Source organism: Bos mutus, chromosome 14 (genome assembly GCF_027580195.1).
Source record: "Bos mutus isolate GX-2022 chromosome 14, NWIPB_WYAK_1.1, whole genome shotgun sequence".
NCBI lineage: Eukaryota > Metazoa > Chordata > Mammalia > Artiodactyla > Bovidae > Bos > Bos mutus.
In genome coordinates this window covers 70,743,423-70,813,535 of record NC_091630.1, presented here as the reverse complement: position 1 = coordinate 70,813,535, position 70,113 = coordinate 70,743,423, and the positions used below count along the sequence as shown (strand labels likewise).

Genomic DNA, 70,113 nt, shown 5'->3' with positions numbered 1-70,113 from the left:
TCAGGAGAGACGTGAGCAGTCCCAGGGGCCCAGACCAGGGAGACCTGTGTTCTTGGGGCCCCCCAGTCCCCCTGCTGTCCCAGGGCTGCGAAGCAAGATAGGACCAGGGAAGCTTGCTTTGGCCTCCCCACCTGAGCTCCACTGGGATTTACCCGAGCTTTCATTTGAAACAAAGAATTGTACTGTTTAAAAACAAGTTATCAAACCACAAATCTAGATCATTTATGATTAAGCCAAAATGAGTATTAAAGGCAGCTCCTGTGGGTGCTCACAGGAAGATGGAGTGGGCCGGGGAGGCCCGGAGATGAGGGGGTGGGGCAGCTGATACAACCACAGTCCCCGGCTGTGTGTGCAGAAAGCCATGCCAACCCACCCCACGCCCTGGTCCTCTTGGGGCCTAGGGGTTGAGACTTTGGACAGAGCTCAGTGGGATGGCTTGTTTCTGCTCTACGAAGCCCAGGGCCTCAGCTGGGGCCTCGGCTGGGACGACGCCAGTGATGGGGGGTGACCCAGGCGGCTGCAGGCTGGTCCGTGCCGGCTCAGGTGACCCAGAGACTGGACTCAGCTGGACTGTCCTCTCCTGTGGCTCCCCTTGGAGCTTGGGTTTCCTCCCAGCGTGGCGGCTGGGTTCCAAGGGGGAGCGCCGTGAGGGGAAGTGGGTGATGGGCTCCGGTACTCAGGAACCGGACAGAAGCTGCGGGGCCCCTGGTGACCCAGCCTCAGGGGTCATGCACTGTGACCTCTGCTGCATCGGTCAGAGTACTTGCCAAACAGCTAGATTCAAGAGGGGGTGCAGACCCCTCAACGGGAGGAGTGTCAAAGGTTTTTCAGTCATTTAAATAAACAGCCACGCTGACATTTATCGAGCCCTTATTCTGTGGAAGGCCCTGTGCACACGCATGAGCTTACACAGCTGTCCACACGTTCCTCCCGGGAACGACCGCTAAAGGCTTGTGAAGTAGTGATGAGGATCAGTCTCCTCTTACAAAAGAGGAAATGGAGGTGCAGAGAGGTTAAGGAGAGCCCAGCCCAGGACCAGCAGCTGGAAGAGGCCGTGACCAGACCCATGTTGCTCTGCTGGCTGAAAACCACCCATTTTTTCCGCTGCACTCAGATTAAACTTAGCCCCCCACCCTGCCTGGAGAGGCCTTGCATCAGCTGGTCCCATTGTCCACGCTCACTGCCCTGGTCAGCCATGCAGGACCCAGCAACCCCCACCCACCCTCCCAGCCCCATCAGCGTCTCTGCCCAGCAGTTTCCTCCTCCAGTAGCCCCCTTCTTATGTCTTCTCCTGGCTGCCCCCTTCTCATCGTCTGCATTTCAGCTCAAGGGTCCCCTGCTCAGGGGTCCCCTCCCACTTTCCACTGCATCCCAGCCCTTGATACAAACTGAGACTATTCCATTGCTGTATTTGTCTTATTGTTGGCCTCTGCTGCTACTGCTAAATCTGCGAAATCGCTTCAGTCATGTCCAACTCTGTGCGACCCCATAGACAGCAGCCCACCAGGCTCTGCTGTCCCTGGGATTCTCCAGGCAAGAACACTGGAGTGGGTTGCCATTTCCTTCTCCAATGCATGAAAGTGAAAAGTGAAAGTGAAGTTGCTCACTCGTGTCCGACTCTTCACAACCCCATAGACTGCAGCCCACCTGGCTCCTCCATCCATGGGATTTTCTAGGCAAAAGTACTGGAGTGGGGTGCCGTTGGCCTCTAGCCGCTAGGAAAAAAGATCCGTGAGAGAGGAGACTGTGTCCTTCTCATCTGTCGCCATCCTCTCCAGGGACTAGGCAGGCCTGGCACACAGTACGTGCCCAGCACCGAGTGGGCACCCAGTAAGTAGAGATGAGTGAGCGTCTGACTCAGCGCCCAGCCTCCCATCCTCTGTGGAATTCTGCATTTGCCCCGCCTGCCTCCATTCACTACGTGTCCACGTGTCTCTGCAGACTACTGATTTTGATCTACTTTAGATACTATTTTAGATAGACAGAGCATGTACACTTTTAGAGCTTCAAGTTCATTGTGTCCAGTTTTCACCATGACCCAAGCTGGTCCAACCTGCTCATTAGACAGATGGAGAAACTGAGGCTGTGACTTGCCCAAGGCTATGTGGCTGGCCATTGGTGGCCCCAAGACCATCACTGGAGCCCCCTGGGGGTTCGGGTCCACTCACTTTACCACTCTCTCCTGTTTCCACATCCTGGTGGGAAGTGCAGTTCTAAGAAGCCAGTGACCTGAGTGGGGTCCCTCGGGTTGTAAGTGCAAAGCTGGGGCCAGGACCTGTCCCTTCTGTGTTCCTCCAAGGCCTCCCAGACCCTTCCCTCCAGACTCGCTCCCCCTGACTGCACTAAGAGCCCGCCTGCGAGAGGCCCGGGTTAATGGAGCCTGAACTCCAGGAACTGTCCCCAAGAGTAGCCAGAGCTGCTTTAAAGAGAAAAGACCTCCACGAGAGGACCTCCAGCTCCACACTAGCATTTCCTGTTTCTGGAGCACAGGCCAGCGCCCTACGTGAGCCCTTGTGAGCCCTTTCGGAGCAGCAGCTGAGCGAGGTGCTCCCAGGGGATGGGCGGGTCCCTGGCCTGCAGGTTCTGCAACAAAGCAAGGAAGCGTGATGTCACCAGAGGGAGGTAAACAGACGGATGCTTCCTCTTTCGCTTCCACGGGCTCCTGTCTGACCCAGAAGGTTCTCAAACTACAGAAAAATTTTCCTCCCTGCCTGGACAGGTTGTCAGCTAGCACTTCTGGAGTTGTCTCTTTCTGGAAAGGGGAGGGTTCAAACCAAACCAAACCAGCAGGAAGTCCCAGAATATTGTGCTGGAACCCCAGAGGTGGAAGCCAGGAGGGCATCTGACACCGGCCCCACCCCCAACCTCACTTTACAGGCGGAGAGGCTGAGTTCCAAAGGGTTCAAGCGAATCCAGAAAGAGGATTCATGACCATGGTGAACAGACAAGCCCTCAATACTGTGGCTTTGCAGGGGATGGGTCAGAAAACTACTCATTCCAAATGGGATCTGGGCCAGAGCGGGAAGGGGTCAGGGCTGGAGAGCTGCCGCTCTGCCCTGGCTCTCTACTGGCCGGTCCCCTTACCTCTCTGAGCTCAGTCTCTGAGCCTCTCCGCTGGAGTAGTGGCTCCTGCCTCGTAGAATGACTGTGAGCACGAATGAGACAACAGATGTCACGATCCCAGCTGCCTACTCCCATACTCTTGCCTGAAGAATTCCACGGACAACCCTGACAGGCCATAGTCTATGGGGTCGCCAGGAGCTGGACACAACTCAGTGACTAGCACTTCAACTTTTCACACACATCCCAGCTTGGAAACTGGCCCAAACTAGGTCCTCAGTACTGTTTTCTATAAAATAAAGATAAGAGTGATAGCTTCCATAGCCGTCAGGAATAGATTAGGCAACACATGTCAGAAAACCTCAAATAACAATGGTTTATGCAAGATAAAAGCTCTCTCATGTTAGAAAACCCTGGAACTGCACAGTCCAGGGTTGGTGTAGAATGCCACAGTTACTAGATACCCAGGTGCCTTCCAGCTTTCTGCTCTGCCATTATATCACCTTGTCATGCAAAGTAGCTGCTAGAGATCCAGCCACCACATCCCAGCTCTGGGGGAACAGGAAGAAACAGGGTAGTGCATAAGAGCCTTCCTAGAAGCTGTGCCCAGTGGCTCCTCACTCACTCTTTTCACAGAAGGCTGGGAAGTTTCCTTTTACTGGCTGGGCACTTTGCCATCCCCAGTAATTGTGACTCACTATAGTGTACACCTGTAAAGGTTCTGTTAGTAAGGAAGAAGGGAAGAGGAATATTAGAGCGATCAACAGTGTCTTATGGTTTTATAAAGTAGACATCATTGTCAAAATGGCACTTTATTACCTGTAATCATGAGCCAAATATAAGGAACAGTTATCTGAATATCAGGAAAAAATTAAAATACGTTTTTAAAATGACCCCTTTTCATGAAGATGGCTCTGAAAGCAAAGAAGGAAGTGCCTCACTGCCCCAAAACCACAGCAAAGGCTTGGAAGGCCCAGGACATAGAGCAGCAGGGCTGCTCGGCCACCGAGAGAAGAAAGGTCTGCAGGACACCCGCCTTCGCAGCCCAAACCTCTCTGCAAAAGTGCCCCAGGAGCCACACCTCTGAGCCCTGGGTGGCAGAGGAGGGATGGAACGATGGCTTAGAAGGACCTGGAGAATTTGCTGCTACTGAAGCCAGTCTAGTTCAGTGGGAGGTGGGGGTGGGCAGGGGCTGAGACTGAACAAGCCAGCCTGCGGGGGCTGGAGCGCCGTGCTAAGGGGGCTGCAGCAGCAAATCCGCCTGAGCAGAGAGGTGAATGACGACCCATTGTGTGCTGCCCCGAGGAGGTGAACTAAGATCCCACATGCCATGGGGCATGGCCAAAAAAAAAACCCCAACAACCAAAGGGACATTCGCTCTTATCTGGCGGAGTGTGGTGTGGATTCAGTAATAAAGGATGTAGATAATTCTAAAATGACAAGGGGTACGGTTATCGATCTGCAGATATCACTTCAAACACCAGTGTTTAAAAAAGAGCTCTGTGAGCAGCTTGTGGTTGCCAAGGGGGAGGGAGGGAGACGGGGGGACTCGGAGCCTGGGGTTAGCAGATGCAGACTATTAACACAGAGAATGGGTGGGCAACAAGTTCCTGCTGCACAGTGTGGGGAGCGGTATTCAACAGACTGATAAGCCATAGTGGAGAAGAATGTGAAAGAGAATGTATACACACATAACTCAGTCACTTATCAACTTTAAGTTAAACAAAGTTAAGTTAAAATTTTGTTTAACTTCAATTAAAATAAACAAAAATAGGAGTTCTGCTGTTTTGCAAGTTGTGATACCTTGTTTATCTCATATATATGATAAATATATTGCTTACGTGTATATATATTAATAAACGCAGGCTCAGTCACTCAGTCATGTCTGTCCAATTCTTTGCAACCCTATGAACTGTAGCCCACCAGCTCCTCTGTCCATGGGATTCCCCAGGTGAGAATACTAGAGTGGGTTCCCATTTCCTCCTCCAGGGGATCTTCCCCACCCAGGGATCAAACCCACGTCTCTTGAATCTGGTGGATTCTTTACCACTGAGCCGCCTGGGAAGCCCATATATATATATATAATTTACATATTTCTCCCTAATTTTTCCCAATTAGAATACAGTTGAGCATCTGTCAGGTCTGAATGAGCCAGGAAGTGTAACCAGGGCATGGATGCTCTGCTTTCATGATAAGGTGGCAAAACTCAGAGTGGAAGTGAGACGCTTTCCTTTCCGAAAAACCATCCTCCAGGACTCGGGATCTCTCGCCAATGGCAGCCAGCATGGTGACGCGACAAGATGGCCTTTCTGACTGGCTTGGGGGTTAAACAGACTTGGGGAGATATCACGGCATGAGAGGAACTTGGTCTATTCAAGAAGAGCTTATTTTTCATAAACGAATTTTAGTCTAAATAAAGACTTCACCTTAAGGGAAAGAGCAGAATTGCATGTTGACTCGGCACCTTCATTTACATGTCTTTATAAAGCGCTCAATAAAAATAGGTTCGAAATGATTGTAAGAAATCCGCCACAGTGCACGCTAAACTGTAGGCACCATCTTTAGAATCCCTCCTCCCGCTTTTCTGTTTAGGGGGATGAGGTTCCGGTCCATGGCCCAAGATGCCGTGGGGAGCTGGCCCTGGGAACATGCCTCACCCACCCCAGCTCAGGGTCCCCGTCAGCCACCGAGATGACCACCCTGTTGGACTTAAAGAGAAACACAGAGGCACAAGACAGGAAGGGAGAGGCATAGAGGGCCCTTGCCCCGTGCCGGTCCGTCTCCAAGAAGGAAAAGCAGACACCCGCACTGAGCAAGACTTCAGCACGCTTGGGGGCAAGTATGTGGAGCAGCCCCCGAGATGTGAGTCTGAGTCCTGGGCCCCCACTGCCTTGGCACGTCACCTCGGTTAGGTACCTGGCCCTCTAGGGAGGTTCTGGAGCGTAGGAACCCAGCTGGCTGTGTCTGCGTTCCTGACACATGCTGCTGCTGCTGCTGCTAAGTCGCTTCAGTCGTGTCCGACTCTGTGTGACCCCATAGACAGCAGCCCACCAGGCTCTGCCGTCCCTGAGATTCTCTAGGCAAGAACACTGGAGTGGGTTGCCATTTCCTTCTCCAAAGCATGAAAGTGAAAAGTGAAAGTGAAGTCGCTCAGTCGTGTCCGACCTTCAGTGACCCCATGGACTTCAGCCTACCAGGCTCCTCCGTCCATGGGATTTTCCAGGCAAGAGTCCTGGTGTGGCTTGCCATTGCATTCTCCGTCCTGTCAATTAGTATCAGTGTTATGTGCACGGATGAATTTGTCTTCCGAACTTCCTTTTCAAGGATCATTACAGATTAGGGCTGCGGCGCAAGAGAAACAGAATGCCAACCACAGACATAACCCTACAGCCGCGTTAAACACACTGAAAAGAAACAGATGACATTCATTTTAATAGTTCATTCATTTAACTCAACTTATCTAAGGTATTACCATTTCAGCTGGGATCAATGAACAGATTAATAAGGAGGTGCTCAACATTCTTCTCCCGTGCTGACTTTGAACTCGGGAGCAGCTCCCTTCACCACTGCCCGAGGCGGTGCCGGCCCACGTGTGGCTGATGTCCTTTAATCTGGGCAGCACAGAACTAGAAAAGCCCAGCGCCAAGTACCAGCGAGCGTGGGCAGAGGGACAAGGGCAGGGCGGTGTGTGGGCACCGCATCGGAACGGAGCAGCAGGAGGCAGACCTGCCAGGCGGTGCCCTCTCCTGACCCCCTGGGGCTCCACGTCCTGGCCTGGAGGCCTCTGCTCCTCTCTGGTTCCAGGACCCGGTCCAGGGCCTGGCCTGGGGTGGGCAGCAGCTACTGAGGAATTTTTGCAGCAAGAACATCAGGACCTGCTTGAGGGACCCCTCTGGGGCCAGAGGCGGGTGAGGGGCAGGCGGCTGGGCACTGCGGCCGCACCTCCCTCCCTCTCCAGGGCCTGGCGCGGGAAGGAGCTCCCCAAAAGGAACCTGCAGTGGGGCAAGGGCCACATCTCAGGCAGTGACATTTTAAATGAACCCGCCCTCGGCTGACTCTCCCCAGGCCTTCATTTGAGGCTGATATCACACCGGCCCTCCCCCTGACTCTCCAGTGGGGAGCATTCCTAGATGTGGGAGCGGCTCCTTCCTTCCGTGAAGACCTGTGTGTAGTTCCTGGAAAGGCTCCAGGTGCTTGGAAAGGATGTCTCAGTGGGCCACCCTGGTGGGCGGGTGCCAGGGCCAGGGAGACTCAGGGCCCGGGTCCTTCCTCGCCCTGGCCACCCTCCACCAGGTGGCTGTCAACATCCCCGAGCTCACACACACACCCACAGACACGCACACACGCATGCACACCAGGAAATGCCAGCTGAGACAGAGGGGACTGGGCAGCAGCTGGGCCTCAGGCCACTGCCCCTCCTGCCCGTGGGCTCAGCCTGGCTTGGGGTTTGGAGGTGAAGCAGGATGGAGCTCGGAGATGACCTGAGCTTCCCTGGGGAGAGGGAGGCTTCTATGATGAGGCTGGAACTGCCCCATGAGGCTGGGCAAGCCGGCACCCCTGGAGAAGGCGTCCTTCCCTCTAGTGGGCGCAGGACCACCCTCCGGGCTGGTGGGAGAGCGCGTCCCTGCGCAGGCTCCTTAAGAGCCTCCATGGACTAACTCCTCTCTCAGGAATCTGTCCTTGTGACGGGAAGTGGGTGCTTCCAGGTTTGAACTCTCACTGACCTGGGAAGTAAGAGTTGAGTGAGTTTGGCCAAGTGGTCTGAAAACCCTTTCTAATGACAACGCTCCAGAGTGTGAGGCCCTAATAACTTCCAAGCAAGCACCATTTGCAGAGGGGTCTGCATAGGGCAGGTCTGCCCCCCGCAGGGGTCTGGGCTTTCACAGCTGACCCACCCAGGGACATCTGCCTCCCCACGAGGACTGCTGTGTGCTCGAGGGTAAGGGGCTTACCTTGCCGGACCGTGGGTCCTATCTGCCAAATGAGGTGACACTGGTCATGGGCGGTAGGGGTGATGGATAAGAAAACACATCTGTGCACATAAAGCATCAGTTAAGTGTGTAATCAGAGGCCATTGGTGCACCATTGCTGTGGGTGGTCTCTCGCCTCCCTCTAACCCAGCAAGGCTCTGCAGCGTGCTGGGGGTCCCAAGGAGGGGAGAATCTGGGGCAGAGTGGCGCAGGTCATCAGCATTTCCCAAGGGTCCTCTTTGCCCTCACCCCAGCCTCTCGGGATTGGCACGGCCATCACCCTCACAGTTAGCGAAGGATGGACGCTGAGGCTGGTCATGGGTCCAGTGCAGGTACCCTTTCAATCTGATGGGTGCTGGGCAGGACCCTGTCTCAGAAGAAGTTCCCTCATGAGCAGGGGCTGACCTGAGGCCCTGGAGCCAAAATTAACCGAGAGGTCAGGCTGGTTCCAAGGTTGGAGCCCGAGGGCAGGCACAGGGCAGATGAGCCTTATGGTCAGAGGGACCTGATGAGATTTCAAGAGAAGTAACTGGGTGGGGAGGGCCGTCGCCCCAGCCTGGGTGCAGAAAGCAGGGAGGGAGGGCTTCCTGGAAGAGGAGATATCTGAGCCAATGAAAGGTAAGTCAGAGTTATCGGAGAGAAAGGAGGGGGGCGTGCATTCCAGGGCGGTGGGGACAGCAGGTGCAGTGGGAGACCACCTTGAGTGACCTTGGGCTTCCCTCTGGGGCCCCCGAGTGGGCTGGTACCTGACTTCTCTTTTCCCACCCATTTACTGTCAGCTATCTATTTTTATTTGTCTTGATTCCTAGTCCGGATGAGTTAAGGCAGCTCTCACATCTGTCACCTTCCCCTCCGAGCGCACAGCGGCGGCCGGACCGCAGCTTCCTGTCTGCCTTCGCGCAGCGGAGGACAAGTGCCATCACCCAGCCGTGCAGGCCCTGAGCCCACGCCTCCCGGGCAGCTCTGCACAGCGGCTCCGGCTCTGCAGCCACAGGCGTCTACGCAGGCTCCTGGCACCGGGGCCACGGGTTCCCGGGTCTTCCTTCTACCATCCTTTCCTGCCTAGAATTTTCTTTAAGGGAGACACTTCTTGGGGGGCGGTCTGGTTTCAGAGTAGACATCCCCTGGGCCGCCAGCCCGCTGGGGCCCCGAGACAGCCCCGGAGGCAGCGGACTGTCCTCCCTGCCTCTTTTAGAGGTCACTCGTTTTGTCTTGCATCTGTCCTATCTCAGCATTTCCCTAGCTCCAGGCCACCTCCTCAGGGACCAGGGGGCTGGGGTAGTTTCTTGGTGATTGAATTTAGGGAAGTATCTTTACTGTAATTGTATTATGTTAAACACAATAGAGTTCCAGAAATAGATGAAACCATCGACTTTCTCTTTTTTTTCCTGATAAGGTGTTTACAAAGGACACGTCCATCCATCCTCATACAGACACCCCCAGCCCCACCCACTAAAGGAGCACAGACCCAGCCTGTCCCTGCGCTGAGGTTGCGGTCACCACACTCGGCTCTCCAGGGTTTCCTTATATGTGTGTGTGTTTTGTCCACGCTTATTAAATGACATCATAGTGTCTATTTTCCTGTGACTGTTCTTTTTACTCACTACTGGGTCAGTGAATCACTGCTAAACGTCACCCCGTGGTACAGGTGGACGCTGATCAGTGGTCAGCGGAACCTTATGCTTTTGTCAACTACTCCTTGTGCACCTAGCACTTTGTGCCAGACACAGAGCTGGGCACTGGGAACTGATAAGACAGGCTAAGAACAGTGTGCCCGGGGTCATCCGGCCATGAGCACTGGGCAGGATCCATGTCAGGGCAGATTCTAATTCAGCTGTTGGTTGTGGTTCAGTCCCTAAGGCTCCTCTGTCCTCCATTATCTCCCAGAGTTTGCTCAGATTCATATCCTTTGAGTCGGTGATGCCATCCAACCATCTCATTCTTTGTTGTCCCCTTATCCTCCGACCCTCAATCCTTCCCAGCATCAGAGTCTTTCAATGAGTCAGCTCTTCTCATTAGGTGGCCAAAGTATTGGAGCTTCAGCATCAGTCCTTCCAGTGAACATTCAGGGTTGATTTCCTTTAGGATGGACTGGTTGTATCTCCTTGCAGTCCAAGGGACTCTTCAGCTCTGCTACCAGCCAGTTGTTGCGCATGGCAGCGGTCAGCATACAGTTGGCATAAATGTTTGTTGAGCAGAGCTAAAGGTTTTTATTTGTAGGAGGGAAGGCTGTTACTTCCATTTTGCAACTGACAGAATGTAGCATCAGCCCAGTGATTTTGAAGCCTGGCTTAGGTCGCCCAGGGTGCCTGTAGGACCACAGCTGCCTGGGTTTGGCCAACGCCCGGCCCTCCACAGCTCAGGGAAGGGCCCGGCAGAAGGGTTTGTTGAAACGTTCCATGGAGTCCTTTCCTGCAGCCAACATGAAGACTGTGTGCACTCTGCAAAATCCCGCGAGATGCTGAGGGCAGACTGGGCAGTCTCCACGTGGGCTTGGGCGGTCTGCATTCCCAGCACACGGCTTCCTCTTATTCATTAGTTTTTTAAAGAGGAAGCAAAGTTTAATGATGGGGTATGGCTGGTTGGGCAGGAACGCGCTGCTTGGGCAGGGCAGGCTCACTGGGCAAGGGGGCCCTTCCTGCAGCATGGTTACCCTGACGACCAGCAGCACCTGCGCTGTCTGCTGTGACCCCATCACCTCACATCTCTCCGTGATGTGGGCATCACCTGACGCCCTCTACCTGAGCCTACATGCCGTCTATCATAACTGCCCTCTCTGGCTGTGTTACATTCTCCCATCCTTTCTGCCACAGGAGAGGGAAGAAAGGGCCCAGACCTCCCCGCCCCACACACACAAGCGGCCTGCAGAGTGTCCCATTCGATGTCCACAGGCCTGCCAACGTCTTCTGTCCCGGAGGCTCCTCTGCCCGCCGCCTGCCTGTTCCCCGTGCGGTCTTCCTGCACGAGTGGGAGGAGGTGGGGTAGGGCAGGGGCAGGTCAGGTAGCCTGCAGGGAAGCCTGAAAGTACCACGCATCTGGGGGGAACGTGGGCGAATCTGGGGAGCACAGGAGGGGCACAGGCAGAGGCGGGGCTGGAGCGAGCCCCCAGGGTGGACGTTTAATCCAGGGGTGAGTGATGGCTGGCCTGCCCAAACAGTGACAATGCCCACATGCTGTCGTGTGGACAAGACCGCTCCTACTGATCACTGATCACCTACTTTCTCCCTTCTTCAAGGGACAGAGGGATGTTGCCTTGAGAATGTCTACCAGTGTTTGCCAGACCAGACTTGTTTTTCCCCTATGTCTGTGGTTGTTACGGCAAGGTTTTTTCATTGGAGACCATTTCGCTTTCATATCAACCACCAAGTCCTCAATAAACTGGTTACATTTGCATATTTATATCTACATATGAAGATATTACACCCTATCACATTTGGCTCTGAAGCAGCAAAGGAAACAGTAGAGAAAGCTGTGTATCTGGGCACTAAACCAGCTGGGGAGACGTGGGAAATAGAGTGAGGTCACAGCTTTTTCACTTTATCCATCCATCCACTGATGGATGTTTGGGTTATTACCTTCTGGCTATTCTAAAAATGCTGTTAAAAACATGGGAGCACAAACACTTGAGTCCCGGCTTTCAGTTATTTTGCACGGCTATCCAGGAGCTGAACTGCTGGATCAAATGGCAATTCTACGTTTAATTTCTTGAGAAACAGCCATACCATTTTCCACAGTGACTGCACCATTTTACATTCCTACCAACAAGGTACAAGGGTTCCAATTTATCCACACCGTGGCCAACAGTAGTCCTTTTTATTTTATTTTTTAATAGTAGCTATCCTAGTGTGTGTGAGGTGGGGTTTGATTTACATTTCTCTAGTGCTTAGTGAACACATATTCCTGTACTTTTTGTATATCTTCTTTGGTGAAACATCTATTCAATCCTTTATACATTTAAAAAAATTGCGTTGTTTTGTTGTCGAGCTATGGACTATTAATCCCTATTAATCATATATCTGATAATATATGGTTTGCAAACATTTTCTCTTATTCTGTGGATGGTCTTTTTGCTTTTTCCACATTGCCCTCTGTTGCACCAAAACTGTTTAGTTTTGATGAAATCATCTACTTTTCTTTCATTGCCTGTGTTTTTGAGATCAGATGCAAAGCACTGCTAAATCCAATGCTATGAAGATTCCCCCACCATTTCCTATATTTTTTCAAAAGAATTGTTCAGTTCAGTTCAGTTCAGTCGCTCAGTTGTGTCCGACTCTTCGAGACCCCATGAATCGCAGCACGCCAGGCCTCCCTGTCCGTCACCAACTCCTGGAGTTCACTCAGACTCACATCCATCGAGTCAGTGATGCCATCAGGCCATCTCATCCTCTGTCGTCCCCTTCTCCTCCTGCCCCCAATCCCTCCCAGCATCAGAGTCTTTTCCAGTGAGTCAACTCTTCACATGAGGTGGCCAAAGTACTAGAGTTTCAGCTTTAGCATCATTCCTTCCAAAGAAATCCCAGGGCTGATCTCCTTCAGAATGGACTGGTTGGATCTCCTTGCAGTCCAAGGGACTCTCAGGAGTCTTCTCCAACACCACAGTTCAAAAGCATCAATTCTTCGGCACTCAGCTTTCTTCACAGTCCAACTCTCACATCCATACATGACCACTGGAAAAACCATAGCCTTGACTAGACGGACCTTTGTTGGCAAAGTAATGTCTCTGCTTTTGAATATGCTATCTAGGTTGGTCATAACTTTCCTTCCAAGGAGTAAGCGTCTTTTAATTTCATGGCTGCAGTCACCATCTGCAGTGATTTTGGAGCCCCCAAAAATAAAGTCTGACACTGTTTCCACTGTTTCCCCATCTAATTCCCATGAAGTGATGGGACCGGATGCCATGATCTTTGTTTTCTGAATGTTGAGCTTTAAGCCAACTTTTCCACTCTCCTCTTTCACTTTCATCAAGAGGCTTTTGAGTTCCTCTTCACTTTCTGCCATAAGGGTGGTGTCATCTGCATATCTGAGGTTATTGATATTTCTCCCGGCAATCTTGATTCCAGCTTGTGCTTCTTCCAGCCCAGCGTTTCTCATGATGTACTCTGCATAGAAGTTAAATACGCAGGGTGATAATATACAGCCTTGACGTACTCCTTTTCCTATTTGGAACCAGTCTGTTGTTCCGTGTCCAGTTCTAACTGTTGCTTCCTGACCTGCATACAGATTTCTCAAGAGGCAGGTCAGGTGGTCTGGTATTCCCATCTCTTTCGGAATTTCCCATAGTTTATTGTGATCCACACAGTCAAAGGCTATGGCACAGTCAATAAAGCAGAGATAGATGTTTTTCTGGAACTCTCTTGCTTTTTCCATGATCCAGCGGATGTTGGCAATTTGATCTGTGGTTCCTCTGCCTTTTCTAAAACCAGCTTGAACATCAGGAAGTTCACGGTTCACATATAATCCTTACAAAAATGCCCAAAGAAGTGTTGATAGACTGCACTCCTTATAAATACTATTAAAAAATAACTTATGGAATCCAAATTCCATTCCAGAAAATTAACCATTTCAAGGTAAACAACTTCAGTTCAGTTCAGTCGCTCAGTCGTGTCCGACTCTTTGCGACCCCATGAACTGCAGCCCACCGGGCCTCCCTGTCCATCACCAACTCCCGGAGTTCACTCAGACTCACGTCCATCGAGTCAGTGATGCCATCCAGCCATCTCATCCTCTGTCGTCCCCTTCTCCTCCTGCCCCAAATCCCTCCCAGCATCAGAGTCTTTTCCAATGAGTCAACTCTTGGCATGAGGTGGCCAAACAACTTAGTGTCATTTAGTAAATTCACAGTGTATGCGTGCCTCCTATTTCTGCGTCAGAAGCATTTTCATACTTGTTTTCCCGCTTGATCTGCACAGTAATCCTGAGAGCCAGGCCGAACGGTAAACAAATTACACAGGCTGAAGGGGAGGGAGGGGAAACTATTTCTGAAAGACTGTTGCCAGGCAGGTACTGTGCCAGCAAGTTCTTTAACTCATCAACTTAAAGAACTCAAGTTCTCACCTTGACTCTGAAGTGATACCCACCCCGGCTGTGAGCTTGTCAGCTGGGCTCAGCTGCTCCCTTCTTCCCTCATCTGGATGTCAGCCTCTAAGTGACCCTTTCACGCACTGGCGATTTCAATTGCTGGCTACGTCCATTTCTATCTCCAGTCCATCAGCACTCTCAAGAATGGGGCAAATCTTACTGCAGGCACTAGGAAGTCCCTAGGGAATGAGCAACAGGGGCTCATCAGAAAGCAAGAGTGAGGTGCTAGGAGTCCTTTCAAGGTCACCTGGTCCCTTCTCCAATGCTAATGATGAGGAAAGGAAGGCCCTAGAAAAGGGGGAATTGCATAGCCCCGTCCACAGCCCGGTGGGACTTTCTTAAGCTCCCCTCCTTAAACCCTTCCACCTGCAGAAGGAAAAGGGACACCTGCGCCTGTGTGAACCTCACCAGGTTCCCACCGAGATCGCTGCCTCGTGTTTACCTCCTGAGTCCTGGCCACACCCGGCAGCGTGTGAACACACAGGAAGCCAAGGCTGGGGCGGCGAGGAATGCGACCTCAAGCTCACTCGGGGCAGACGCCAGCCCAGGTCCCTGCACGCCCACGGCTCTGCTGTGCACACCTCCAGCAGCGTCTGTGGGCCTCCTGAGGACTGCACGTTCTCAGGTGACAGACTCCACCCTGCCCTCCGCTGAGGCCTCCAGCAACCCCAACACAGTGGAGAGAGCCAGACGAGTGTGAGCAAAATCGGTCTTTCCTTTAAAGTCAGTGGCTGCCATTACCCGTCACGGCTTACCAATGAAGGCCAGGGATGTCAGGGCAGCCGCCAGATCTGACTCATGATCTTAGATGACTTAACAGTGAAACACAAATCCCGAGTGAGTCAGGCTGCAGCTGGTGGGGCCTCACCAGGCTGGAAACGTTGAAGGAATCCTTTGGCCTCCGGATCCACCCCACCCCAACCCTGTTTCGATTTTGACCTTGCTTTGTTGTTATTGTTTGACATTATTATTAAGCATTTCAGGGTTTTTTTTTTTTTTTTTAAGAATCATATATTATTAGAACTAGAAAAGTTCCTTTGCCATCATTTCCCACCCGGTTTTACAGATGCTGTCCAAGGTCTGCTGGGAGGCAAAAATAGGACTGGGGCCTGTGTCCCCCCCGAGTTCTGTGCCAGTGACCGGGCACCGAAACCAGCCTCTTGGCCTCAGCCTGTGGCTGGGGAGGCTCACGGTCCACTGGGAACAAGCCAGGCCTGCAGCTGGTCGGGGAAGAACTCTGTCCATCCCCCGACTCTCCTCAGTCCTGCGCTCCCTGGATTCTATTCTAGCACCGCCCACCCCGCCCCCTTTCCTGCTGAATTTTACTCAATCTCATAGCGGATTTGGGCAGCTTTAGGTTAAGCAGGCAAAGTTATTAACCGGGCGCCCTTGGCTCGCTGGCCTTTCCTGCCATCCAACGCCCGGCCAGGCCAACTCCACGGCCCTGCTTGCAGGAGGGCTTCCTGGAGTCGGCGGCGGCACGAGGTGGCCCTGGCCTTTTACTCCTTCCAGGGTTGGGCTCAGGGACTTGCAGGAGACTCCCGCACCCTCGGCCCTCGTGGGCTGGTCCGAGCCCACCTGGCGACCCCGCCACCCCTTCCGGGTTTCCCGGCAGCGGAGGCGGCCGGCTGGGAGAGGATAGGCTGACGGATTGGGGAGCTGGGCTCGCAGACGCCGCGCACGCGCGGGAGCCCGCGGAGCCGTTTAGGAAATGACTAGCTCGCGCGCCCGGCCCCGGGCCAGTCCCGCAGGCCCCGCCCCTCTCCGACAGGCCCCGCCCTGCCCGCTTCGCCTCTCCAGGCCCCGCCCCCCTCCGATAGGCTCCAACCTCCCTGCCCCGCCTCTCCAGGCCCCGCCCCTTTCCGATAGGCCCCGACCTCCCCTCCCCGCCTCTCCAGGCCACGCCCCCACACCTGGCCCCGCCCCGCGCCCCGCCCAGCGGACAGCGATGTCCGAGGACCAGCCGGCTGCCGCTAGCGCGGGTGCTGGGCAGAGCGGCGGGCGGGGTTGCGGCCCGAAGTCCGGGCCGGGTGGCCCGAGGCGCCCGAGCCCGGTGTGCCCAGTCGGCCTCGGCCGCGGCGGCGGGGCAGCCATGGCGGAGGCCGCGCCGCATCACCCGGCGCTGCCCTCGGGGTTGCTGGAGCTGTGCGCGCTGCTGGGGGCCCCTCGGGACAGCCTTCGCTGCTCGGAGCAGGTGAGGGCGCGGCGCGGTCACGGCGCGGGCGGGGCGGGGCAGCGGCGACGGGCCTGTGCGCACGGAGCCCCAGGCGTCCGCGGGGCTGGGGCGCTGCGCCCAGGTCCGGCGCGGCGGCCGCCTCAAGCCGCCGGTGTGGGAGCAGCTGCCGGCCGGCCCCCCAGCCGCGGTGGAATCGTGAGCGGCTGCGGGCTAGGGGCTCCCGCCCGCTCCCCTCCTTCCGGAAGACAGCTCCGGCGGGACCCGGTGCAGGCGCACCGCGGAGAGCCGGCTGGAGACAGCGCGCGTCCGTCGGCCTGCTTCTTAAGCGCTTCGGCCGCTCGGCTTCTCCGTCTCAGGACGCCCATCTGGGCCAGGTGGAGACGCGGCCGGGCCGCCTGCACTTCCGAGGCGTCCAGGACCAAATCTTTGTCCGCTGTTAAGTGATTTTACTCATTCCACAGATTCTGTGTCTCCTAGGTGCCGGGGCTCTTCTAGGCAGGTCATAAGGATGTTTTTGGTAGATTTAAGGACCGCCTTAATGTATTTTGCATTTAGATGGTAAGCGGTGAAAGGAGCTGTTTTTCTCTGTAAAACACTTTACAATCCGCCTCCCCCTGTTCTCCGCTCTGCACCCTGGTAGCCGAAGTGTCAAGCTCCTATCCCTTTCTCTGGGAGGGCAGCTTGGGACATTCTTGTTTCTTCCCTGTGTTCTCACTTTTTCTTAGTTCCGGAGCCCTGGCTCTCTCTGGAGTGGGTCTGCGGCCCTCCCCCTTGTCCCAGATGCCTGTGACGCTGTCATTTTTCTCTTGGTAGTGGCGATGCCCGGTGTGTTCAGAGTCCCTGACCCTGCTGCCCTTACGCCAGCAGGTCCTTTCCTCTGGTTCCAGATGACCTTAAGGAAAGGCAGAGAAAGGCATTTGAGTATTTAAGGCAGCCGGGTTGAATGGACATTACCCAGAGGCACTAAATGTTGTAAAATGATCCTGATATATGTCTGGTAATGGCTTAGTGGTCTCTACTCCTTGGCTTTATATAAGGCCAATTTCCACGATTTCTGCATTTCCCTCCTCCTCTCTGTCAACCCTCTCAGTCTGGGTCCCTCTTTGATCTATTGTGTCCTCTGACCCTTGTGGATTGAGTCAAGCCATCTCCCTGCCTCTCAGTGCCAAGTGGCATTCCCCCCTTTTTCTTCTGACGGGAAATGACCTGGTTTCGGTTGTGGTCTTCTCTGCAGTTAGGCTGTCTTGTGTCTCTAGTGATTACAACACTGTCTCTTAGTTGCCATGATGTGAAGGGATGAATCAACTGGAGTAGTTACAGTGGTACTTTCCTGAGCTAAACAGACTACAGCGTTTCCCAAGGCAAGTGGGCAGTCGGCCATTCTGCATTTGAGTCTTCATCCTCTTTTTATACTTTGCTTCTGTTAGGGCTTGGGCAGACGGTGGAAGGAACAGTGGTTGAAGGAGCAGGAGAAAAAGCATTGTGGTGGGATGGAGTAACATCCTCCTTCTAAGACCAACATTAATGTTACAGGTAACCGAACGTAGGATATCATTCATTCAGTTCTATTTTCAGCTGTTATATTATTTTGAATGTTCAAGTCTTTTCAGTTCAGTTCACTTGCTCAGTCGTGTCCGACTCTTTGCAACCCCGTGGACTGCAGCACACGAGGCCTCCCTGTCCATCACCAACTCCCAGAGCTTACTCCAACCTATGTCCGCCGAGTTGGTGATGCCATCCAACCATCTCATCCTCTGTCGTCCCCTTCTCCTCCTGCCCTCAATCTATCCCAGCATAGGGTTTTTTCAAATGAGTCAGCTCTTCACATCAGGTGGCCAAAGTATTGGAGTTTCAGCTTCAACATCAGTCCTTCCAATGAATATTCAGGACTGATTTCCTTTAGGATGGACTGGTTGGATCTCCTTGCAGTCCAAGGGACTCTCAAGAGTCTTCTCCAACACCACAGTTCAAAAGCATCAATTCTTCACCACTCAGCTTTCTTTATAGTCCAACTCTCACGTCCAAACATGACTACTGGAAAAACCACAGCTTTAACTAGATGGACCTTTGTTGGCAAAGTAACATCTCTGCTTTTTAATATGCCGTCTAGGTTGGTCATAACTTTCTTTCCAAGGAGTAAGCATCTTTTCATATCATGGCTGCAGTCACCACCTGCAGTGATTTTGGAGCCCCCCAAAAATAAAGTCTGCCACTGTTTCCACTGTTTTCCAAGTCTTTTAAATGAGGTTTAGGTTTTACTTCTTAAAAATCATCGTTTGTCTCTGATTCAGTCATTCCTATTTGGTGACACATGAAAACAGAAACCCAGAGATATGAGCCAGGACCAGTTTGATGTTAGGCTAGTGTAGTGTCCTAACTTTTGTTTTATTTATTCCTTAGATAGGGTGCTGTTTGTTTTATTGAGGTTAGTGACAAAGAATTCAAGCATGCAGTTCAATCCCTAGTGAGTTATTGTGGTCAGTTACATTTCCCTCCACTCATTGGTTGCTATGGAGACTAGACGCAGAGATGCGAAGGCATCCATCATAAATCCATCACAGGATGATGGAAAAGTGCTCAGAGCCCCTTTCATAGTGTAGGTGACTGGCGTAAATCTTGTGTATGGAAGCACATTTTTATGTGTTTTTTTTTTTAGAGGTAAGCCTTCTGGCTTTCAATTTCTAGAGCAGCACCATCTGACAGAACTTTCTAGATGATGACAACCAGTACTGTTCACCTTCACCACACAGTGTGGTAGCCACTGGCCGCAGGTGGCTACTGGCTGCCTGAAGTGTGGCTAGTGCCACTGAGGAACCAAATTTTATATTTCACTTAATTTTAATTAATTTAAGTAGTCAGATGTGGCTACTGGTGACTGTGTTGGACTTTCCTGGAGCATTAAAAAAAACAACAACTCTATTTCTGTTTTATTTCACAAATGACAGCCAGTCCCATAGTGAAAATCAATGCCTTTATATCATCTAATGAATTTAGAGTGTTGTGGTTTTTACTTTTTAGTAAGTTCTTGTCTGGGAGACGAGAGCAGGAAACTACCCTGGGTGGAGTCTGTGAAAAAGGACCTCGTCTTCCTCCTGGGGCTGGGGCGGGTGAAGGGCGGTTGCAATATGTATCAGAGAGTAACATGAACCCTTTGGGGTCAAAGGTTGAACTTTCAGGAGTTTAGTGTAATTACAGAGTCGGGGATGCCCGAGCATGTACAGGTAACTGCCCGTTGTTTAGCGTGATGCAGACTTGAGAGCAGCCCAGCTGTCTGTCAGAAGGGGACTGGGCAAAAGCAGTGCTAAACTGTCCACAGTGGGACACCCCAGAGGGTCCACATGGGCTTCCCTGGTGGCGCTGGTGCTAAAGATCCCACCTGCCAGTGCAGGAGATGTAACAGATGCGGGCTTGATCCCTGGGTCGAGCAGATTCCCTGGAGGAGGGCATGCAGCCCACTCCAGTGCTCTTGCCTGGAGACGCGCATGGACAGAGGAGCTTGGTAGGCTCCAGTCTGTGGGGTCACAAAGAGACAGGACTTAGCACAAAGTGTCAACAGGGGAGTCAGCACACTGTATGGTTACATGGGGAAAGGCTAATGAAGTCATTTAAATATGGTGATTGCGTTTATGAAAAATCGTTTATACGTTTAGGAAAGGATCAGCCTGTGTCCCATGCGATGTGGAGCATGGCTTTAGAGGCGTGGGATTGTGGGGGAGGCATTCCCTTCCTGTTGTTATTGTTACTATTTTTTTTTAAATGAGACTGTATTGCTTATCTAATCAGAGAAGACAACAGGGATTTCCATTTTGGGGACAACAAAGACAGATGTGTGAGGAACGGCCAAGTCCAGGTTGGCTGCGTTGTGGCCACATGACTTTCACTGACTGAAGGGAACTAGTGGGAGTTCATGGGCTTGAGCATAATTTTCCGTGCAGACTGAGCACGCCTCCAGAGATCACGAGTGCCAGGGGACTGGATGAACAGCACCCCCACAGGGCCATCCTGTGTGCTGACCGTGGGGCCAGAAAGAGGAGGGCAGCACATCCCCACCCCACCCTTCTGAGGGTGACACAGGACCACTGTGTCGGCAGCGACGCTCTGGGGGTGCTGTGAGAGGGGAGGTGGACTCTGGATGGTGACATTCCAGGAGGTGGTGAGCCAGGCGTGAGGCCGGAGGGGGCGTGCGGCCCTGGCTGCAGGATGAGGAAAGGCCCCCTCCAGTGAGTGTGAGAGAAGAGCAGTCGCTGGTGAGGAGGGGGGCTGAAGCATGAGCTGGGCACTGTCCCACAGAGCAAAGAGCAGGAAGAAGCACAGCATTGTGACAGGCGCGTGTATCGAGGCGACTGAGGACTTGAGCATGACTGAGACATGAGCAGCTTGGGCACCCTGGCTTTGGAAGCGGGCCGGCTGCTGCCTGGGTGCACAAGCAGTGCGGGGCCTGTCTGACCCGGGATACGTGCGCTGTGGGATCCCTGCATGGAGTATGTAGTGAGGATGGTAATGAGTAGAAACAGAGACCTTTTTTTAGGTCTGGCTTCCCAGGCGGTGCTAGTGGTGAAGAACCAGCTTGCCAATGCGCAAGACGTAAGAGGTGCAGGTTCGATCCCTGAGTCGGGACAATCCCCTGGAGAAGGGCATGGCAACCCACTCCAGTATTCTGGCCTGGAAAATTCCATGGACTGTATAGTCCCTGGGGTGGCAAAGAGTCAGACACGACTGAGCAACTTTCACTTTCACTTTTCTAACGACGACGACAACAAAAGCTGTCTCATGCCGTGTGGAGAGGGCCTGTCTATTCCTCTGGCTGTGGACTGTGATCTGCTCCAGGAGCTGTTGCACCCTGAGGGGAGGCGCTCCCCAGTCTCTGTGGATGCAGCATCTCACACGAGGAGGAAGTAGACCAGCACGTGTTCATAGTGGATTGGTCTAAACTGCTGGAGTTTGATAGGAAGGTTTTAGAGAAGGTTTCACGTGTGTGAAGACAAGGTTTCCTTTCATACACGAAGATTTTAAATTATACAGTAAGGATTTCCCATGTTTGGTCTTGGTTCCTACTGATCAAGGACCTACTGGTCCTTGGCATTAACTTTTCCCCCTAAGAATAAGCAAACTTTATCTGAATTCAGATTACATCTCATGAACATGAGCCTGTTGAGCTCAGAGTGTATTTCCTGACTGAAAATGCTGTTATTATAGAAGTCCTTTGAAGTCTAGGTGTCCCCTGTTATACCTCTGATTCTTACTGAAATGTTGTTGCTGGCTGTTCTTCTTTGCCAATCAAGGTCACATTTTTCTGGTGACAGTGGTGTTCTTCCTCATGCCATTTCTAGGCTCCCTCAAAGGCCCTAGGATACCCACTCCCCACCGTGCCCCAGGCCACCTCTTTCCTTCCCTACCTTTTATACCCAGAGAGTCCTGTTTTAAACTTGGCTATCTTTAGCTGGCTCAGCACCCCCACCTCCTCACTCACAGACTGAGGTTCATATGCCTTCCTTGGAAGATCTGACATCAACCTGGTGCCTGTGTTTGTTTAGTCGTAACTCACCAGAAAGAACTCCCTTAGGTATTTAGTTTGATAGGAAAGAGTTAGAAGATGCCTTATGTTATATGGGGGAAGGGTGAAAAGATAAAAGCTTAACAAAATCTTGGACCAAGTTAGAGCTGAAAAGAATTGAGGCTAAAAGAGCCCCTTTTGTGGATGCTGGGATGGCCATGCAGATGGGGGAGGAGGCAGCTGCTCTCTGTGTCCAGCAGGGCCTCCCTCACTCCCCTTTGCGTCCCTCTACGTCAGAGGCGACACAAGCAGCATGCGTGCTGGGCCGGCTGGCATGGCAGTCTTGTTGTTCAGTTGCTAAGTCATGTCCGACTCTTTGTGAGCCCATGGTCTGCAGCACGCCAGGCTACCCTGTCCTTCACTATCTCCTGGAGCTTGCTCATACTCATGACCATTGAGTCAGTGATGCCATCCAACCATCTCATCCTCTGTCGTCCCCTTCTCCTCCTGCCTTCAATCTTTCCCAGCATCAGGGTCTTTTCTTAATGAGTCAGTTCTTTGCATCAGGTGGCCAAAGTATTAGAGCTTCAGCTTTAGCATCAGTCCTTCCAATGAACATTCAGGGTTTATTTCCTTTGGGATTGACTGGTTTGATATCCTTGCAGTCCAAGGGACTCTCAAGAGTCTTCTCCAGCACCACAGTTTGAAAGCATCAATTCTTTGGCACTCAGTCTTCTTTATAGTCCAACTCTCACATCCATACCCGGATACTACTGGAAAAAAGCATCCTACTGGAAAAAGCATAGCTTTGACTCTATGGACCTTTGTCAGCAAAGTGATATATTTGCTTTTAATATGCTGTCTAGGTTTGTCATAGCTTTTCTTCCAAGGAGCAGGCATCAGGCACATGTCAGTAAATGTGTCTGTGTGGATCTGATAAGATGCAGAGCCCTTCTCGGGGCTCACCCTCTGCACCAGCCTCTGAGGGGGCTCAGGAGCTTCCTGGGGGCCCACGGGGGTTGAGCACTTGAACTGGGTCCCTTCTCTTAGTCCCTGAACTCACCTCTTGAAAGGGAAGCTCAGAGGGGCCAAGTAATCTGCTGTGGTTCTCATAGTGCTGGGATCTGAACTCTGGTCTCTATCGTGGTGCCGGAGCCTTGGAGCCGAGGGACCAGTTTGGTGTCCCTGTCAGCAGCTGAACGACCAGGCTCTGAGAGGGTCTGTTGCTCGCCTGAGAGTCCCTAAAAGCAGGTCTTATCATCTTGAGCTGCTGGTGGGAAAAGCCAGGCACAAGCTGCTGAACTCGCCTGGGGTTTGGGGGCTGGAGAGGCCAGAAGACAGGCCATGGATGCTCCCATGAGGGCTGGACAGCAACAGGCCTCGGTGCTGACTCTCATTTCCACCTGCCCCAGGTTGCCCAGAGGAAGGGAGTCAAGGGCCCGTCTTTTCTGGATCCAGAGGTGCTGTCGGTCTTCGTGCCTCCTTTTGTCATGAAGGAGGACAGTCAGCCGGCTGCCTCGAACTGCACGACACCGGGTAAGAACAGGAAGCGCTCCTTCCGGAAGAAGAGAGAGAGGCCCAGAGTGGAGCTGGGGAAGGGCGTCCCCGGTGGCCCCAGGGGCCCAGACCCCGAGGACGTGAACATCCCCAACGGCGTGGACCTGCTTGCTCTGCCGCAACTCTGCTTCCCAGGTACGCATGGGCCGGCCTTTTCCTCCATGAGCCAGTTCCTGCTGATGAGCGGGCTTCTGTTCTGGCTTCACTTTCTCCCCGGTTGTAGAGAACTTGGGTCAGAGGACTTGACAGAAGGGCCTGTCTGGAGGCTCTGCCAAGAAGTTGATGGGGTTTCCTGGTCTTCGGGATTAAAACCGGCAGAGGCAGGGACACCCGTTCCCCGCTGGGCTTGGGACCCAGTCTCTACTCCAGGTGCAGCCTGAAGGTTCTGCCTGGGGTCCTGTCCCCCTGACCCTTCACGAAGGCTTCAGAGCACAGAGCACCCGCAGAGACACTGCTGCTGTGGGGGGTGGGGCACTGAGGAAGGCGCTGCACGGCTGGAGGAGTTAGCATGACTGGCCATCAAAGAGCCACATGTGACCGTGAGGTGGGGGGCACATGTCCTGTAGCTTATGGTTAGCCCAGGCCTCAGGGCAGACCCCACATGGCTGGAGTAAAGCTCCTTCTTCCTTTTCTCTGCCTACAGGGGGCTTGTGTGTGGCCTCTGAGCCCAGAGAGGACTGTGTCCACTTTCTGGTGCTGACCGACATCTGCGGCAACAGAACCTACGGCGTGGTGGCGCAGTACTACCGGCCCCTGCACGTACGTGGTTCACACAGCTTCCTTCTGAAGCCGGGTCTAGGTTGTGGGGTTATTTTGCAGTGAAATACACACTACGTGGCAATCACCATTTTAACCGTTAAAAACGTGTAGTTCAATGGCATCCAGTACGTTCGCCGTGCAGAGCCACCATCCCCACCGTCTAGTTCCGGGACATGTGTGTCACCCCAGAAGGTGGCGGGGTCTCACTGGCAGCACTCGCCAGTCCCTGCTGCCCCAGCCTGGGCCACTGCTCGTCTGCTCTCTGCCTCTGTGGCTTTGCCTGCTCTGGACATTGCATGTCGGTGGAACCATGCGACACGCGTCCTTCTGTATCTGGCTTTTTCCCACTTAGTGTGATGTCTTCAGAGCTCATCCATGTTGGAGCACATGTCAGGGCTTCCCTCCTTTGCACGGCTGTGGGATATTCCACGGTGTATATAAACCACATCCTGCTCCTCCACTCCTCAGCTGAGGGAACTTGGGGTTGTTTTGCCATGTGTCAGGTGCCTGGGCTTAGGTTTTGAGAAGACGACTCAGCCATCAAGCATTTGGGGGGTGTTTTCTGGGCAGGGCCACTGTGTATGACCCAGCTGGCCTTGGGGAGTTTGTAGGGACCATGATGGACTGGAATGTACAGGGTAATCGGCTGCCTACTTCCAACCCTGAAGAATACTCCCCTAAGGCCCAGATGAGAGGTCCCTGATATTTTTTACATAGTTAAAAAAAATTTTTATTGAGATGTAGTTGATTTACAATATTGTATTAGTTTCAGTGTGTGGCAAAGTGATTCAGTTATATATGTATATATACATACAGTTTTTAAGATCTTTTCCTTTATAGGTTATTATAAGAGGTTGAGTAAAGTTCCCTGTGCTATACAGCAGGTCCTTGCTGTTTATTTTATATGTAGAAGTATATATATTTTAATCCACAAATCCTAACTTATCCCTCCCCCTTTACCCTTTGGGTCACCATAAATTTGTCTTCTGTGAATTTATTTCTGTTTGTAAATGAGTTCAGTGTCTCATCATTTTAGATCCTACATAGAAGCAGTGTCACATGATATTTGTCTTTCTCTGGCTTACTTCGCTTAGTGCGATAACCTCTAGATCCATCCATGTTACTGCAAATGCCATTATTCCATTCTTTTTTATGGCTGAGTGATATTCCACTGTGCATATTCACCGCCTCTTCTTCATCCGTTCATCTGTCGAGGGACACAGCTTGTTTCCGTGTCCTGGCTACTGTAAACAGTGCTGCTGTGGACCTTGGAGGGCATGTATCTTTTGGAATTATGTTTTCTCCACACACATGGTGGGCCCTCCGATATTGTGCCCTTTGTGAGCTGTGCAGAGAGCTGTGCCTTTAGGAATCCCGCTGCTGTGTTCTTTTCTGGCGGACATCCCCCCATCATGGGCCGAGGCCTCTCCTGCCCCCTCCTCAGTCCACGATGCCCACCTGGCTCCCAGCCCTCTTGAATATGGCCTTTTGCCTAAGTGGGGCCCCCTTCTTGTGTCTCACTGTATTCTGACTGTGCACCCCTCTCACTGAAGGCAGCGAGCTTCTCCCAGGCAGGGTCCAGTCTTACTGTCTCTGTAGCCCCAGCACCTCACTCAGAGTGAGCTCCCCACGGGCTTCGTCAGTGTTGGTGGAAAGGTTGGTGCTCTCTCTCGTGAGGCGGTGACGCAGGCGGGACCAGCCAGATGTGCTGTCCAGCCCCCGTCCAGGCTTCTCTCTGGAGATGCAGGCACCATTGAAGATGGAGACCGGGATTTGCCAGGGTTTGACGGGAAGTGACGGTGCGGTTGCTTTTCTCCAGGATGAGTACTGCTTCTACAACGGCAAGACGCACTGGGAGGCGCTGGGGCCGGGCGGGAGCGCGGCCCGCTGCTTCGTGCCCTTCGCGGTGTGCGTGGTCTCCAGGTTCCCCTATTACAACGCCCTCAAGGACTGTCTCTCCTGGTGAGTCTGCACCCTGGGCAGCCGGGCTTCTGGGCTCCCACACCCAGAGGACTCCCCTGGTGGTGAGAAGTCCTGCAACTCCTGGAGCAGAGATTTCAGCTCTAATTAGCAACACAGAAGACGATGATTGGATGCTTGTATTTATTTTGTGATTTGATTTTTCTTTCAATTTCAGTTTATTGACTCATCTGAAGTTCTGTAAAGATTTCGAAGTTGACAATCACATAAAAGATTTTGCTGCAAAACTATCTTTAATACCTAGCCCACCACCTGGACCACTCCATTTGGTAATGAAATCCGAATTATCTTGTTTTTTTTTCTTTGCAAATAGTAAAAGTAAGATGATGAAGATGGTTTATTTATTTTTAATTGACATATAGTTGATTTACAATGTGTTAATTTCTGCTATATAGCAAAGTGATTCAGTTATACATATACATACATTCTTTATATTCTCTTCCATTCTGATTTATCATAGGATAGTGAATATAGTTCTCTATGCTGTACTGTTGGATCCTGTTTATCCATTCTGTATCTGATAGTTAGCATCTGATAGTCCCAAACTCCCACTCCAGCCCTCCCCAGTCACTCCCCTTTCGCATCCACCAGTCTGTTCTTACATCCGTGAGTCTGTCTCTGTCACGATAGCTTCATTTGTGTCATATTTTAGGTTTCACATATAACTGATACCATATGGTGTTTGTCTCTCTCTTTCTGACTTAGTCTGACGATCTCTAGTTGCATTCATGTTGCTGCAGAGCACATTATTTCATTCTGTTTTTATGGCTGAGTAGTAGTCCATTATATATAGGTACCACATCAGTGAAGATGGCTTACTCTTTTAAATGCTTTTAAGTTCTAGCTTTGTTTAAATTTTGCTTCTCAAGTTCCTTACAGAAGCATTTTATGCGTTGTGTCCAAAGGTTAGGAAACTAGAAGTAAATTAGAAAATTTGTCTTCTAAAAATTTAAAAATAAAATTTCAGTTTAAAGTCAAATATTTAGGCCTGAGTTTTGCTGAGTGGCTCATGATTAACAGATATTGAGCTAGTAATAGGCCCCTTTGGTGGTTAACATGTTAATTCATTACTGGCTATTCAGAAAACACATCAAATTTACTTACATTACAAATCCCCCCCCTTTTTTTTTGGTCTTGAATATGAGGTTTATATTTAACTTATTGATCTTTTTTCTTGTCCAGTGTAGTTAGTAAAAAGCAAGTGGTTTGGTTTTTTTGTTATTCATAGTGCCCTTGTGTTATTTAATTGATAGACAAGGGTTCCCAAACCGGGCTCTGTGAAACATGCCAGACTGCTAAGCTGTGTGATGAAACCTGTTTGAGTCAACGATTTCCAAACTAATTTAACTGCGGGATGCTTCCTTTTTTTGAAAACAAACATGTATTAAATAAATGTCTTGAAGTACATAGTAAATGTTAATTTCACTCTGGTAGTTCCTTCTGGAAGATTTTACCTATACATCTTGTTTTTTCTATGTTTTGATTATTATGGACAGTTGAGAAATTATTAGGATATTTGTGATTATTATTTATTATTAAAGTATATACATTTTTGTATTACCCTAAACCCAGCAGTCTGCTTGCGAGGGACATCCCACCAAGTACATTTCCCGGCGCAAGGCGGGCAGGATGTCTGTCTGTCTAGGTTCCAGTCTCAGAACCCTTGTGGGGAACGCTTGTTGGATTTCCGTATCAGGCAGTCACCTTTACTATGTGGATAACTGGTACTTTCTTTACATAAACATAAACAAGAACATAGTTTATGTTCTTGTTCTAGAAACTCAACCCCTGCACACTGAGGCCCTGCTACAGCAGTGAACCAAACTCCCTGAGTTCAGAACAGTGTTAGGGTTACTAATTTGTAGTAGTCTGTCTCTGAGCATAGGTCATGTGTAAATAGTACTTAACACCAGTTTTCTGTATCTTCGACTCTTGGAGTAACTAATACTTTGTTCCTACATTTCTACCACCTGGAGTGGGAAAGCTTCCTGGGGAAGTTGTTTTGGGGCAGGTTCGCGGGCATCTTCTGGACGCCTCTTTGCCCCACGTCCACCTCTCAGTCACACCTGGGTCCACCTCCAGCAGCTCTTTGTAGTTCCCCTGCTTCCACTGCCGCCGAGGTTCTGGGCCACCAGCTTCTCCCACCTGCATGACTTAGGGAACCACTGGCCTGTCCACTTCATTTGTTTTTTAAAGTTTTTATTTATGTTCGTGTCTATTTTTGGTTGTGCTGGGTCTCCGTTGCTGCAAGCAGGCTTTAGTTGCGGTCGGCAGAGTTGCCGTGCATGGCCTTCTCTGGTTGTGGAGCGTGGGCTCGCGGCGCTCAGGCTCGGTACTTGTGGCTCCTGGGCTCCAGAGCACAGGCTTGGCAGTTGTGATGCGTGGGTTTTCGTTGCCCCGTGGCATATGGAATCTTCCCAGACCAGGGACTGAACCCATGTCCCATTGACAGTGGATTCTTAACCACTGAAGCACCGGAAAAACCCTCCACTTCCAGTCCTGACCTTGCATTCAGCCTGTCCTTTGCTCAGTGGATAGAGAGATCCTTAAACTCTGTACTTTCCTTTTGGACTTACGATCCCCCACTGGTTTCTCCCTGGCCCCTGCACCCAGCCCTGCCTCTCCGTGTTACCATCCGGCTCCGTCTGTGCCATGAAGTCCTGGCTTGCTGTCGTCCAGCTGCACCGGGCCCCTGTCGTCCCTTGCACAGGACCTTCGCACGTGCTGGCCCCCCTCCAGCTCCTGCCGCTCTCTCAGGCCTGGCTCGGGTGCCAGGTCTCAGCGCTGCCCCTCTCACACTGTCCAGCACGGCCTCTCGCTCTCCTGCAGAGCTCAGCACAGCGGCAGTGTGGGCTTGAGTGTGCCTGTTTTCTGTTTAACATCCACTTCCTCCATCGGACTCTGGGCCACAGGAGCATAGAGGCCGTGCTCAGAGCTGCATTTCCAGCACTTGGCTGCTGCCCCGCAGAGCACTGTTCAGTGAGTGAACGAAAGGATGTTCTGGCATCACCAGCAGTGCTGAGTCAGGGCCTGCGTGCTGGGGCTCGTGGTTTGTCATGGGCTACGTTTGGATCAGACTTGTCCCTGGGCTCCTCCACTAACAAGTCTAATTAGCTGTGGGGTCCCAGTTGGTGTGGTGGCCATCATCTGTTGTAGTGCGAGTTGTAGAACTGTGGCTGTTAACTTGTGAAGAAACCTAAGAGGTCAGTTTCATCTGATGCAGGAGCTGATTAAGCAGTGTTTTCCAGAACCCACTGCAAACCAGTGTCAGACACCCCATCTGCCCATGTAAGAGCCCTTGCTGAGTGTGCCTGTGTGCCTGAGGCCAGGGCAGGCTTAACCCTGCTGTTCCCAGCTCTCCACCTCTTCAGAGGGACCCTGTCTTCCTCCTTCACATCTGCCTTCTGCTTCAACCTTTAACACATAATAAGCATCTTGTGAATGTGGGATTTGAATTTGAAGCATCATTTTAAAATAATATCATTTACTAAGATAAAGTGTCCTTAAAATTTTTTTGAATTCTGTATCTTTAAGGAGCTCTGGGGAGTCCCCGGTGGCTCGGTGGTAAAGAACCCACCTGTGGTGCAGGAGCCATGGGAGACTCAGGTTGAATCCCTGGGTTAGAAAGACCCCTGGAGGAGAACTTGGCAACACACTCCAGTATTCTTACCTGGGAAATCCCACAGACAGAGGAGCCTGGTGGGCTGTAGTCCATGGGGTTGCAGAGTCGGGCATGAGTAAAGTGACTTAGCACGCTCGCAAGGAACTTTGTTAAATTGCAAATATAAGCAAATATATAGTAAGTAGTAACCACAAATAATGTATACTGGTTAAGATTGGTTTGAACATGCTCGATTAAGAATTTGTGCTAATCAAACTGGATATTTGGGAGGCAGTTTATCTTTGTTTTGTCAATGAACAATTTGCTGTTTAAAGAGTTTAAGGGAGTCTGGGTGAGAAAGACATTCAGTTCAGTTCAGTCGCTCAGTTGTGTCTAACTCTTTGGACCCCATGGACTGCATCACGCCAGGCCTCCCTGTCCATCACCAACTCTGGAGCTTCCTCAAACTCATGTCCATTGAGTTGGTGATGCCATCCAACCATCTCATCCTCTGTCATCCCCTTCCCCTCCCACCTTCAATCTTTCCCAGCAACAGGGTCTTTTTGAATGAGTCAGTTCTTCACATCAGGTAGCCAAAGTGTTGGAGTTTCAGCTTCGGCATCAGTCCTTCCAATGAATGTTCAGGACTGATTTCCTTTAGAATGGACTGGTTGGATCTCCCTGCAGTCCAAGGGGCTCTGAAGAGTCTTCTTCAACACCACAGTTCAAAAGCATCAATTCTTCTGCTTTCTTTATAGTCCATCTCTCACCCCCATACATGACTATTGGAAAAACCACAGCTTTGACTAGACAGACCTTTGTTGGCAAAGTAATGTCTCTGCTTTTTAATATGCTGTCTAGGTTGGTCATAGATTTTCTTCCATGCAGCAAGTGTCTCTCAATTTCGCGGCTGCAGTGATTTTGGAGCTCCAAAAAATAAAGTCTGTCACTGTTTCCACTGTTTCCCCATCTATTTGCCATGAAATGATGGGACCAGATGCCATGATCTTAGTTTTCTGAATGTTGAGTTTTTTTTTTTTTGGCTGCACAGGGTCTTTTGTGGCATATGGGATCTAGTTCCCCCACCAGGGATCAAACCAAGGGCCTCAGCATTGAGAGCTCAGAGTCTTAGCCACTGGACCACCAGGGGAGTCCCTGAATATTGAGTTTTAAGTCAACTTTTTCACTCTTCTCTTTCACTTTCATCAAGAGGCTCTTTAGTGTAGGGAATATGCTATGCATAGGCCTGTACTGTAATTAACAGGGCTTCTTTGAAAAATAAGAACTACTTTCTCATAGCGCCCAAGCAAAGGGCTGGGAGCAATAAAAAGTACATCGTAGAAAAACATCTTGAAAACGAGATGTTGAATTACTGATGCGACTGATGGAAAACCGTTAGTGACTCTTCTCCTTACTGGAGCCTTGAGGGAGTTGCTGAGAAAGGTTGTCACTAGCTGAGGGGCTAAACAGAGTCATGAAAGGCCTGAAGGTTTGATATTGAGGACTGTACGTTGTATGTCTTTATCCCCGATCTGAGATTGTAAAAAACAGATATCTCTAGAGCACCTACAAGGAAGTAGATGTTAGCAATAAAAAGCACGCAAGTATTAGGATCTGGGCTTTTGCCTGCGAGGGGCATCAGCCCCCTGATCCCCACCTTATTTCTGAGTCTTGTTTTCCTTATTCTTCTGCGGTACCACTCCCTCAGGTCGATTCATTGTTGGGCTGGTCCCAACACTTCAGTTCTTCACTTTCTACCATAAGGGTGGTGTCATCTGCATATCTGAGGCTATTGATATTTCTCCTGGCAATCTTGATTCCAGCTTGTGCTTCTTCCAGCCCAGTGTTTCTCATGACGCACTCTGCATATAAGTTAAATAAGCAGGGTGACAATATACAGCCTTGACGTACTCCTTTTCCTATTTGGAACCAGTCTGTTGTTCCATGTCCAGTTCTAACTGTTGCTTCTTGACCTGCATACAGATTTCTCAGGAGGCAGGTCAGGTGGTTGGTCTGGTATTCCCAAAAGACGTTAGGTCCTCAATTTGTCATGAAACGTTCCTGGGAGTTCTGTTTATCTCTAGATGGTTTTATTTCTGTGACATTGGAGGTGACAACATGAGTCTTCGAAAGTGTCTTCTAACTCAGATGCTTTCTGAGCCCAAATGGTGAATTTCAGTGCCTTTCGGCCTCTGCTGGAAGCAGCTCCCTGAGCCAATGATGGAAACTGGTTGTTGCAGATATTTAACATGAAACCACTACAGATCGTGTTTCCCTCGAGAGCGGACCCCGAAAGCCCCCTCATCGACCTGGACCTTCACCTGCCCTTGCTGTGCTTCAGACCTGAGAAGGTGCTACAGGTATGCGCCCTCCACACCTGTGAGCACCTCATGCTAACTGACCTAACGGGACGTCAAAGAGAGGTTCTGCCTTTTTTTGCTTAAAACCAACTTTCACCGCAGAGCACACTGTTGGGGTCAGGGTGGTCTGGGTTCTGGCCCACGGATCGGGGGAGCCAGCGGGGAGCTGCCCTGCGTCCGGCCTCCCTGGGTGGCACCCTCACGACGCTTCAGGCTTGTGCTGTCCCCCGCCTGCCCCCCAGATCCTCAGCTGCCTCCTGACGGAGCAGCGCATCGTCTTCTTCTCGTCCAGCTGGGCTCTGCTGACGCTTGTGGCCGAGTGCTTCATGGCCTACCTGCACCCGCTGCAGTGGCAGCACACCTTCGTGCCCATCCTGTCCGGACAGATGCTGGACTTCCTCATGGCGCCGACCTCCTTCCTCATGGGCTGCCACCTCGACCACTTTGAGGAGGTCAGCAAGGTGAGCACCTGCTGCTGGATTCAGAGCGCTGAGTCACACGACTTTGAGAGGATGCGTGGGGAGCTGCTGGGCGGCGAGGGCGGGCACAGAGGACTGGGGCAGCTCCAGCACAGGGCACCGGCGTGCCCTCTTTGTCCTCGGGGTGTGCTCAGGGCCCGTGCTCTGAGCGTCACACCTGACACCGTGTCTCAGGTTTGCAGGGAGGTGAGGGCAGGCGTCAGAGTCGAGGTCACCTCTGCTGCGTACTAGTTATGAGACCCTGAGTGGCTTACTGGCCTTTGCTAAGCCTCAGTCTCCTCATCTGTGAAGTGGGCACGGCTGCAGCCTCCTGGCAGGGTTCTGGCTCAGGAATATCCCCCTCATGGCCAGGGTTCTGGCTCAGGAATATCTCCCATTCCTCCTGACAGGTTTCTGGCTCAGGAATGTCCCCTATTCCTCCTGGCAGGGTTCTGGCTCAGGAATATCTCCCGTTCCTCCTGGCAGGGTTCTGGCTCAGGAATGTCCCCTGTCCCTCCTGGCAGGGTACTGGACTTGGTGGATGGAAGCCACCATGATGCTGTTCCGTATTTTCCATTTTCACTTTTATTGATTAAGCCTCTGCTGTTCATTAGTACTGTGAACTTACTTCCTAGATGAATGAAGGTGCATGCTTGGTGTCCGAGGGGTCTGTGGGCCTTGCTGAATCCAGTGGCATTTACTCGCTCGGGGGCAGACCTGGGTCCTGATGGGACGCTGCTGGCTGCAGCGTCAGGCTGCATCGGGGCACACAGTAGGTGCTTGATAAGAGCAGCTGTTTTTGCTGCTGTGCCAACGGGATGCATTTCAAACTGGAGCTCAGGCCATGGACATCGCCACCAGTAAGAGCAGATTGGGTTTTCTTAAAATGGTTTTCTTTTCAGATACTATTTACATACCTCAGAGTTTCCTGGACTAAAATGTACAACTCAATGGCTTTTAGTAACTTGGTGGAGCTGTGGTGACTAATTTTAGACTTTTCGGTCAGCCCACAGAGAAACCCTGCCTGTGTCAGCAGCCACCCCACCACAACCGTACCCCCCAGACCCTGGCCACCGCTGCCTGCTCTGTGCTGCTTTAACTTAGTGGTGTGTTTTTGAGGCTCATCCATGTAGCAGCGCTTTATTTTTATTGCCCAGTAGGGTTGCCCTGAATGAGGAGACCACAGTTGTTTATCCATTCATGAGTTGAGGACGTTTGCGGATGTTTCTATGCTTTGACTGTTGTGAACGGCGCGGCTGTGAACACACGTACAGGTCTTCGTGTGGACGTGCGTTCATTTATTTACCTTGGTACACAGCTGGGGGCGAAATCGCAGGGTCCAGTGCTAGGACTGTGTTTAGCCACTGGAGAGATGTCCAGGCTGTTGCCCTCCGCAGCTACCTGGCTCACTGTCCCTCCAGCACGGGGAGGGCTCCGGGTTCCTGCCTCCCCCAGCGCGTGTCACCGGCCTTTCTGCTTCAGCCTCCTGCTGGCCGGTTTGGATGACTGGCGTCGTGGAGGTCTTTTTCTTGTGCTTACTGGTAGTTGGTCCAGGGTGGGTTCTCATGTAACTGTTTCATTTTAATTTTAATTAACATGTAGTTGACTTACAGTGTTGTGTTTGCTATTTCAAAAATGTCTCAGTGTGCGCAGAACCCGAGAGGAGTGGGTTGCTGCGCGGCCCGCTCTGTCCTCGGAGGTCGTCCGGGTCTTCCTGGCGGTCGCAGCACAGCGCAGCTGAGCACAGTGCCCCTCCTGGGGGCGGAGCCGGCATGTCTGTGTTCTTGGCAGACTCGGTGACTCACTCACCGGGGACAAACACGCTGGGAAAAGGCCATTCAGACCTCCTGGAAAGAACGGAAAAACGTCACTCTTGCAAATGAGGAAAAAATAGGCATGCTCTGGAGTTAAAACTGGGTTTCTTTTTTTAGTCGTTAGGGGAAAAACCGCCTTTGTTCGGTCCCTTCAGGAGGGACGCTTGCAGGCACAGGCACTTGACTCTGGTCTGCAGCCGTGAAGGAAGTCCTCCTAGCGGCTGCCTGCTCTGGGAGGCGTCAGGCCAAGGCAGCAGGTCTTGACTGAACGTGTTTGGGGTTTGGATGTTTTCTTGATGGTGCTGGGCATGTGGACAGGGTCCTTGTAAAAGCTGGGTGTTCTCGCCCTGAGGAAGCCTGTCCCCTCCAGCGTAGTTCTCTGCTCTGGGGCACGTGTTTCTGCATACTCCACGTGACACGGAACACGCGCTGAGAGGCCGGCCCGGCAGGAAAGCCAGGGAGAGTTTGGCGGCGTGTTCCCGGGACAGTTGAAGTGCAGAACTTAGGTGTGTGACTCAGTATTTGTATGTTCCGTCACAGATAAGACTTCACAAGTAAGCCACACACATGTCTCAAGAACGCTTGAGTGTGTTGGCTCCCTGAGCCCAGGGCCCACCTGTGCTGTGGTCCTTGGGGCTGGGGAGCTAGCTGGGCAGCCCAGCAGGCACCCTGAGTGTTGAATGTCAGGGTGCTCTGGCTGGAGCTCTGGAATGTCCTCTCCAGGCTCCCTGAAGTAGTCCCCAGAGTGTTTGTACCAGGGTGGGGGAGGCCTGACCTCCTGTGTTGGAATCTTGACTCAAGGCATGTTTAATCACCTTAGCTTATTAACCTGACTCATGGTAGCATTGCATTTTGGAGCAGACAATATAAGGCTTTGTGTGCATATTAAATATACAATAATTTAATTAATGATGATTTGATCTTAATGAATGCAAAATGTAGCTTTGTGTTTTCAAAGATGTATACAAATTCAGATTCTTCCTTTGATCTTTACAAACTTATTTTATAGGAAGCTGATGGTTTAATTCTGATAAACATCGACAGTGGGAACATCACCTACTCCAACGATGAAGAGGTTGATGTTCCCGACATCCCTCTCCTGGCCGCACAGACGTTCATTCAGAGGTAAGGGGAGAGATCGTCTGTGTTTGGGAAGGTCTTGCTCAGGTCTGTACTTGCCACGTTTGAGTATCTTTTCCAACCTTATATTAACAGATGGCTTATGTATTTAATGGGGCTTCCCTGGTGTCTCAGACAGTAAAGAATCTGCCTGCAATGCTGGGTTCCATCCCTGGGTGGGAAAGATCCCCTGGAGAAGGGAATGACTTCCTACTCCAGTATTCTTGCCTGGAGAATTCCATGGACAGAGGAACCTGGCAGGCTACAGTCCAAGGGGTTGCAAAGAGTCGGACACGACTGAGCAACTAACACTTTTACTTTTTTACTTTTTTTTAAAATGTATTTAATAGTTTGGAAATTATTTGTGAATGCTTAAATATAAAAGTTGGTTGTCTTTATTCTGATCCTGTCTAAACACTGAGTGGCCCCTGAACCAGGGGACAGTCACAGCCCCAGGACACCTCCCAGCCCCCTTCTGGATTCATGGTCTCTGAGGTCCTTTCTCCTTCATTCCCTCATTCCTTCATCCATTCACTCACCAGATGTGTGTCCAGTGCGTCGGGCAGAGTATTGTATAGTGAGCAAGCCGACGCGGCCCCCGCCCCGAGGACTGTCAGCTGGGGGACCCTGACGGCCGTGACCCCCTGCCCTTCCCTGGGCGGGCAGCTGTCTTCCCCTTTTGGCCCCGCCCCTCCTCCCCCACAGAGCTCTCTCTTAGTGCTGTTATTTTTCCATAACTGTGTTGTGGCCATCTCTGTGACTAAACCTTACTGGCTGAGCTCAGACCTGACACGCTTTTCCCAAAGAGGGCAGGTGATAACTGGTGAGGCTCCGCAGGTCCCATGGCCTCTGTCGTGGTGGGAGAGGCGTGGCAGCGAGGGGCCCCCACGAGTGTCTTCGGGGCTAGTGAGGGGAGGTGTGGTCACTACTTATGCCAGGATGAAGGTGGATCCAGGGCGGGCGAGGACAGAGCCGGGCCCCCTCGGGGGGGTCCTGCAGAGGGACGTTCCCCTCTTTGGAACCTGATAAGGTGGTGGTGGGAGAGATCCTGCTTTTGTATTCCAGCCCAGGTGTGGACCGCAGACAGGCCGGGTGTGGAACTCGGGGGCAGACCCTTGCAGGGTGAGGGGCAGGGGTGAGCGTGGCAGCTGCTACTGGCTGTCTCCCATCTGTGCTCACTGGCCCCCTTTATCTTGGCTGCTGTCGGGAGGTCAGACACAGGCAGAGCCGAAGCCTGAGAGCAGGGGAGGGAGCGGGTGGTCCTCCGCTGGCTCCCTAACTTGGCTGTTCTCATCTGTGCCTTGTACTGTGTATCTGTCAGCGGGGGCTGCTGTAACAAACACCTCCTAAGAACAGATATCTACTGCCTCCCAGTCCTGGAGGCTGGAAGTTCAAGGTTCAAGGTCAGCCAGTAGGGCTAGTTCCTCCCTGTGTCCTCACGTGGTCGTGCCCCTGGGGGCGTCGTGTTTTAATCTCCCCTTATGAGGACACCCGTCATACTGGAGTAGGTCCAGCCTCATGACCTCATTTTAACTTAATTGCCTCTTTGAAGGCCCCAACTCCAAACATAGTCACGCTGTGAGGTGTTGGGGGTCAGGACTCCGACATGGGAATTTGGGGAACAAATCGTTCAGCATTGATTATTCCCTCTCCCTGGATGGTCTCCGCAGAGTCGATGGGAGTGCCACCTTTATCAGTGGTCCTCCCATCATAAACAGTCTTACAGCACCCAGAGCCTGGGCTGCGGGTGTGGAGGCCTGCGTGGCTGCTGGGTCGTGCTCACGGGGCCCGGCCAGGTGGCCCGGTGGAGTGTCTCCCTGTATGAACTCAGAAGGCGAAACCCACATTCCTCACCGTCTGGGTTTCTGATAAGCAAAGTCCGCATTCCCCGATTTTTGAGGACTGATCTTGGCCAGCGTTTGACGAAGCTTCTCAAGTGTTTGCTTGGGTGGAGCATATCCAATAAGATGAGATCTCGCCTCTGCCCACGTGTTACTGTGAGAATTCTAGAACATTCCCAGGGTTCTTGCTTGGTCAGACCCCCAGAGTTGGGATGTGGCATCTCAGGCTCACCACGAGGGGCTGTTTATAAACGTGAACTAACCTGTGCGTGGTTGGTGGCATGTCTGTGAAGGACCCTGGGACCGTCATCCAAGCCATGGCCGTGGGCCTCCTCTCGGGGGCCAGGTGCGTGAGCACACACCCACCGTATTTGGTGGGAAGACGCCCCTGTGCCTGGCCGCCCTGTGCATGCTGTCTTCCTCGCTTTGAGCAGAGTGTGTGTTTGCCGTGTCCCCTTGCCCCGCCGGATCTCTAGACACGTGTCACGTGGGTTTATTTGCATATTTAAAGCCTCCGACTCTCTCCTTGGTGTCCAGGGTTTCATCTAGAAGTGCAGCCGTGGCTGGTGCTGGGGAGGTGGGGGTCCTGTGTGATGAAGACCTCTGGGAGCCCCCATCCCCGAGAACCGCCCCCGAACGAGTGGCCACACCTCGAGCCCCCGCACCTTCCAGGGCAGGGCCTTCCCGCCCAGGCCCACTGGGAACCCTTCGGCCGTTGTGGAAGAGGGAGTGTTTAAAAGAGGGGCGGGATGACTCAGCTTGGACAAAAACACCTGTGATCCAAAGACAAGGCCTTTGTGGGTTCCGCGCTAATGAGCTGTTTGTGTTGGGACATGAATAGACTCTCAACCGGAATGTGTTTTTAATGACATCCCCTCTCCACCCCCTACCCCGGTATCGATAGGTGTTCCGAGCATCCTAGGAAGGTCAGTTGAGCTCTCCCTGGAGGATTCTCTCTCCTGCCCATGAGCTGTGGTCATGTGCTGTGGGCTGAGCTGTGGTCACTGTTCCTCTGTTCCTTTCCAGGGTCCAGAGCCTTCAGCTGCACCACGAGCTGGACCTGGCTCACCTCTGCGCCAGCACAGACGTGAACGAGGGCCGGGCCTCCAGGCGGGCCTGGCAGCAGCAGCTCAACTGCCAGATCCAGCAGATGACCCTGCAGCTGCTCGTCAGCATCTTCAGGTATTTAAAGCCCCTCCAAGGTCGTCACCCGGTCCCCAGCCTGCTCCCAGTTCCACGCCGGCCGCAGCCACAGAGCTCAGGAACTGAAATCCAGGACTGACGCGGGAGAGACCCCTGCACCCAGGAGGATCCCTGGGAGTGTGTCGGCCCTGCCCGGGGCCTTCCCACCCACTCCTCTCTCCTGCAAAGGACCACTTTGGGCGGTCGGCCCCGGGTCGAGGGACAAATGGATTGTTTCGGGATCGCAGCCCACCCGAAGGAGAGCCCAGGCTGGTTAGCACCCAGGACTGGCCCCTGTTAGAAGCTTTTCTTCTTTCCCTGCATTGCTGTCACCTCCAGCATCGGAGTCCGTTGTGTGTTGCTGGGACCCAGCTCTGAGCCCAGTCGGTCAAGTGGACGGGGCAGCGTGTTTGCTGCCCCGGGATGTAGAGCAGGATCCAGTGGTTGTTCTGGCCTAGATGTGCAGTGCTTTAAGGGAGGTCCGATAGATCCATGCCGACATTCACGTTAACTGTGTGGCGAAGTTATCGGTAGGAAAGCCTTCAAGCCTTTTTTTCCTTCCAACTCTCTCTTCTCTGCTTTGTCTTGCAGCCTCTCTCTCCCCTGCCTCACCCACTGCTCCTCCTCCCACCCTTGGGTCGTGTGGCAGGGAGGGTGGCAGCTCCAGGTATTCTCCTGATCTGGACGGACCCAGCCTGGGAAGGGTTTAGACCAGAGCTGGCCGACTTGACAACACTGTGTGATTCGACATTTTAATGGTTGTATTTTTTAGCCGTCTTTCCTTACATAAAGCAAATAATCTATTAGGGAAAAAGGGGATGTTACATTATAGATGGGTTGCATTAGCTCTCTGCTTAAGGCACTATAATTTGTGTGGTCGTAGAAACGTTGTCTTCCTTTTGTTCTTTTAATGTGACTTCCCAGGGGCACTAGTGGTAAAGAACCTGCCTGCCAACGCAGGAGACGTAAGGGACGCGCAAGGCTTCAGTCCCTGGGTCGGGAAGATCCCCTGGAGTAGGAAACGGCAGCCCACTCCAGTGTTGTTGCCTGGAGAATCCCCATGGACAGAGGAGCCCGGTGGGCTACAGTTCACGGGTTCACAGTTGGACACAACTGAGCATAAACGTGGAAGCTTGCTGAGTTCAGTTCATTAAAAAGGCACAGTATGATTCTAAAAGTTGACTTCCCCTAGATGAAGTCATGTCTGTCCTCACAGGAGAAGGAAAACATTGAACATGCTGTGTCCTGAATACGTTCTGTGCGGTTATTGATTCTGTTGGTAGCTATCACGTGAGATCTGGGGCGTCGTGTGGCCAAGTCCCCACGGAATGCAGATTTGGAGGTGGCTGGTGGGGGTCCAGCTGGCAGCCAAGCTGGGCTAATACCCAGGGTCTGTCTGCCCTTCCTGTGTCACCACCCTGAACTCAGTCTTATTAGTATGAACAATTATGGACGATCGCATCTTCTGCCTTTGAATAAGGAGCTAAGGGGCTCAACACAGACCCCTTCCCTCCTGCCGGCCCCCAGAGTTTCATTCCAGTTGGAAGAAAGCTATATTGAAGTGGCAGGATAGCCTGACCACAGGTTACACCCAAACCCTCGGGGCTCAATAATCCTTGTGCAGACAGGGCTTTTCAAACTGTGTATTTCTTGCCATCGTTTTTCTGCTAACAGCAATGTGTTGTTCATGTGTTCAAAAACATTTCAACAGTTAGACTGTCTTTCTTCATCAGGGAAGTAAAGAATCACTTGAATTATGAACACAGAGTGTTCAATAGTGAAGAGTTTCTCAAAACAAGAGCTCTGGGGGACCAGCAGTTTTATAAACAGGTGAGAGGCGCATGGGCGTGTGTGCGTGTGTGTACTCCATCCTTTGCACTCTTCTGTGCTTCAGATACTTTTCACATCAGGGTTTCCAGCATCTGTGAGTACTTTATTCTGTGTTTTAGCTTTTCTAGAAGTTTGAGCCTGGGTCCTGCTGATCCTTTGCCCAGCTCTTATTTTCTTAATTGGCTTTTTAGAGTGATATACGTGTAACTCAGTGCACCCACCTTAAGTGTAGAGTGTGCTGAGTTGCGACCAAGGCCCGGGCCCAGTAGCCCCTTCCTCAGCCTGGATCTGGACGCATCCTATCAGCCCGCACAATTCCATGCCCTTGCCATCACCGCCTCCTTCCCTGGGCTGGGCCATGTCCGCTCTCCCTGGGAGCTGACTGGGAGGTTGTTCTGTGTGAGTCTGTGGATGGGTGGGCTGGCTGTGAGGTGGGCATGTGGGGGAGGCTGCCATCCCCAGGAGATCCCAGAATTGATGACTCAGCTGCTGTTGTCCTGGGGGGCAGGGTGGTTTGGGCTTTCGAATATTTTGTGATTTTTCAAACGTAAAGAGTGATTCTTTGAGGTTGGTTGGTGAGGGATTGAGGAGGATCTTACTTTAGATTCTGATGAACTAAGAAAGCTGCCTGTGTTGGGAACTTGGGTCTAGAGGTGCTGGCCAGAGGCCTCGGTGGGTCGGGGAAGGACAGTGGAGCAGGTGCAGTGACCGCCCCTCGGGGTCTCTTCCAGGTCCTGGATACATACATGTTTCATGCCTTCCTCAAGGCCCGGCTCAGCAGAAGGATGGACGCCTTTGCCCAGATGGACCTCCACACGCAGTCCGAGGAGGACAGGTGTGCATGTTAGGTTCTGAAGGATGCGCCGCTCCCTTGGGGTCTGTCTCTGGACGGATGAACGATAAATCAAATCAGAGGAGTCTGACATTTCGACGTGAGGGAGCTGGCTGGCGGGCCTGGCTCCTCTCATGCAGCCCTGTTTCTGGGGGGTGGGGACACCGAAGTGCCCACAGTGCAGCTCTGGGTCTGCGTTCGGGCTGTTCTTTCCCGTCTTCCTTCTCACGCTCTCCCTACATCTTCGCCGTTTCCTGCCTCCTCTGTGTTGCTTTTCCTGAACTCCTCAAACATGCATCACCGTCAACGAGGCCCTCGTTTATCCTGTGTGTGAGACCTCTCCTGGGGGGCGTGGCCTGCACTCAGCCTTCACTACACGAGGGAGAGCCAGGCAAGCTCCCGCCACTTCTCCCTTGACAGGGGGATACTGGACACTGGTCACCACACTTGGGAAAATGCCCAGTTGAGCCTGTTCTTGGATCATTATTGTACATGTCAGATGTTGGGATTTTCCACCCAGGATAAACGGGATGCTCCTGAGTCCGAGGAGACCCACGATCGAGAAGATGGCCAGCCGGAAGTCCTCGGCCTCGCACACGGCCCACCGGCGCATGGTGGTCAGCATGCCCAACCTGCAGGACATCACGGTGCCTGAGCTGCCGCCCCGGAACTCATCACTTCGGAAGATACAGACCACGGAGTATGGGAGCAGCCACACAGGTGGGCCGGCCACGCCCCTTCCGTGACCTTTCCCAGTCACGTGATTCTAACGCCGCCAGTTGCTGAAAGAAGTCAGCTCATTCCAGGAGAAGGGAATGGGCTTTTTTTTTGGGGGCGGTGGGGAGGTTCTAGTAGTTTGATTATTTGAAATATTTTTAGAATATTTATTTTGCAAACTATGTTCATTATAGAAAATGATTTCTTGTCTGCGTGTTCCATCACCTGGTTCCCAACTGCTGAAGACCACAGCTGTTCACGGTTTTCACGTCTGTCGAAAATGTGTGGGTGTGCGTGTATATGCGCATGTGCCTAGGAGACACATGTTTATGTGTGTCAGTGTCTAACGAGGTGCAGCGACTATTAAGCCTCCAGTGATTGCCGACCTTCCTAGGTGTTGGGGTACACAGGCAGCCATTGCCCCCGCCCCCATGGACGGGAAGGAAGGCCGACGATAGAAATGCGTAACACCGGTGGGGGTTGGTCGAGATGTTCAGTGTGGTGACATGGTCGGGGTGGTGACGGGCAGGGCCGTGCCATGGGGGTGGGGAGCAGCGCTGTGGTCTCAGGAGGTGGACGCTGGGGGAGGGGCGTGCCGTGGGAGGCAGCGGCTGCATCCCCACCCACGTGCAGAGCATCTGCTTAGGGTCCCCTTGCTGGTGAGTTGCTGTAAAACCCGTTTGGACGTGTGTGAGCCCACGTGTCCTTCCCACGTGAGCCGCAGCGAAGCCGGTCACATGTGATGCTGCTTGTGGGTGCTTGGGGCTTCTCCTCGCAGCCCCAGGGAGGGGTCTCTGCCTATCCTCAGTGGATGGAGAAGTGGTGGGGAGACGGTGCTGTGGGTGGAGGCGCCAGGTACCAGCTGGCGTCTCCTGTGCATTGCCGAGAGCCAGAGGCTGAGGGAGGAGCATGTCCTCGATGCCGGGAGGGGCTGTGTGTGCAAACGAGCAAGTTTCTGGAGGGCCCTGGTGGGTCTGAGTCCCCCGCGCAGCTGCTGCCGGCTGTGTGACCCTGGGCAGGTCGCTCTGCCTCTCTGGGCCTGCACGCCCTCTCTCGTAGAGCATCGTGGGGCTCCACGCTCTGCACTGGGCCCGCGCGCTGTAGGCAGATGTTCCGCTCCCTCTGCCCCTCCCCCAGGCTCCTCCGCCATCCTCCAGGCTTTGTCACTGAGACCCCACCTCCTTGGGGTGAGCTACATCCTGTGGCCTGGCCTTGTCCACTGGCGCTGCCTGGGAGCCATGGGGGTGAGGTTGTGGAAGGCACTGGTGTGACACACAGCTGGTTAGGCGTGACGTTCAGCAGCTGGTGCGGGGGACCAGTGGAAACCTCGGCCCCCGCACCTGTGAGATGAGCGTGGCAACAGCACCCACGCATGGAGCTGCTGCTGAGGTAAAAGAAGCGGCTGCTTAACAGGGCCTGCCTGCCCGGCAGCTACGGCTCAGCCTAGGTCATTAGCTTAATCCTCCAGTGAAGACTCAGCATCACGTGTTTCAATTTAGCCATCAGCAGTTTTAGCAAATAAAATAATGCCATACTCTCAGGGTGCCACGGGAGGCCGCTGGGGCCCCCCTCAGCACGGGGTTCGTGGAACTTCCTGGAAGATACACCTGGTTCCTGCTCCATGCTGCACCCAGGGCCCAGAAACAGCAGAGTGCTGGGGCGGGAATGCGCGTCGCCTCTAAGGTCTGCGCTTACCACTCACTTCCCCTTCACCCCCAGTTCTGGACGTGCCCCCCAAGTCGACACACACCTTCAAGATCCCAGAAATCCACTTCCCGCTGGTGGCCCAGTGCGTGCAGGCATTCTACGCGGACTGCGTGGCCCAGCTGAGTAAAGCCATGGGCTCGCTGGCCCCCGAGAACTCGGTGCTGCTGGCCAGGTACTTCTACCTGAGGGGGCTGGTGCAGCTGATGCAGGGCCAGCTGCTGGATGCTCTGCTGGATTTCCAGAGCCTGTACAAGACCGATGTGCGTGTCTTCCCCACCGACCTCGTCCAGACGACCGTGGAGTCCCTGTCGGCACCCGAGCGCACGCAGGCTGAGCGCATGCCTGAGCTGCGCCGGCTCATCAGCGAGGTCATGGACAGGCCCGCGGACGTCCCCAAGGCCGACGACCGCGTCAAGAACTTCGAGCTGCCCAAGAAGCACATGCAGCTGGACGATTTCGTGAAGAGGGTGCAGGAGTCGGGCATCGTGAAGGACACCGTCATCATACACCGGCTGTTCGAGGCGCTGACTGTAGGTAGGAGGATGCCCGCGGCCGGGGGCACCCTGCCAGCCAGGGAGAGCCTCGTGTGTGTGGGGGTCACTCAGTTGTGGAGCCCGCCAGGCTCCTTTGTCTATGGGATTCTCCAGGCCAGAATGCTGGAGTGGGTTGCCATGCCCTCCTCCAGGGGATCTTCCCGACCCAGGGATCAAACCTGGGTCTCCTACACTGAAGGTGGATTCTTTACTGTCTGAGCCACCTTTGCCTTCCAGAAAGCCTCATGGGTGGGGGCTTTACCTGCTGACGGACCCAGCAGCTGGCCGAGAGAGGTGGAGGGTCTGGGGAAGCTTGGTGACATCGGTCCTGGGGGACCTGCTCACGGTGTGATGATCCCTCCCTCTGACATGGGGACCCATGGCTGGGATGGGAAGGTTCCTGCATGAGGAGCAGGAGCCCAGCGGATCATACAGACCCACGAACACATAGAGCAGCACAGCGTTGGTGGGGCCATCTGCCTGGCACCTGCCCACCAGCCAGCAGGGCTTTTTCTTCCAGGCCTCAGACTCCCTGTGACAGGGTCCCACGGTGGTTGGGCCTGTGTGGAGGGTAGAGCACAGGAAGTGTTATTAGATGCTGTGAGGAAAGAGCATGCCAGCTCAGGGGGTGTCCAGCCAGGATGACCGCCTTGTCCAGGAAGGCTGCCCATGGGCCCTGTATCTGGGTTTTGAAGGATGGGTAGGAGTTTTCTGGTCTGGGCACTGCAGACCAGTGTGTACAGAGGCATGTTACCGCACGTTGTCACTGTGCTGGGAGGCTAGAGCGTGACCGGAGGAGGGGCCTGACCTTGGAGGAGTCGGCCTCATGAACACGGGGAGCCTCACCCTGGGAATGAAGTGAAGCAGGCCTGCTGGGGGGCACTCCCTGTGCAGGGTGTGAGGGGCCCGCTAAGGATGGAGGGCAGACGGGTCCACGACATGGAATAGAGCCACAGGAGCCAGACACGGGGAAGCGTCAGAATTCAGACGAGCCATTTTTCGCAGCAGCTGAGTGGGAGCTGGGGGTGGTCCCAGCTCCGTGTTATAGATAGGGAAGCAGATTCGCTCCGTATCTTGCCTGTGATCACACTGCGGAATATCAGTGAAGCTGGAGTTTGGACTTGGGTCTTTCTCCAGCTCTAGAGCCCCTGAATACTGGACGTTTGGGAAGGTTACTGAATCAATTAAGATCATCATGCTTAGAAATAATGATGCATTTGTTCACGTAACTAGAGTATGGAGATAAAGATCAAGGCTTCAGGCCAGGCTTGATCCAGCACTGCGGGAGGGTCCGAGGATCTGTAGTGCCAGCTACACCCTCGGACTGGCCCCAGGACGGCTGCCCACCAGTTCCAGAGGTGACACAGCACTCTATCCTTGTCCCAGGGTCCCCACCCGGCGCCCCGGGAGGCACTGAGACTGCCTGCCTAGGTAGGGGCTAGGAGGACAGACAGACTCAGCCCAGATCAGGTGCCCACCCGGGGAACTGGGTGAGACGGGGACTCTTTCCCAGGTGGGTCCTGTCCAGGTAGACTTGGGTGCTGGCGCCACCTGCTGCCTCCTGTGGGTAATGCGCAGCGTCCTGGTGTGCGTGGCTTTAAGAACCTCTTTTTATCTTTATGAAACTAAGGACACGAGAAACAGATTGACCCAGAAACATTCAAAGATTTCTACAACTGCTGGAAGGAGGCAGAAGCAGAGGCGCAGGAGGTCAGCCTGCCTTTGTCGGTGATGGAGCAGCTGGACAAAAGTGAGTGTGTGTACAAGCTGTCGCGCTCCGTCAAGACAAATCGCGGGGTGGGCAAGATCGCCATGACCCAGAAGCGCCTGTTCCTTCTCACGGAGGGGCGGCCAGGCTACGTGGAGATCTCCACCTTCAGGAACATAGAGGTGAGGCCAGGCCTGGGGCCGCCAGCCGTGGGCCCGCCCCACTCGCAGCTGCTGTTCACCCCAGGCCGTCATTTCACTTTCCCTCCTCTCTCGCTGCCTCTGCAGGATGTCAGAAGCACCATGGCCACTTTTCTGCTCCTGAGAATTCCCACTTTAAAAATCAAAACGACGTCCAAGAAAGAAGTCTTTGAAGCTAACCTAAAGACGGAGTGTGACCTCTGGCACCTGATGGTGAAGGAGATGTGGGCCGGGAGGAAGCTGGCCGACGACCACAAGGTCCGTTCTCACCCGCGGCTCCCGTCTCTCGGTGATGCTTAGCACAGGGCCCAGGCACAGCGTCTCGTCAGAGGCACTGAGGAGGCTGTGCTCTGCGTGACTCGGTGCGAGGCCCTGGGGGCAAACACGGGCCAGCCCGCGGGGTGGTATGTGTGGACCTGGGCTTGGCCTCTGCATTCCGCCTCCTCTGCTCCAGGTGGCACCCAGGGAGGGCAGCGTCGGGGCTGGACTCTGGCAGGCGTGAGCTCGACTCTCACCTCTTTCCCTTTCCGGGATCAGGGTTCTGGGCGGGGGTGTATTAGGTCCTTTCCACAGGGCTGTGTTTAAAATCCCAGGGGATTTTGTAGCTTCACTGACTTTGGGCCAGACTGATGGCTTTGATTGCAGCAAGTTAAGATTTCCTAGTCACGAAGGGTACCCTGGACAGAGGTAAGACATGAGGGGCAATGTTTGTCTTGTCCGAATGGCAAGATGAGACAGGAAACCCACAACAGAGTGAGCAAAGGGTCCAAATTGGGAACTCATATGGGGAGCAGTTTCTAAGGTTCTCGAGAGCTGCAGCTCACTGGTCACCGGGGAGACGCAGGTCGGGGCGGCAGCCCACCCAGGGGCAAACTTGAGGGGAACGTACGTCCAGGGTGGAAGAGCTGCCCTCTGTGATGGACGTTCTGTCCCTGGAAGAGCCTGAGATCAAGGAAGTGGAAGGAGGCTTCTGTTTAAAATAGGAAAGGGAGGACTAGGTCCTAAGATTCCAATGTTCTGTGACTTTTGGACTCTCTGATTTTACGCCCACTTGGTTATTTAGCACAACGCAGGTGGCTCCATGGTGAAAACTGCCTGCCAATGCAGGAGATGTGGGTTTGATCCCTGGGCCGGGAAGCTTGGAGAAGGAAATGGTAACCCACTGCAGTACTCTTGCCTGGAAAATTCCATGGACAGAGGAGCCTGGTGGGCTGCAGCCCATGGGGTCGCGAAGAGTGGACAAGACTGAGCGACCGAACAACAGCAACAAAGTGGACCACGGCTGCAGGCGCCCGGGACGGCCGCACAGGGGCTGCAGCACGCTGGGCCTCCCCGTCCATCACCAGCTCCCGGAGTTTACTCAAACCCGTGTCCATCGAGTCAGCGATGCCATCCAGCCATCTCATCCTCTGTCGTCCCTTTCTCCTCCTGCCTTCAATCTTTCCCAGCATCAGGGTCTTTCCCAGTGAGTCACTTCTTCGCATCAGGTGGCCACAGTATTGGAGCTTCCCATCAGTCGTTCCAATGAATATTCAGGACTGATTTCCTTTAGGATGGACTGGTTGGATCTCCTTGTTGTCCAAGGGACTCTCAAGAATTTCCCCCAACACCACAGTTCAAAAGCATCAATTGCTTTCTTTATTGTCCAACTTTTCTTTATTGTCCAACTCTCACATCCATACATGACCACTGGAAAAACCATAGCCTTGACTAGACGGACCTTTGTCGGCAAAGTAGTGTCTCTGCTTTTTAATATGCTGTCTAGGTGGGTCATAACTTTTCTACCAAGGAGCAAGTATCTCTCAATTTCACGGCTGCAGTCACCATCTGCAGTGATTTTGGAGCCCCCAAATTAAAGTCTGTCACCATTTCCACTGTTTGCCCATCTATTTCCCATGAAGTGATAGGACCAGATGCCATGATCTTAGTTTTCTGAATGTTGAGTTTTAAACCAACTTTTTCACTCTCTTCTTTCACTTTCATCAAGAGGCTTTTTAGTTCTTCGCTTTCTGCCATACAGGTGGTGTCATCTGCATATCTGAGGTTATTGATATTTCTCCTGGCAATCTTGATTCCAGCTTGTGCTTCATCCAGCCCAGCATTTCTCATGATGTACTCTGCATATAAGTTAAATAAGCAGGGTGACAATATACAGCCTTGATGTACTCCTTTGCCAATTTGGAAGCAGTCTGTTGTTCCATGTCCAGTTCTAACTGTTGCTTCTTGACCTGCATACAGATCAAGAGGCAGGTGAGGTGGTCTGGTATTCCCATCTCTTTAAGAATTTTCCACAGTTTGTTGTGATCCACACAGTCAAAGGCTTTGGCATAGTCAATAAAGCAGATGTTTTTCTGGAACTCTCTTCCTTTTTTGATGATCCAACAAATGTTGGCAATTTGATCTCTGGTTCCTCTGGCTTTTCTAAATCCAGCTTGAACATCTGGAAGTTCACGGTTCACGTACTGTTGAAGCCTGCCTTAGAGAATTTTGAGCATTACTTTGCTAGCATGTGAAATGAGTGCAATTTTGTGGTAGTTTGAGCATTCTTTGGTATTGCTTTTCTTTGGGATTGGAATGAAAACTGACCTTTTCCAGTCCTGTGGCCATTGCTGAGTTTTCCATATTTGCTGGCATACTGAGTGCAGCACTTTCACAGCATCATCTTTCAGGATTTGAAGTAGCTCAGCTGGAATTCCATCCCCTCCACTCGCTTTGTTGGTAGTGAGTTGTTGTTGTTCAGTTGGTAAGTTGTGTCTGACTCTTTGCAGCCCCGTGGACCGCAGCACACCAGGCTTCCCTGTCATCACTGTCTCCCGGAGTTTGCTCAAACTCATGTGCGTTGAGTCAAATGATGCCATCCAATCACCTCATCCTCTGTTATGCCCTTCTCCTCCCACCGTCTATCTTTCCCAGCATCAGGGTCTTTTCCAGCTGGCTCTTCACATTGGGTGACCAAGGTATTGGCACGTTAGCTTCAGCATCAGTCCTTCCAATGAATATTCAGGATTGATTTCCTTGAGGATTGACTGGTTTCATCTCCTTGTGGTCCAAGGGACTCTCAAGAGTCTTCTCTAACACCACAGTTCAAGAGCATCAGTTCTTTGGTTGTTAGCTTTTATGGGCTGGGTAATTTCATAGGCTAGTAAGTGGGAGGATTAATCCAACTATTTTGAGGAAGGGGTGGAGACAACCAGTATTTGTCTCAACTAAGAGAGCATAAGTATGTGACATGAAATCCAAGTTTAAACTCTGCAGGTGGCTTTGAAAACCACACATTTTTAAAAGCATTGCTGTGTGTAATGGGACAGAGTCTTAGCGGGCCATGATTTCAGAGACGCTGTGCTGAGATGACTGTGCCTCCCACAGGACCCCCAGTACGTACAGCAGGCGCTGACCCACATTCTCTTGATGGACGCGGTCGTAGGCACGCTGCAGTCACCGGGAGCCATCTATGCGGCCTCCAAGTTGTCCTACTTTGATAGGATGAAGAATGAAAGTAAGGTTTTTATCTGGTTGCCTTTTGTCTTATCAGCTGGAACCAACCCACATGTCTCGAACTTCTTTATTCTGCACTTTTCCCTTTTGAACACCACACCGCCCTCTGCGTCTTTCCTTTTCTCACTTGGCCATCCCCTGGAGCTCTCTGCTCCTCAGGATGCACACTGAGGCACCTCAGCATTTCACTGTCTGAGTAACAGTCCACTTTACCCCGTTCGGTGTTGGTCCTGAATCTGAATTACCAATGACACCACAACGGGGTTTCCGTTGAGTGGCTCACAGAATCGCCGTCGCAGTCTCTGGAGCTCTGTGATCAGACACGCCCGCTGCAGAGCCGCAGGGACCCCCGTGCGTGGCTGTCCTTGACTGCTGGACCGCACCGCTCGGGCGTGGGGAGACCCCCGACGGCCGTCTCACTTTTCCCCCTTGATTCGGTCAGTTCCTTGCCCCTAGGAATTCTCTGAAGCCATAGAGGTCAGTGGTTAGCTCAGGTTTTTATTTTTAGAAGATTTTTCAAGTCCAGGAAATAGTGAGAAGATAAGAATAGGTTTATGCCACGTTTTTAGCTACTTCTGTTTTGTGTCCACTTTTAAATGATCTCCTAAAAGCAGCTGTCCTGCGCTTTGCGTAAAGAAGCAGAGACTCTAGAGGACCACTTACTCTGTCAGCCGTGCTGCGTGCGGGAAGTCACACGTGCTCGATTAACCCCACCCCGTGAAGCTAATTCATGAAACACAGACGAGCACGTTGTAGGGATTTTTAAAAAATTATTTTGCCGTGCTGGGTCTTTGCTGCGGTGCGGGTGTTCTCCAGTTGTGGCGAGCAGGGACGACTGCTGCGGCGGGCGGGCTTCTCGGTGGTGGCGGCTCTGTGCAGCGCAGGCCCTAGGGCGTGCGGGCTTCAGTAGCTGCAGCGCGCAGGCTCAGTAGCTGTGGCTCCCAGGCTTAGGTGCTCTGGGACACATGGGATAGTCCTGACCAGGGGTTGAGCCTGTGACCCCTGCATTCCTATCCACTGTACCACCAGGGAAGTCCTGTAGGGATGTTTTTCGGATGACAACTAGTTTTGCTTGTATGCATTTTAAAAAACGTAGCAGTCTTATTGAGATATAGTTCACACACCATTCTCTTTCACAGCGTACACCTTACTGGTTTGAGTGTATCCAGAGCTTTACAGCCGTGGGCACAGTGGGTTTCAAACATTTTCCTCACCCCAGTGAGAAGCCCCATACGTTTCGCAGCTGCCTCTCAGCTGCTGAGCAACCCTGAACCTACTTCCTGTCGCTGGGGCTATGCCCCGTTTCTGCCTAGTCAGAGCTCGTCCTACACGTGAGCTCACAGCAGTAGCTGTCCCGCGTGTCTGGCGTCCTTCATGTGGTGTCGCGCTCCAGAGTGCGTCCGTGTGGCAGGGTCACTGCTTCATCCCTCTTGTGGCTGAATGTACTCCGCTGGGTGGATACAGTATAGTTTATCCCTCCCTCCATTGACCGTTTGAGGTTCCCTGCTTCCTGCCTGTTGCACACAGCACGTCTATGAATATTTCCTGTACAAGTTTTTATTTGGACATGTTTTTATTCCTCTTGAGTCAATAGCCAGGAAGAGTCTGTTTAAAATGTCATCCCAGAATAAGCGGAAACAAACCCCGGTTTTGTGTTCATTGCCCTCGGGGCGATTTGCTCTTTGCCGTGTCTTTCACTAACCGTGACATCACTGGTGCTTCCTGGTGCCAGGAGCCCCTCTCCTGTATCCTTGGAACCCACCCCCCAACTGCTGCCACATCCCAGGACCCCACTCTCGGGGAGCAGCCAGGATGCTCCAGTTGCTGGAGGGACTCGGAGGAGCTCTTGTCAACAGTCCTGGAGCCAGATGTTGATGGCAGGGTTTTTTCTCCCCTTAATTAGGACCCAAATCACATACACACTATACTCGAGCTGTGGCGACCACTCCATGCTCAAGCCCGATCTTTGTCAAGAGTTTGCAGAAAAGGCTTCTCACTCTGGACACCGCGTCCGCAGTCTCCACGGAGGGACCCAGCACATGACACTCACTCTTGATCCCACACTGCAGGGGCGGTCCCCCAAGCTCAGGGTCCCGGATCCCTTGTTCCCAATCAAGGACCGTTTGCTCTGTGTGAAGCGTAACGAGGCAGCGATACGTGATCCCGGGCTTCAGTGATAGCTTGTGGGCCATTCGTGATGGAAGGTCTAAAAATGAAACTTTCTGAAGTTTGCACCCCGTCCCTGGAGGGAGGCACTTGGCAAGCACTGGAGATACCTGTCGTGTGTGTGTCAGAGGGTAGGGGGCGGGCGTTGTTACTGGCACTGACCAGGTGAGGCCCGGAGTGCTGCTGAAGCTTTTGCAGTGCACAGGACTCCCCCGTGGCAGCAGCGCCACGGGCCAGCGTGAGAAGCTGCTCGTGGCTTGGATTGATGAAGTATTCAAGGGCTTCTCCCTGCTGGAGCATCCCTAACAGCTGAGTGTTAGATCATTTAGCCTGACAGCTGTGTTTAGATGACAGGCAGTGTGAGACCTTGGCAGACACTCACCCTCTGGCTGAAACGCTTGGCTTTACTTATGTCCAGTTTAAAGAGAGCTTCATCTTCGCAAATCCCGGCTTTACCCTGGGACTAATATTCTAAGGGAAGCAGCGTGTGTGAGTATGTCCTGGAGTCTGGGGACCTGACCCCCACGTGTCTGCGTTTCAGTGCCCATGGCCGTTCCGAAGACGACCTCGGAAACCCTGAAACACAAGATCAACCCCTCGGAGGGGGAGACCACCCCACGAGCCGTCGACGTGCTGCTCTACACCCCAGGTGAGGCCGAGCCCGGCTGTGTGGCTGCGGGGTTTTGTGGCTTTATTGATGTCTACCTGATTTACAGCATTGTGTTCATTTCTGCTGTGTGGCGAGGTGATCCAGTCAACGCGTATACACATCCTTCTTCATGTTCTTTTCCGTTGTGCTTCATCACGGGACACTGGTTACGGCTCCCTAGCTGTCCAGCAGGGCCATGTTTGTGTCGCTGCTGTTCTTTTCAGCAATCTGGGAGCTGAGACTTGTGTTCAAGGTCAGCACTGAAGTGGAAGGGCAGTGGAAGGATGAGGGTGGACAGGCCCAGGGGGTTTTCTGCCGTTGGAGGCAGAACTCTGGGTGACCAGGTGCAGCTGCTCTGTGGACTCGGAGGCCGCAAGGGGCCGTGCATGGCTGAGTCCCCATTCAGCCTCGCCGTCCTCACGTCCAGCGGATAAAGCCCCTGCACGCACATCTTTGGTCGGGGCGAGCTTGTTGTCACTGGGATGGGATGACGGCCCCTCCTGGGCTGATGCGCACGTCTGATGACACGGCTGGCTGTTCCCACCGGTCAGGGACCAGGGGAACACCAGTCAACCCCTCCGAGAACTCTGGGAGCCAGGGAGCCAGGACCCGGGCACTGAGCCTGGCTTTGGAGCATCTCGGGCTCTGGGGGACTGCAGACAGCATCTCAGTGGGCAGATCACCCCAACAGGGCCAGGAGACCAAGGCATGAACACCCCAGAAAGACTGGCAGATTCACACTTCTTGGACTAGGACTGAGGTGGTGCTAGAGCAGGGGTGGGGGAAAGACAGTCTCCATTGTAGGACGTGCTGGGACACTGTGGGTCCATGTGGAGAAGATGGAGCTTAAGCACACCTCAGATCACACATAGCCATCAGCTCCAAGGATGAAGATCTGAACATGAAAGGCAAAAGCAAACATAAGCAAATGAAGCCTGGAGATGATAATATAGATGATAATCGTGACCTTAAGATAAGGACACAAGTCACAAAGCACGTAAAAACTACGGGCCGTAAAGGAACAGGTTGGCGAATTTGACCATATAAAGGATTTTTTAAAGAAACTTTCAAGTGCGTGAAAGTGATGGTCGCAGACTTGGAAAGGATGTCCGTAAGAGGATAGACTTGACTTGGGATGTTTGAAGTCGGTGGTATTTAAAGGGCGGCTACAAGTCAAGGAGAGTAAGAGCCCGATTCAGAAGCGGGCAGGAGGCCTAAACACTTCCCCACGGAGGAGATCCAGACACCCGACTAAAGCCAGCAGCCTCATGAGCGCCAGGGACATGCAGACAAACCACAAGTGAAAAAGCAAAATCTTCTGGAGTCAGAGCGGCCACGACGGGAAAGACCAGTGGTGCTCAGTGCGGTGGCCACGTGGAGACAGCAGGAGCCCGCTGTGCTCGTTGCGGGGGGGCCGCAGACCCTCCCCCTGTCCCTGAGCCCCCTCCCCACTGCCTGAAGCACTGCCCCCAAGAGAACGCTCAGGCCTCCTGCCATCCTGCCTGGGGGAGGGCTCTGTGTGTGTTATTCTCTGGCTGAACCAGCCGGTCCGCTACGCTGAGCTCCAAGGGGCTTGGTGGTTCAGGCTGTGCTCACCTTTGGAGCCTGGGCACCCAGGGTGGCACCTGGCACTGAGCAGGACCTGAGTCTTGGCACAAATCACGAATCCCGTGCTGATGCAGCAGGGGGGTTTTCTTTCAACATGTCGGGTTGCTTTCCTCTTCAGGGCATCTTGACCCAGCAGAAAAAGTGGAGGATGCTCACCCCAAATTATGGTGCGCACTGAACGAGGGCAAGGTGATCGTATTTGACGCTTCCTCCTGGACGATTCACCAGCACTGCTTTAGAGTGGGCACTTCTAAGCTGGTGAGTAAAGTGTGCTGTCCAGTGTGGACAGTTTTCATCAGCTTCTGGGTTAAGTCGCGAACATGTCCACCTGCATAGGCAGCGGATGCTTGAACCCCACGGCGTGATCACTGAGTCCTGTTGAGTTGGGGTCAGGGCTTTCCTTTTTTAAGAGCTTTGTGTTTCTGTCTGTCTACTTTGGGCTGTGTGTGTCTCTGTCGCTGTGCGGGCTTTTCTGTAGGTGTGGTGAGCAGGGGCCGCTCTCTAGTCTCGGTGCTTCTCACTGCAGTGGCTTCTCCTGTTGGGGAGCACAGGTTCTAGAACATTGAGGCTTCAGGAGCTGTGATTCCCGGGCACCAGGGCACAGGCTCAGCAGTTGTGGCACATGGGCCTAGCCGCTCCACAGCATGTGGGATCTTCCCGGATCAGGGATCGAACCTGTGTCTCCTGCATTCGCAGGCAGAGTCTTTATCACTGAGCCACCAAGGAAGCCTGAGGGGTTTTCATTTATCTCGAGCTTTTAAATTGAATGTAAACCTGTTCTTTCACTTAAATAGTCTTATTTAAGTGAGCAGATAATGGATTTAACCACTCCCACACTCTGAAAACTATTATAAAACTGGGTTTCAGTCCTGTCAAGGGCAGGGTGGTATTTTCACATTTCCATTTCCAGTCACCAAAAGTGGACACTGGAATTATTTTAACATATTTGGGGTTGAGACTGAGAACCACTTAAATAAAATTTGCATCATATTACAGTTATCGCGTGCTTGAGAAACCTGAATTGTTTGAGCTTTTAGACTGATAACTTAGTCAGCTTTACTGTATTAAAAGAAAGTTCAGTCCAGGTCAATGGCTCAGTCGAGTCCGACTCTTTGTGACCCCATGGACTTTAGCACTCCAGGCTTCCCTGTCCGTCACCAACTCCCAGAGTTTACTAAAACTCATGTCCGTTGAGTCGGTGATACCATCCAACCATCTCATCCTCTGTTGTCCCCTTCTCCTCCCGCCTTCAATCTTTCCCAGTATCAGGGTCTTTTCAGATGAGTCAGTTCTTCACATCAGGTGGCCAAAGTATTGGAGTTTCAGCTTCAGCATCAGTCCTTCCAATGAATATTTAGGACTGATTTCCTTTAGGATGGACTGGTTGGATCTCCTTGCAGTCCAAGGGACTGTCAAACATCTTCTCCAACACCACAGTTCAAAAGCATCTTCAGCACTCAGCTTTCTTTATAGTCCAACTCTCACATCCATACACGACCACTGGAAAAACCATAGCTTTGAATAGACAGACCTTAGTTGGCAAAGTAACGTCTCTGCTTTTTAATATGCTATCTAGGTTGGTCATAGCTTTTCTTCCAAGGAGCAAGCGTCTTTTAATTTCATGCAAAAAACCACCTCACCCCACCCGCTAGAAACCCAGGGTCAGTGTTAGGTCTGTAGCCGTCAGTGCTACCAGGATCAGCCCACTGGTTTTTGGAGGTTTCTCAAGGCCCCTTACGGCTCTTTGAAAATCATCTGTTTCTGTGTGATGTCACCCACATTCCCCAGGGCCTAACACAACCACACCAGGAACGGGCCTTGTGAATTCTGGTGTTTCCAGGAGAGGGGTGATCGGTGCTTTCTTTCTGGTGGGGTTCAAGTGTCTTTGGTGACACTACCCTGCTGTTCAAAATGCTGTCACACCTGCTCTCTGGTGGGCTTCATCCTGTTCAAGACCCTCAGAGGGTACAAAAGAAGCCACTGTCCCAAGGGGTCTTGCTAGGAAAATTTTCATGCCAACTCCTTTAACATGAAACAACTTTTTTTTTTCCATGTGAAAAGCAAGGTGAAGTGAAGTCTGCATACCTAAGTGTTCAGCTTATCTCCACTTTGATGGTCACGTTCCATCATCTAAAAACAAGGGGACAATCTGTGGCACGGTCTATGCTTCCAAAACTGGGGTGAGACAGAAACACTGTGATTCAAGTCCATGTTGCCAAAGGGTGGGGATCATTCTTAAAGCTGCTAAAAACCATCCCCCTCCACGTTCAAGTAATGAGCTTCGGATGATAAAGGAACGGGATCCAAGACACATTAGAGCAAAATATTTATAGAAGTCTAATAATGCTTTAGATCAAACAAAAAACAAGAAGGAAAAATTAAGGACATCATTCTTACTCTAAAATTTAATTTTTTCCTGTTACAAGTTCTTAGTTACAAGTATTTCAAAGACTGTTTAATAACAGAATAACTTTAAAATCCTCCTGAAAATGAAATCAAATTGCACTTTGTATCAATCTCTATTGATCACCAATTAGGCCAGGTAACATTACTGTGGTGTTGGAGAAGACTCTTTAGAGTCCCTTGGACTGCAAGGAGATCCAGCCAGTCCATTCTGAAGGAGATCAGCCCTGGGATTTCTTTGGAAGGAATGATGCTAAAGCTGAAACTCCAGTACTTTGGCCACCTCATGCGAAAAGTTGACTCATTGGAAAAGACTCTGATGCTGGGAGGGATTGGGGGCAGGAGAAGGGGACGACAGAGGATGAGATGGCTGGATGGCATCACTGACTCGATGGACGTGAGTCTGAGTGAACTCCGGGAGTTGGTGATGGACAGGGAGGCCTGGCGTGCTGCGATTCATGGGGTCACAAAGAGTCGGACACGACTGAGCGACTGAATTGAACATTTAATTAAAGCAGAAAGTTAACAAATTATGTGAAAATATCTTCCCACTAGTTTCATAGGGACATTTTGTATCATTTGACAAGGCAGTAACTTGGGCAATTATCTCTAGAAAATGCTGCCTTCTCTGAAATTTGACGTTCAAAGTGGTTTATCTGAGATATCCTTGGGCCACTAAAGAAAGACATTTTACTAAAATTATAATAATCCTCTGGTAGATGCCACAAAAGAAAGGGCTTTTTTAAATAATTCTGAAATTAGCAAAGTAGCATCTTTCGAGAATACTTATTAGTAAAATTGAAACTATCGGTTTTTATAAGCTCTTTCATGTGGCAACGATAAGTAAAAGTTAAACACCAGATAAGTAATGGTAACCACTAGATAAAGTGACAGTAACCACCATTGATAATGATTTACTGTATTAGATCTAGCCTCAGCCCCTCCAACATGATGTAACTGTTATTCTTATATTTGAAAACCTGAGACATCTGTTCAGTTTCAGTAAAAAGTTGCTAGCGTCATGAAGTCCGACACCAGCTCAGGAAATTTTTAGGGAGGCAGTCGGGTTGGTTGAGACGTACCAGCAGACACACTTACGGTTCACACGTTTACGTGGCTTTTATAACTCTTCAGCGTTTTGGCCCTTAATTTCTAATTTCGGAAACTCTACAGATGGCTGTTGTCGTTCTTGCCACGCCGGCATCCCTGAGCGCTGTCTCCAGCAGCAGGAGCGCGGGCGGTGTCGTTTCTTGCCAGTGTGCAGTCAGTCATCACTGTTTGCAGATTTGCCTCATCGCTCATTGGTTTGTGGCCCCAGAACAAACACTGATGGAGCTTTCGTGGTTGTCCCGTCGTGCTCGTGGCCAGGGCCCGGGAGCTGAGTGCAGGGTCTATCCGAGGCCGGGCGAGGCGACTCTGCCTCTGGGGTCAGCTCAGACTGCGCACAGGTGTCCTTGTCACGGCCTATTTAGCACCACGTCTTTCTCGTTTTTGTGCTTTGTGTGTGTGTGTGATTTTGCTGTTTAAAATGGTGCCCTAGTGTAGAGCTGAAGAGCCTTATGGAGAAGGTGTGGACGCAGTTTGGACCTGTGTCGTTCAAGGATCAAAGGTGTCCTTAAACAGAAACGCACATCAGTGATGACGTGTTGATCGCGTGACAGTGGTGTGACCTGAGGCCAGCGGGAACCTGAGCCTGTGGGTCCCCAGGAGCAGCAGCTCAGCGCAGGACACACGAGCCTCTGACCGCGCTGCTGTCTCCTTGGCTCGACAGAACTGCATGGTGATGGCGGAGCAGAGCCAGGTGTGGGTCGGCTCGGAGGACTCGGTCATCTACATCATCAATGTCCACAGCATGTCCTGCAACAAGCAGCTCACTGACCACCGCTCCAGCATCACAGGCCTGGCTGTGCAGGACGGGGTGCAGGCGCCCAGGTGCGGTGGGCTTTACTGGGTGGGGCGCTGCCTGGCTCGTGGGCCGGTCGGGGTCCCAGACGGCAGGGTCCTGGTGGCCGTGGGTGACGGCTGGCAGGGCCTGGGCTGGGCAGGTGGAGCGAAGCAGGTCTGGCAGGCGAGCCAGGGGACATCCCTGTGTGGCTCTGGTTGTGGGTACAGAGAAGTGATCTGAAGACATGGTCAGAGAAGATGCCCTCCGGGGTGAGCATGGTGGGCACACAGCGGGCCCCTGGCCTCCCGGCCCGTTCCCTGGCTCTGGGGTTGGCCTGCTGTCCTTGGCCTGTGGAGGCATCACCAAAGTCCTCCGTTTTCGCATGGGACCCCCTTGTGCCTGTGTCCAGCTGTGCCCTTCTTATCAGGACGCTGGTTAGTAGCTGGATTAGGATCCACCCTCTTAGCGTCATTTAACTACTTCTGTGAAGACGCTGCTGTGAACTAAGGTGGCATTTGAAGTGCGGGAGGGTAAGGGCATCAACATATCTTTCTTCGGGACCACAGTTCAGCCCGTCAGCTGTTGAACCTCACCTCATTCCTCACTGTCCTTACTTCACTGAGATTGTCAGGCCCTGAGGGCAGCCCCCATCTGTCCTCTCGCTGTGGCCTGGGCCTGGATCAGGGCCTGGCACACAGCAGGTGAGGGGTGGGGGCACTGAGGCGGAGCCCGCTTCCCGCTGTGGCCTGGGAGCAAGTGGACACAGTGACCGTGGTTCCTTTTTGATGGCTCCCTTGGAGCCACCCCACCCTCCTGTCCCCCGAGTTTCAGGGGTGCCATGTGTCCTCAGTTGAAGGTGACACGCCATCAGAAGGTGAAGGGCACACACAGCACTAGCTGAGCCCGCCCCCTGCAGCTGCCAGTCCCTGAGCCCTGCTGACCCTTGACCTCACGTGTGCAGGGGTGCAGGGAGCACTGGGTTTCTGGCCCCTTGCTGGGGGAGGTAGATTTTAGTGAGGTTCTGCTCACAGTCCCTGATGGAGGGATGGCGAACCATACTGGGAGGTGCTGGGGGCAGGCGTGGGCACTGAGCTTACGCCCACCACCCTGACGTCCCCTTGGGCGGGTCGTGGGTGCTGTGCCTGGTGGCAGCTTTGTTCTTTCTGGATGGAAGGGCCAACTTTCCATCATCAGCGTCATCATCACCGTCATGTGGTCTCCTTGGGACCGCAGTTGAGTGTGTGTGTGTGTTCACCCCCCAGCACCGTGTACTCGTGCAGCACCGACGGGACTGTCCTGGCGTGGAACGCAAGCTCCCTGCGGGTGACCAGCAGGTTCCAGGTGCCCGGTGGAGGGCTCTCGGCCATCAGACTGCACGGCGGCCGCCTCTGGTGCTGTAAGTGCCCCGGCCCTGGCCCCTGCCCCCACCAGGCCAGGAAGAGGCCAGGCCCTTTCTTCCGCTTCGCATTCCAACTGGGGCTTCAGAATGCAGGTTCCTTCTTTGGGCATCTGGTCCCCACATCCCTCAGGAGTGTGCAGCTGCCCGCTGCCCCACCCACTCCCGTGCCCCTCCCCTTCCCAGTGCCCCTCCCCTTCCCAGTGCCCCTCCCCTCCCTTGACCCCCCCCCCCGCTGCCCCTCCTGCCCCCTCTCACTGCCCCTCCCCTCCCTGTGACCCCTCCCCCTCCCAGTGCCCCTCCCCTCCCGCTGCCCCGCCCCCTCTCGCTGCCCCTCCCCTCCCTGTGTCCCCTCCTCCTCCCAGTGTCCCACCCCCTCCCATGCCCCTCCCCTTCCTGCTGCCTCCCTCCCTCTGCCCTCCTCCTCCCAGTGCCCCACCCCTCCCTTGCCCTCCCCTCCCTGTGCTCCCTCCTCCTCCCGGTGCCCCTCCCCTCCCAGTGCGCCTCCCTCCTGCTCTGCTGAGCCCTTGGGGCCATGGCCTGAGCCCTTGGGGCCATGGCCGCTCCTCCCGCAGCCCTCCTGGCCCCATCCTCTGTGTGTGGTCCTAAGCAGGCACTTCGCCGAGGGGGGCGGGTTGTGATGGGGAGGTGCAGACGCCTGAGGCGTGGCTTCTGTAGTTAAGGACGTCACAGCACAAAGGTGGCCTGCATTTTGAAGGCTTCGCTAGCGTGTGCCAGATACCACGGATCGTGGTCATGGATACTTTTTAAATCGAAGCTTGTTTTACCCGTGATGAGATGCAGTGTGTGTGTAGTTCACCGTGTGTTGAAAGCGCACACCACGAAACACCTGACACGGGAGGCACAGAACGCTTCCACCAGGGCCGCTGGTCCCGCCGAGCCCCTCTCCAGGGAAACGCCTGTTCTGAATTCTCCCGTGGGTTTGTTTTCCCGGTTCCTGAACTTGCTGCAGATGGGCTCTACAGCGTGCGTTGTTTTCATCTGCTTAGGACAGGCAAGGTGATGTTTTTAGGGTTCATCATCAGTTTGAGTGAACTCCAGGAGTTGGTGATGGACAGGGAGGCCTGGCGTGCTGCGATTCATGGGGTCGCAAAGAGTCGGACAGGACTGAACCGAACTGAACTGAACTGATCCACGGTGTTTGAGGAGCGACAGTGCGTTCGTTCCACTGTGTGGATGCTACAGCTCGGTCACTGGTCCCCCCGTGGGTGGACCTGGGTTAACCATGTTTCACCACCTGAGAAACTGTCGTCTTTTCTGAAGCTGCCACGTCATTTTATATCCCCACCAGTGGTATATGAGGCTTCCAGTTCCTCCCTGTCCTCACCAAACCTCTATTTTTTATTATAACTGTCCTGGTGGGTGTGAAGTGGTATCTCACTGTGACTTTGGTTGCGTTTCCCCTGATGACTCATGGACTGTTGCTTCAGTCGTGTCCGACTCTGTGCGACCCCATATACGGCAGCCCACCAGACTCCCCCGTCCCTGGGATTCTCCAGGCAAGAACACTGAGTGGGTTGCCATTTCCTTCTCCAATGCATGAAAGTGGAAAGTGAAGTGAAGCTGCCCAGTTGTGTCATGGCTGGGTGTAACCCTTTTTTTTTCCCCTCCATTTTCCCATCTGTACTTCTTTTGTTACTCCTTACCTGTCTCCTTTTGGGCTTTTAATATTCAATTTAATCTTCTTTATTGTCTCTTTAGTTTTTTAGGCTTTGTTCTACTTTTTAGCACTGGCTCTAAGGATTTCAATATGCAACCTTAACTTCTCACTACATACCTTCAATAACTATTACACCACTTCATGTTTAATGGACACAGTGCACAGCAGTAAAATTAATTCCATTTACCTTTCTTTCCCCTTCCTGTTGTTGTTAAACGCCATATTTTGTTGCTATGATTGTGATAAACTTCATATTTTAGAAAACTTTGCCTAAGTTCTCAATGGTCTTGCAAAAAAATTAAGAAAAAAATTTACTTTTGTCCATATATTTATCATTTCTGGTAAGCTTCGTCCCTTAAAATTCAGGTTTCTGTCTTGCGTCACACTGCCTCTTAGCCTTCGGATTTCCAGTGGCCTGTGTCTGCTGTAAACGGGGTCCAGGTGTAGTTTCCCTGCACATTAGAAATGCCGTTCCATCGTCTCGCAGCTCTTCTTGCTCCTGATGAGCAGTCGGCCGTCGTTCCCACTGTTCTGCGGAACAGAGTACGTCTGGGGTCAGTGGCTGCTTTTAGGGTCCTGTCTCTGGTTTGCAGGACTTGGAATAGTGTGCTTGGGTGTGAAGGGCTTTGTGCTGATCTTGCTTGCGGCTTACTTTCTTGAATTGAGGGGAACCCCCGGAACTGTGCTGCTCACTGAGTTTTGTTCTTCCCAAGACTATATCCTTCAGCTTTGGTTGGTCTCCGGTGACTGTCAGACGTGTGTGTCCATTCATGGATGCATTTGGGACTAAAAGGTCCCTGTTAAATACGGGGAGGGATATAACAGATTAGAATAAGGATAAAAACCTCGTTTTCAGGGTGGAATTCCTCATAGTTTTCAAGTTAATGAGTACAGTAAGTAGTTTTCCTATTTAACTATGAGAAAAGCACAAGAGAAAAGCAGGGTTTCTTTGGGTAAAGAGCAGCGTTTCCTGTGAGGTGCTGTTCCAAGTCTTTAAGCAAGGTTAACAAGCTAAAACCTCGATCACTCAGCCGATGCGGTCTGTGGGCACCGAGGTACAGCCTGAAAGGGTGTGAGTGTGGAGGGACCGGGCGACGCCTCTGACTCCCCCACAGGCCCGGGTGAGGCGGGCCTGGGGGCCCCGCCTTCCCTCTCTGGTCTGGCCAGTGTCTCGGACCCTCTGCGCCTCCCCTAAGTCTGCATCTGCTGTAGCACCACCACCCCCCGCAGGCCTGAGCGCCCCTTACAGGACGCGGCTCCAGCGGTTACTGGGAGGGAGTGACCCGGTCCTGCTCCCTGTGGTCGGAGGTGGGCACCGGGAGAGGCATGTGTAGTCCAGGCTGCAGCCTCTGTGTGCATTCAGTGTCAGATCTGGGGTCGTCACACAAGACTGGTCACTTTGGGCTGGTCCCTGGCACCTCAGTCTCTCTGCTCCTCTGAAAAGTGAAGTGGAAATGCCATCATCTTTCCCCTGGAGAGCAGGCTGGCAGCTGGGAGATGCTAGAGGCAGAACGTGGGCCTTGGAGCGTCAGTGACTGTGAAGGTCACTGACAGTTACCCCAGAAGGCGGCCCTGATGGGCTGGGCACCTTGAGGCCGGTGATCAGTTCACCCGCATCTGTGGCCCCACCCCCTGCTCCATGTGCAGCAGGCCCCTGCACGCTCACACAGGCTGGGTGGCTGTGAAGTCTGCCTGCCGCCCTCTGCAGTGTTGGTGGGCAGTGAGCGTGCTGGTTGGCACTAAGCAGGGGGGGTCCCTGGGGGCATTAGCACCTCTTGGCAGGATGTCCTGCTGCCCTGGCATTCCTAACAAGTTGAAGCATCTGAAAGGACCTTCTTAATTAGGCCGAGTGGACGATGGCATCTCGGGATGAAAGCCTTCCTAGAGGGATGTTGGGGTTTCTATTAGGTCTCGGGCAGGAAGGAGAGGCTCTCACCTCCTGTGACTGAGAACCCAGCTGAGCTCCCGAGTCCTGAGCACTGCCAAGTCCTCAGGAGTTGGAGTCCACCCACTGTGACAGGAAGCCGGAGCCGTTTTGGGGGCTTGCACCTCGTCCCTCTGCAACCAGATGGTGCTGCCCGTGGGGCGGGGCTGCGTCCTCCTGTCCCTGTGGCTTCATGAAGGGTGGGAGGCAGAGGGAGCAGGCAATAAAAACCCTGAGAGGACAGCCCTGCAGCTCCTCACCTTATCTTGAACCTGACTCTGTCTCCCCTGGAGCCTTGATCTGATGACGTCGCTGCTGGATAATTTTCATGACCTGTAGCTCTCATGATGTGGAGACTTGGTTTGCTTGAGTGATTAATAGAAGCAGAGAGGAGCTTCAACAGAGAGATGTGTCCCACAAGGCTGGGAACCATTACCTAGAGCTCTGATCTTTACCCACGGGGGTAGCACATGGCGTGGCTGCAAATAACCATGGCAGGAGGAATTCCACCCACTTCCTCGTCGGTAGTGCTAACCGCCCAAGGGTCTCTGAGGGAAGACGAGAAAGCACCATGTGGAGGTTCAGTTCAGCCACTCAGTCATGTCCGACTCTGCGACCCTGTGGACTGCAGCCCGCCAGGCCTCCCTGTCCATCACCAACTCCTAGAGTTTGCTCAAACTCATGTCCATCGAGTCAGTGATGCCATCCAATCATTTCATCCTCTGTTATCCCCTTCTCCTCCCGCCGTCAATCTTTCCCAGCATCAGGGTCTTTTCCAGTGAGTCAGTTCTTCTCATCGGGTGGCCAAAGTATTGGAGTTTCAGCTTCAGTATCAGTCTTTCCAGTGAATATTCAGGACTGATTTCCTTTAGGATGGACTGGTTGGCTCTCCTTGAAGTCCAAGGGACTCTCAAGAGTCTTCTTCAACACCAGAGTTCAAAAGCATCAATTTTTCTGTGCTCAGCTTTCTTTACAGTCCAACTCTCACATCCATACATGACCACTGGAAAAACCATAGCTTTGACTAGATGGACCTTTGTTGGCAAAGTAATGTCTCTGCTTTTTAACATGCTGTCTAGGCCTGTAACACAGAGGCTACAGTTAGAGTGTCTCATGCCGCACTCAGATGTGGGGAAGGGGCTGTGGTCTGCCGGTCACCCCGATCCCTCATGGCCCTTTCGTCCCTGTGCTTCACGTTCACTGTGCCCGCCCCTCATCCTGCTCTTCGGTCCTGCAGGCACTGGAGACAGCATCCTGATGGTGAACATGAATGGATCTTCTTGTCAAAAGCTGAAGATCACTGGGAGCTTTAAAGAGACAGGCACCTCCTTCCTGGGATTCCAGCTCATGCCTGAGGTACTCTGGCGCGTTGGGCTGGGCTAGTGCCCCTGAGCCCTGGGACTGCCACTGTGCTCGCCCTGACCCGTTTCACTTTAGCAGGAGCAGCTCTGGGCGGCCTGTGCTGGGTACCCCGATGTCTATGTCTGGAGCCTGCAGGACCTAGCCCAGCCCCCGCAGAGGATCCACCTCCAGGACTGCTCTGAGATCAACTGCATGATCAGGGTGAAGAAGCAGGTGAGAGGATGCGGGCCTGGGGGTGCCCCTTGCTGCCTGCCCAGGGGCCCCACACGCCTCCCAGCTGGGCTACACATGCGATGCCCACTTCTCCTGGCAGATCTGGGTAGGCACCACGGGGCTGTCGCAGGGGCAGCTGAAGGGGAAGATCTATGTGATGGATGCGGAGAGGAGGACGGTGGAGAAGGAGCTGGTGGCCCACGCGGACACGGTGAAGACACTGTGCTCCGCGGAGGACAGATACGTGCTGAGCGGCGCTGGCCCTGAGGAGGGGAAGATCGCCATCTGGAAGGTCGAGTGACCGAGGGGGTGTGTGCCCTGTGAGCCAGGGACGCGCTTTCGGCCAGCTGCTGGTGCTTCCCAGGGGAGGCAGTCCGAGCCGGATGGGGCCGTCCACCCAGCGTTGGGGCGGCCCACTGCAGGGCCTCCTGGGCTCTCTGACCGCCATTGTCACACTTCCCCTCCTGGACGTTGGCTGATGAAACTGGACCGTTTCGGCAGGGGGTGGGGTTTCTCAGGCAGCCTCTGCCGAGAAGCCCTCCCGTGCTGTCTGGATGGTTCCAGAATCTATGCCCTGGGCCAGCACCAGGCCAGCCGGGAGCCGTTGAGTCAAAGCACCCATGAGCTGCAGACCGCTGGTCTCTGGCCATGCTTTCCCGCCCACTTCCCTCACTCACTCACCAGACACCAGGCTTACAGGAGCCCGGCGGCCGCATGCTGACCTCTTGTTTCCAGCAAAGCTCACAAGAAGGGCTGCTTTTAAATGACCATGTTGAGGTTGAGTAGGTTTGCACCTGCCCTTGCTGTTGCCCGTCAGAGCAGGTGGCAGAACCTGCCCAGGGAGGGGACAGCACTGAGGTGAGGCTGTCTGCATGGGGCTGAGACAGGCTCTGTGTTTTTTCTTTTTAACAAATGCAGTGTTTTTATAATGAAAAGAGACGCTTTTTTATACCAAAGATCAACATTCTATCTAAAACAGTACAAACAAACCCTTACCGGACACACGTGTCCATTTCTGCTGCATCCGGATCCTGGGTGCACAGAGTGTAATGTATATGTAGACAGTGCCTTATTATTTAACTGAAGATAATCATACTAGCAAAAGACCTTTTGTACAATTTTACTGTAACACTGAGCTTTCGTCCCTGTTTCGGCTTGGCTGCTGGGCGTGGAGGGAGCGCTGCGTCAGGCCCCAGCTGTCCCCTGTGGACGCACGGTGCGCTCCACCACAGGAGGCTGGCTGCCACGCCCTCTGCCCTAGGTTTGGGGAACCCGGTTAGACATCCTGCCAGACCTTGTGAGCGAGGTCTCTGTCAGGCCCCCAGGACACAGCCAGGCTTCCGAGGCGTCTGCAATGACTCCCGGTTGAGAGCTGTGGCCCAGCCTCTGGCTGGGTCGCATAGAACCCAAATAGTTTGGAAGATCTGATCATGTTCTGGATTGTTTTGAGACTGTGGTGCAGAGAAGAGCCAGGTGGCTGAATCGTCCCAGTCCGTCCTTCTGGGGAAGGTGTGTTCCCCTGACTTCTAGGGGGACGACGAGACCAGCAGCAGAGGGCTGAAGGTGGAATTCTGGCATTGTACACATATGAAAAACCAGAGTAAAAGCCCGTCAGAAATCCACATAAATTACTGAATTCCCATCCACGTGCAGCCAGGTATTTTCACCTCATCAGGAATAAATTCTCATGTACTAACACTGCTTCCAGTTTCTGTACTTTAGCCAATGTTAACTTGTGGGGGGGGCTTCTTTAAAATAGTACAGGACTGCTCAACATCACAAATTATCAGAGAAATTCAAATCAGAGTGACAATGAGGTAGCACCTTACAGCAGTCAGAATGGACATCACTCAAAAGTCGACAAATAAATGCTGGCGAGGGTGTGGAGGAAGGGGAGCCCTCCCACACTGCTGGTGGGGGTGTAAGTTGGTGCAGCCACTGTGGAAAACAGCATGAAGGCCCCTTAAAGAACTAAACAGAATCACTGTATGATCCAGCCATCCCACTCCTGGGCATATTTCCAGAGAAAACTATAATTCAAAAAGATACATGCAGGACTTCCCTGGTGGTCTACTGGTTAAGAAGCCACTTTGCAATGCGGGGGATATGGGTTTGATCCCTGGTCGGGGAACTAAGATCCCACATGCCACAGAACAGCTAAGCCCACGAGCCACAGCTGAGACCCGACGCAGCCAAATATTTAAAAAAAACATAAATGCACCCTTGTTCATAGTGGCAGTATACACAACAGTCGGACATGGAGACAACCTGGATGTCCATCAACAGAGTGGACAAAGATGTGGCACGTATGCACGATGGAATACTATCCAACCACAAAAAGAACGAAATGACGCCATTGACAGCAACATGGATGCAACTAGAGCTTATCATACTGAGTGAAGCAAGTCGGAGAAGGACACACCATATGATGGACTGACTTGTGGACTCTAAAATACGGCAGATGAACCTATCCATGAGACAGGAACATACTCAAGGACACAGAGAACAGACTGGTGGCAGGTACGGGGGTTGGGGAGGAATGGGAGCGGAGGCTGGGATTGGCAGGTGTAAGCTTTCACGGACAGAATGGATAGACAAGGTCCAGCTGTACAGCACAGAGAACTACAGTCAATATCCAATGGTAAACATAATAGAAAAGATAAAAAAAGAAAGTATATATGCATGTAACTCAATCACTTTCCTGTACAGCAGAAATTAACACATTATAAACCAACTACTTCAATTTTAAAAATATTAAAATATCTCTGCAACCTTGGTATAGATAAAGATTTTTTTTTAAGAAACAATACAAAAAGTGCTAAATACAAAAGAAGAAATTAATGTATTAGAGTTCATCAAAATACGCCATTAAACGAAAAGAGAAACCACAGATGAGGTGAAAAGACTGACAGTGTTATGTCCGACAAAGACTTCACCCAAAGTATATCAAGTGCTCCTACAAGTCAATACAAAGAGAATTTTAAAAATGGGCAAAAGGTTCTTCACCAAAGAAGGTATATCAATGGCCAGTTTGAAAAGAGGCTTCAAATCATGAGTCATCAGGAGTGTCAAGCCACATTGAAATAACACTTGTATACTTGAGAATGGCTAATGTTAAAGATTCACAACAGCAAGTAAAGATGAGGACGTGGAGCAGATGGAGTGTCCATCCATAACTGGATAAAAACAGCCAACCACTGGCGAGCTGTTAGTTTCTTTTAGACACACACCCACCCTACGACTCCACAGTGCCACACTTAGCTTTTTACCCAAGATAAAGCAAAACGTGTCTACGCAGAGACTCATGAGAATCTCCGTAGCATCTTTATGTGTAATAGCCCTATGCTGGAAACACCCATCAGCTGGAGAATGGATGTAATATAGCTGCAGAATGGAATTCTATACAGCAGTAAAAACAACAACAACAACAACAACGGAATTGAACAGCAATGTGTTTGATTCTCCGAAACATGCTGGGCAAAGTTGACACAAAGGCTGCTATTTTTATTTACATGAAGTTCAAACCAGACAAAAGCAGTCATGATAACTGAATGCGTATCAGTGGGGATTGGCGGTAAGCTGGAAGGCATTGAGAGAATTATCTGAAGAAACCGTTTCATGCAGATTGAGTATTAGGAGTAGGCATATATTAGAACGTTCATAGAACATTGGACCTGTTCATGTCACTGTGTAAATTCACCCACTTAAAGAAAAAACAAGAAAATCACTACTGATTCTACAGATGTTAAAGAATTAGGGAATATTTTGAATTTGATGCCAGTAAATTTGGCATCAAACTTAGATGGAATGGACAATTTATGTAAAAGATCTAAACAAGCATGACTAATTTAAGAAGAAACAGATACCTGAATAGACTTATTTACAATAAAGAAATTTAATCCATAATTTTAAAAATGACAGGAAAGAATGACAAAGGAATAAATAATACAAATTTGCTCATTCTTTTCATGAAAATAGAAGAGTTGAATGCTTCCTATTGCATTAATAAGACTAATGTTACCTGGCTACAAAAAAACAGATATTACAAAGAAAAAAAAAATACCAATTTCCCTCATAAACATTAAAATCTTTTTAAAAAGTTTAGAAAATTAAATCTAGCAATACATAAAGAGGACATTACCTTATGATCAAGGAAATTCAGCACAAGAATGCAAAGTTGGCTTAATATTCAAGATCAGTTGATGTAATTCACCATCTTAACAAATGCAAAAAGAGAAAACACAAGTTCATCTCAATAGATTTAGAAACAATATCTACATGATTCAATATCCATTCATGTTAAGAACTCTCAGCAAACTAGGAATAGAAGGAAGCTTCTTCAGCTGGATAAAGAGCAGCTAAAGCCCACCAACATTGTACTTCATGGTGAAGGCAGTGTTTTCACTCTGAAATCAGAAATAAGGCAGACTTCTTTCTCTTACAGATTGGGAGGAAAATCTTTACGAAATATATGTCAGATAAAGGAATTCTATCCTGAGAAGTCAAAAGTAACAAGGAAAACAACCAAAAAATAGGACAAAAAACTAGGTTAGAGATTTCACCAAAGAAGATACATAAATTGCAAACGCAGGAAAAGATGCTTAACATCTAAGGAAACACAGATGAAAAGCACAGAGACGCCGCTGCATGCCCTTCCGGGCTCCCTCGTAGCCTGTGGGCCTCTGGAAGTCCTGCCGCGTCTCTGTGTGCGTCTGTGTGCGTGTCTATCGTTTCTGAGCACCTGGGAGAGACACTGTGTGTCCACCTTCTAGTATCTCAGAGCTCAGTTTCTTGACCTAAAAATTATTATACAGGGACTTCCTTGGCAATCCAGGGATTAGGACTCTGTGCTTCTACTGCTGGGGGCACAGGTTTAATCCCTGGTGGGGGATCTCACATGCTGTGCTGTGCAGCCAAATATATATAATTATATATATATAATTATATAACATATATAATTATACAATCTCCCAATTTTGTTGGCAGAACCAAGCATGATGTAAACAGAATGATGCAAACAGAACTGTGCAAATGGGAAGCAGATAAAAGGTTTATAATTAATGCCAGTGTGTTCTCTGTAGAGTTTGAAGCCAAATGTGAGATTTCCCACTAAGAATTCAACTCTTTTCACTAATAATTTTTTCTTCCCTCACTCCCAGGAAAATCCTAAGGCATACCTACCAGAAACACAAATCAGTGAATTTTTACAATGACAGATAAGTTACAGACAGGTGATAATAGACAAGATGAACAAAATATAAATACAATTTTTTCTGATTTTCCAATAAAATTTAAAACAACACCCCACACAAAAACTTCTGTTCATATTGTTAAAGGAATGTAGTAGACCAATCT

General features: G+C 52.0%; 1 protein-coding gene across 5 annotated transcripts; it reads left to right on the top strand.

The window, feature by feature from the left end:
- Window positions 1-16,038: 16,038 nt before the first annotated feature.
- DENND3 (DENN domain containing 3) lies at window positions 16,039-68,345 on the top strand. 5 transcript variants are annotated; one of them, XM_070382701.1, is made up of 23 exons: window positions 16,040-16,302; window positions 23,191-23,470; window positions 23,979-24,094; window positions 25,914-26,056; window positions 26,232-26,343; window positions 31,916-32,035; window positions 32,278-32,496; window positions 35,317-35,432; window positions 38,294-38,449; window positions 40,183-40,279; window positions 41,011-41,114; window positions 41,632-41,831; window positions 43,548-44,069; window positions 45,699-45,958; window positions 46,064-46,234; window positions 49,343-49,472; window positions 52,179-52,286; window positions 54,013-54,152; window positions 58,069-58,229; window positions 59,445-59,578; window positions 64,421-64,539; window positions 64,624-64,758; window positions 64,859-68,345. In XM_070382701.1, the coding sequence occupies exons 1-23, from the start codon at window positions 16,057-16,059 to the stop codon at window positions 65,057-65,059; spliced, it is 3,990 nt and encodes a 1,329-aa protein (XP_070238802.1). In that variant the 5' UTR covers window positions 16,040-16,056; the 3' UTR covers window positions 65,060-68,345. The 5 variants fall into 5 exon arrangements, 4 of the variants coding, with proteins under 4 accessions (XP_070238802.1, XP_070238801.1, XP_070238804.1 ...); XM_070382700.1 differs by having other exon boundaries at window positions 16,041-16,302; window positions 64,621-64,758; window positions 64,859-68,344; XM_070382703.1 differs by lacking the exon at window positions 16,040-16,302 and adding an exon at window positions 16,390-16,719 and having other exon boundaries at window positions 64,621-64,758.
- Window positions 68,346-70,113: the final 1,768 nt, after the last annotated feature.

Excerpts from the sequence above, each read along its gene's own strand:
- DENND3 (XM_070382700.1), top strand. The coding sequence starts at position 16,057 with ATGTCCGAGGACCAGCCGGCTGCCGCTAGCGCGGGTGCTGGGCAGAGC. Across the intron at positions 49,473-52,178 it reads TGATAGGATGAAGAATGAAA|TGCCCATGGCCGTTCCGAAG; the intron begins GTAAGGTTTTTA and ends TCTGCGTTTCAG. Across the intron at positions 52,287-54,012 it reads CGTGCTGCTCTACACCCCAG|GGCATCTTGACCCAGCAGAA; the intron begins GTGAGGCCGAGC and ends TTTCCTCTTCAG.